Consider the following 65,204-nt stretch of genomic DNA (forward strand, 5'->3'; position numbering starts at 1 on the left):
GGACTCAAGTCTTTCCATCTTTTGGCTGTTTTCCTCTGCACTGGCTTCTTCCATGTGGTGGGCCTACTGGTTCTAGCTTTTCATCCTGCAAAGCTTAGCAACCTCAGTAAAGAGCTGGTTTTCTCACACAGATCAGTTAAACTCGGGTTGACTAGCACTGGACCAACAAGAATCATATGGTCATTCTTGAACTGGGCTGGTGAACACTATGGTCAAGGAAATGGGCTGTGCTGATTGATCAGATCTGAATTTTATGTCTACATATGAAGACCTAGGTTGGATTAACCCATCTGAACCACCTATACTGAGAGAATGAAGAGGTGGTTCCAAGAAACATCAAGCTGTTGTTGCTAGCAAAAATAAACAAAACAACCCACCCCGTGTCCAAAATAGGGGCATGTATTGGAAAACTTTATGAAATTGAAATGGGAACAGCTGGCATTGCTTCTTCCTTGATCAAAATATGCTGAAAATACTGAGGGCTAAATGTTTCTGTCCTCAGTCTATACACTTGAAATAATAATGTTCAATAACATAATTTAGATCACAATAGAGCTTAAATATAAGGAAAATGCCATAGTCAGAATTATGACATCTCACCTTGTTGATGAATAGCTGAACTAGTCCCCCACTGGCAAATACTTCCGTGATAGTTGAGTCAGTAGAAACCCTTTCCTGCATCTTCCTTTAGGTCTTGCTAAATTTAATTGACTTTCTGAGAATACTGTGAACTGGACTCATCCCTTTATCATCAAAGAATGGACAGTGCTTTGACTCAGCTGTACTCCTTCCAAAGATAACAATTGCTGGAAATGATTAAATACATATAGGCATAGAGGCCTGTCGTCTAGTTTAAAAAAAAAAAGTCCTGGCCAAGGAATGTACAGCATAATCCTTTCTGCTGTGAACAGTCCTGGTACAATGAGGTACAGATTGCTTCTGCTCAAAATCATTGGTGGAATTAGGCACAAGATAGGCTGAGGCTGGTTGTATCTTATCAAAGGCAGCCAGTCTGATTGCAGCAATATATAAAAAAAGGCAGACAAGGGTTGAGTCAGGTAAATAGGAAAACGGTACCTTTAGCAGGGGCAGCCATACCAAGACAAGATGTGATCTAGAAGAGGCAGATTGATAAACCACCTCTGTGAATTAGTTTTTATCCTGGGTACTCTGGGTTAATCCATTGGGCTTACTCTGGATACAACACTCTGATCTTGAAGTCAGCTAGAACAGGTTTCATTTCCGGCTCCTCTAATTAAGAAGTCCCAGCTCAGGAGGCCATTTCATCTTAATCCAGACTTCAGGTTATTTAGACATCTATGCTACAAAAAGGAGTGGTAAGATTGGAAGAGTCAGGTTTGTCAAGGTTCACCGAATTTTCTTTGGTAATAAAGTGATCATCTTCTGTAACTTAGCCCATTTTGAAAATTATAAGCAAGTCAAGGCCTCAGACTGGCTCAATCTTGTTTTAAAACATTTAGATGACATCTGAGGCAAGGAGATAGTAGGCAATCTCCTGAGTTTGTCCTAGACTCTTTGTTTTTCCAACAAATTCTTATATACAATGCACATTTAGATATGACTCTTGAGCAGTTGGTCATCTTCACTTTAAAATCCCTCATTCTGACAGGATCAATGGGAATGACTGGCAGTGTAGATCAGATCTTCTAATGTAAAGTACAGGATTGAAAGCAGAGATCAAAAAGAGGGTATTTTGAAGTAGAAAAATCGAACTTGCAGATAATTCTTTACATACAATAGTGCACACAAGCAAACTAGATATTCTGATTTACAGGATAAGCAGTCTACAGCAACCACACCTAGGCCAGGTTTGTGAGACCTTCAGAACTTGGAGGATGATCTATAGCCTAGTCATGTAATAACAATTGGTCTACAGCATAAAAGATAGCAATACAAAGAAATTATACCCAACGGTGAGTCAATGTATCCATTACAGATGAGACTTAGCTGGATCTTAAATTTTTAGGAATGTGATATTTTTTATGTAACGTATCAGTCTTGGTTCATCATGATCTGGTGTTGGAGTTCATGAATTGAATCTTTACAGCTTAAGTTGTTTTGATGTCTGAGGGTATCTCATGACAAGGAATAAAAGTAGTCACTTGGAGTTAGGTGTCTATCAAGAGTAAAATGATAGTACTGAGAGAAGCGAGATTCTGAGGCATCCATGGAGACAGGGATCTGTGGTCTTACAACAAAGATGCAGCAGGAAACAAGTCTACTGGTAAAATCCTTTGTAGAGTTTTTTTTTTCAAGTCAATCTACTCCCAACAGATAGATGATGTGCAATATGACATGCTCAGCAAGGAGCTATTAGATCATGTCAAAGAGCAACTTTTGAGTATCTCCAACACATACAGCCGACGGGACCTGACAAAAAGAACCATCCTTACAAGGATTCCTCATTGGTTAGAACAGAACTTTTCAAAATGCCACATTTTAAGACCACATAGTAGAGAACAAAGATGTCTTCTCATTGGTCAGTCACTACATGTAGAGCTCAGTAGTCATAATAATTTGGAGCAGAGTAGTCAGATATGCCAGTCCTGAAAAACGGTTTTGGTTTTTCTTTCCCTAAGGTTATTTTGCTTCTTTACCACGGAAACAGTACTGAAGCGGAACAAAAACCAAGGATCAATGTCAATGTCCCTGATTTAAGACAAATAACCAGGGAGTAAGCCCCTTTTACATAATGTTGTTAGTCTCAAATGTCTTCACAGTTAATGGTTATCCCTTGCACACAAAGGAATATCGTGGCTCAAATGAGGCATCAGCTTCAACGATAACGGCTTGCTGCAAATTCAGGGATCCAAGCAGAGGTAAGACTTCAAAGTCACGTACTTCAAGTACCACTAGAACATCTGGTGTTCGTGACAGAAATTGGTTAAGGGGTTTTCGTCAGTGTAGAGTACGTACGAATCACTCAATGGCTATATCCAACCCCAGGAATCACTAGAAGTCCATCTGGTAGTGGAGAGCTGTTAATCAAGTCCGTTTGACATCACTTTCAGTGCACATGGATATTCTGGGGCAAAGGCATGCCTATCTTCTTGCATTTCTCTAAATTTGCAGTTAAGTATTCCAAAAATTGCTTAGCATCAACTAAAAATGTATGAGTGGAGGCATAGAAAAGATCAGAATGTCAAACAAGTCCAACATTAAATTGTTGTCTAGGGCAGTGATGTTTGAACTGTGTTCTGAAGAGCTTTAGGTGTTGACAGAAGTCCCCTTAGTGTCACCATGGTGAAAAGGAAGGTGCTTGTGGTGGGTTTCAGACACCCTAAACCCCGCTTCATCCAGTGCTGCTTCACTTTTACTTTGGGGTTCCGCAAAACTTTCATTCAAAGGGCTTCATGGCCACAAAGTCTTTGGAAAATCAATGATCAAAGAATAAGTTGTTCACAAAAGGCTGAAATACAAAAAAAGGTCACAGAAACCAGAAACTGTAAGCAAAGACAAGAAGGTGCTTTCCTATTAAATCCTTCCCTATGTGAGCAATTACAGGTTAACGGAGTTTAAGCTCGTTTGCTAGAAATTCTGATTTGCCTGGCTAGGACTTTTAAGTGAGGATCACAGGACATGACTATTAATTAAAACAGTAGTTTTTACTTTAGTGTACCACTACAAAACCCATTTCTTTGGAAATATTTCTAAGGAGTTAACAGTTGGACCAACACCTCAATGGCTCACAACTTCAAAATTCTAAGAAAATACATCATTCCCTTCCCCCCTTCTTTTCTAACAACCTGGCTCAACTGAGATGCAATTGCTTAAACAATGTTTATGGTGCAATTCTAATGGTAGAGAAGTATATTGCCAAAAGTGATAAAACTCACCCAGTTTGGGGGCAGAGTTACTTTTCCCCCATTTCCCTTCTGTATGCCCACAAATCTTCTAGAGGTTCCCTAACAGAAAATAAAGGCAATGGTCAAACGCAGGACTCTCAGAGAGTGAACACATCCTAATTCAACCAGGCGATGACAATGTGACAGAAAGGGAAGTTACAAAGATACTTGGCTGTTTCTGGGGCTTCCAGGAAGGGCTGATTATACCATTCTAGTTTTCCCATTCTTTAGAAGGAATGCATAAGTGTTCTGTGCTTGATTAAACAAAGTTTTATATCAAACATTTGAATAGGCCTCTTAGCTGTAAGCCTTTTGATATCTTTAATACACTAAACTGCAGAGTGGGTTGGGAAGTTGATAAGAGCGTTTTACTAGCTCATCAGACTCCAGAAGTGTCATACGTATAAATGTAGTCACAAAATGGCTGACTCATTGTTTAAATTTTAATTTGGGGAGAGAAGGACCATAGATAGACAAGATCTTGGTGTTTAATTAGGCCAGTCTAAGGAAAACTATGGAGACTTTTGTGTCCGTGTGAAAGAGCTTTGTGTTTCAATCTAGGTTGGATTGTCACATGAACATGTGCCGTTGACTGACAACCTATCATGGAGAGGGAGTCTGCTAACAAAACTCGGGGATACTGCCGTGGGATTTTGGTCTGCCAGCAGCCATTTATGATACTTTGCCTGACTTGAGGGTACCAGATCAGCTCTGTAACTTAGAAACTTTAATCTTTTAAATCTCCACTTCCCACTTACAAAACGGGATATTTAGATAACTGAGACAAATGTATGCAAAAGTGCCTTGGTATGGTAAAGTGCTATATAAATATAAAGTATTGCCATATAGATTCTACCTTGATATATCAAGAGGTCTTTTCTGGATCTGATTGGAGCTCTGTGAGATGTTGTTACATAAAGGGATTCCTTGGTAGAATTTCTTACTTTTGTGTGAAAACTCTGGTTCCTGAGTAATCCCATAGAAGATGCTATGAAAAGTTCTGTATCTTTGTTTTGATCCCAATGGGTCAGAATATCTGCTTTGTCATTCAGTAGCCTACTGCAGGTTTGAAGTAGAAAAAGGGCCGCGTGAACTTGATGGGCTCCTAGACCTGACCCTTACTCATTAAGAGGTTGTGTGGGTGTGGTCCAATGATGTTCTCAGAGATGTGGCCATTCTTCAGACAGCGCAGGTAACGAAGATTACCCAGGTCCAAATTTAATTGTGTCTCTGAAGGCTTCTACTGAAGAAACAAGACATTTGTGACACTAACGGAGCCTTTGCTGTATATTTGGCTTGAGGATTCTGACATCACGAATCTGGGTAGAGCTGGACAGGAGTGGAAGAAAAGGCCACGTGATAGCTGAATGCGTCTTGGGTCACAGTGGTCCCACTGGAATCATGCCTTCATCAGTAGTAAGGTGGTAGGAGAATCACCATGGGCAAAAATCCAGGTACCAGTTCTGCAGACTGATGGACCAGTACCAAGAAGGTGGTCAGAAGGTCCAGGTGAGCACAGCAATCAGGAGGCACAGGACTAGAAAGGGCAGGGACAAAGCAGGTAAAATAACAAATGCATGGAATTATAAACATAGGCTATTAGCTGCCTAATGGGTACAAATTCTCAACAAGTCTTAGCGGCTGAAAAATGATAAACCAAAAAAAGAGCAAACAAACAAGCAATTCAACCTCGTGAACAATCTTTGATAAGCAGAACTGAAAGAGTTCTCTGGCAATGACTGTTTTCTGACTCCTGTCTCAGAGAAGCCACAAACAGGTAACTGCCCCAAGCATCACAATTTGGGGATGCCATTTGATTTTACTCAGGGCCCTCCCTGGGCAGTAACTAGTGTAGGAGAAAAGAAATAGCTCCACAGGCAGCACAAGAACTAAGTTCACAGATCAACAACAAAGCCACAGAAATACTACTGCCCTTTTCTGTTCCAATGCCGCCCTCCAGTTGTCTAGTGACTGTGTCCTCTTAAAAGCTGCCCTTTTGACTAGGATATCGAGCAGCCAATATTAAGGGCTCAAGTAGAAGGCAAATGTTTTGAGAATGATGATGGCAACAAATGTACAAATGTGCTTGACACAATGGATGGATGTATGGATTGTGGTAAGAATTGTACGAGCCCCCAATAAAATGATTTTTTAAAAAGCTGCCCTTTTAACTTTCTCTTTAGGGCTGGGGGGGGGGGTTCTCTAGACCTTTTCAAGTATTGACTGAAAACATTACAATAAATAAAGAAAACAAGGCCCATATCCAGTGACTTTTCTTCTATTACAATAAATTCTAGACAACACACAGAGATTAAGCAAACACTTACTGAGTGCTTATTCTGAAATCGCCTGCTCTCTAAACTCCTCCTTTCTAATAAAAGCTTCATCATGGGTGGTGGTGTGTGTGGGCAAAGATGCATCAGTCAAGGTCTTTGATTTCAAGGGGTTTGCTATCTGGAAAGAGAGCAGATGCATGCAAATAACTATTTTACATGGTATCATAATAGACAGATTAAAAATATACATTAATATATGATAAAACAAAGATTCTTTCTGGTTGAAAGTTGAGTCATGGAAGAGGGTTTCTGCGTTGGACACTGAAGAAATGGCAGTTTTGACAGGGGAAGAATCAGAGAAAGTAATTCCAGGGAGAAAAGAGGGCAGAAGCGAAAGTGAGAGATGGTCAATAAAAGGCATTTTGGAAAATGGCAAGTACCGTAGTTCACTTTAGATGGAGTGTTGTCAGAGTATACACCGAGGGTCTGGATATAAAATCAGGTCTTCTAATTCCCAGTAACAGTGTTCATGGTAGTACTTGCTCAATCATTGCTTTTTTCCACAACAAAGTCAAGAGTCCCAACATTCAAAGATACAAACGCCTAGCTCGAGAGTTCTTGTCTCATCCTGATCAACTCTCCCGTGTCCCAGGTCCAGTTCTTGGAAATCGGGATTCCATCTGTGACAGCATCAGAGGAAATTTGCTCCAGCTTGTGAAACCCTTTGATCCTTCATCTCACATTTTGTCACAGAATTTCAAGTTCCAGTTGTTGTTTTTTCCTTTTTCCTGAAGAAAGCATCTTATCACCACAGTCTTAAGATTCTTTTGAGGTACATCCAGATTCAATTACAAAAGAGCTAAAAGATCAACATATTCCCCTCTCCCCCCCCCCCCCCCCGCACCTCAAAAAACGTCATTTCTCTGGAAGGGAGAACATTTTGTCTCTGCCCTTTAGGTAGAGTCTAGTCAATAGATTTGTTCCCCCCCACCCAAATTTGTAAGAAATACCAAGACTAGCTAACAGCCAGTCAAAATACACATAAGCTTGTTTCTGTTCATTTGCTTAGAGCTGTACTACTGGTAAGCACCACTCCACAATATGAAAATGCTTGAAATTAAACTGCTCAAACATTTCTATAGTGTTTGATAATGGTCTGGAATTTGATCGAAGCAGCTAACAATTAACAAGGAAGCAAAAAAACTGGCGTTTTGGCCATTCTAGTATCATACTTTCAAGCAATTAAATACAAGGCAGCCCAGGAAAACTCCAGCTTTGAATCACTTCCCAATTTCCAATTTGGAGGTGCAGCAGTCCTACCAACTCAACATTTCAAAGCATGTTAACTTTCAATTAGTACAGGAAAATAAACAAAAAAACCCAAACACACTCAGGAATTCCAGGCTGGGTTTACACTGTTCCAGGGAGCTGCTTGCTAAAAATCCACGCGCATGGCTAATTAGCTAGGTTTAGCAGCACCATTTAATCCCCTATTAACCACAGACTAGAGAGAAGAGTTAAATAGGTGTTAAGTACATGGATGGCCACCACAGTTGTGGAAAATGGTCAATGAAACAGCCTGGCACCAGTATAAGCAGCAAAAAAGCACAGGTGCGCTGGGTCAAAAATTAAATAGGCTCTGCACCCACTTCGTCTGAGCTGCTTTGTATCAGGTGCCTTTGTACCATTAGGCATCAGCCACCCTTCACTTCAGGCACCGTGAGGTCAAAGAAAAGGATTCAACAAAAGCCAAGCAAGTGAGTTTTGTTACCCTATGTATCTGTTATGCATATGAACAGCTCACATATCCCAGGGACTCAGGGGCTTCAAACAGGAAGTGTAATGTCCCAAATGACATTTAGGCCTCAGTTTCCTCCTGTGGCATAAAGGAATTGTCGCTCTTAACCCTTAATGGGTCACAGCCTCCTGTGGAAACTTGACTAGACAAGGATTCTCACTCCCTCCCCCACCCCCCAAATCTTCATTCTCACCCATTTCTGCATACAATTTCAGGGAGTGTGGTGATCTCCAACACCACTCCAAGGTTCTCAGGTTTAAAACAAAAAACAAAAACAAAACAAACAAAAAAACCCAAGAATCGGGCTATTACTAAGTTTTCTTACAACTCAAAAAGCTTTACAAAGAATAGTCATCGTTGACGGATAAGGACGCTTTATAGTCTACAAAGCGCTTTCAATCCCACAAACATTGGCAGGCAGAGGAGGAAACTGAGGCGCAAATTACTGAGTGACTTGCCTAAGGTCTCTCGGCCAGCTGGGGGCTAGGCCCGGAAGCCCAGCTCTTCCGACTCCGGGTCCCGTCTCCCCACCCCGGAGCTGCCGCCAGAGCTCGCGCCCCTCACTACGGTGGCATGAGGAGGAAAAGGCAAAGCAGAAAGCCCACCACCAACCATCCCCCGGCTTCCTCCTGTCCCCCCAACTGGGTCCTTGCAGCCCCCGAGGGGTGGCGCCAGGCCTCCAGGCCGGCCCCAGCCACCCCCGCCTCCCCGGCCGCGCCAAATCCCGCCGCCGCCGCCGCCTCCCCGGGAGCGGGGCGGAGCAGCTGCCCGCCGCCGCCGCCGACCACCCGGACGACTCCTCGTCGAATCGCAAACGCATAGGCCGCCGCCCGAGTTCTGCGGACGAGAAGAAAGACGCGGCGCGAGCGCCAACGGCCACCGGGCGCGCGCCGCGGCGGCCGGGCCTGCGCCCCCAGCGCTGGATGCCAGAGCAGGAGGAAGAGCCGCCAACCGATCGCTCGATCGACCGCGCGCCCGCTCCTTCGCCCTACCAGACCGGGGAGGGGGGGAGGGCGCGCCAGGGCTTCTTCAAGTTAGGGGCCTGACTCCCCGGCGAAGAGACAAGATGGCTCCTCCGGTCCGCGCCGCAGCTACCGTCCCGGCTGCGTCGCACGGCCCGCCCCCGGTACTGTTCCTTTAAATGGCGGAGAGGGTCAGGAAAGCAGGAAGACAGGGGCCAGCTTTCACGTGATAGGGGCGGGCTCCGCCATCAAGATCCGGTCAGGTGGGAGCCAGAGGCCCGCCAATGAGAAGGCAGCATGTCAAGGCGGGGGCGGGAGCAGCTGCGGCTCGCTGATTGGCCGGCTGAGCGGCGGAGGCCTCGGGGGCTTGGGCGTCGGGGCGTGCGCGAGGCGGCCTGGGCTGTGCTGTAGCGGAGACAAAGCCGCGGCGGGGCTGCTGGTGGCGGCGGCGATTGTGGCGGCGACGGCAGCCGAACATTCCGAAACTCAGAAGAACCTTTCCCCTCGCCGTGTTCTGTCAGCATCCCTTCCAGCGCGGCGCGCAGCGGCGGCAGAGGTGGAGCGGCGGCAGCACATGGTTCCGAGCGCGCGCTGCGGTTGTTGGGTTCCAATTCCGCGGGGAGGGACAAAGGCAGCTGCAAGCGCCCGACAACGCCCGGCCTAGCGGGGGGCCCACCCTACGGCCTCTCCTCCTGGCCGCCAGTGTGGACTGACCTCTTTGCGGAAGGAGGCGGCCACGGAAACGAGCCGCCTCAGAAGGGCGAGAGGAACTAAAGCCACTGAGAGGGCGCGGGGGAGGGGCGCGCCCAGGCCGCGGAGCTTTGGGTGGGTCGGCTCACAGGCTGTTGACTGGGCCTGCGGGGCGGGAATTTGACCCAAGACGCTGAAGAGATTCCGGGTGGATCTTCAAGCTGGGTTTGGGCCAGGCTTGAAAAAAAAAAAATCAACAGTCTGCGCTGAACAGGCCTTTCATCTGAGAGGCGGCGAAGCAACTCTGTCGTCGTTTTTTGGCCATTCTAGGGCATTTTGAAGGACCCCGAAATCACTGGTGGTGAAGACATGGGTCATTGTCCAATTCTTTGACAGAAGTTGGGAAATACCGAATTAGTGAATTTCTCAGTTGTACATTCCATAGTATAGGACATTTAGGGGAGCAACAGCGCAAAGGTAAGAGTCAACCAACATGAAGATAGAAAAGTCATAAACCGCAAACTTCAGTACCATTATTTCCTTCAGGATCACCTGCATTCACCGGAATTGAAGAATTTGCCGCCATTTAACACTGACAGAAATTTAGGCCTACTTGCTTATGACGTAACTTCCCAAGGTATTACATCATTGTTGCTGAGAAGATAAAATACCGAGCAATCAGTGGAGGCTGCACATCTTGTACTTTGGATTGAAACTAGAGAACTTCGTTGAACTCTTAAGGAGCTAGCAAATCTACTGGAAAGGAGTCTTGAGAGATCTGCTCCATTATCGTGTACTAGTTTCCAGCTAGTGGGTAAAGAATTGCAGTCACAGCAGTCATGGCGTTCGCAAACTACAGCAGTCTGAATCGAGCTCAGCTAACGTTTGAATATCTGCACACAAATTCGTAAGTATTCTAGATGACACAGAGGTAACCAGTGATGCATTGCTTGGTATGGAAATCCTTTCTGCAGATGTATCACTGGAATGAGATACATCACAGCATGAATCTTGAGTTCTATTGAAGAACTACCAGTGAAATATTTGTTGCAGTCCAGAAGGATCTGATCTTCACTTACTGGATCAAACATGTCTAATTTCAAACGTTTGTTATTTCAAGTCAGTTTTTTCAAGTGTGTGATAGGAATCCAACAAGTACTACTCTGGATCACCAAAAGTTGGGAATCTACCAGGATCAACTCTTTCAACTCTTTGGTGACAACAGGCAAAACAGTTGGGTTATAACACAAGTCTTGTAAAGAGGGAGGAAAAATAAATGGAAGACATAGAGACAATTTGTCGGAAGAAAAAAAAATTGGGGTGAATATTTGGCTATCTTCCTGGGAAGTTGATCCCTATATCCAATGTAATTTGTATATACCGAATGGGAAACGCCAACGTGTTTCAATTCTGGATTTAAATAGCCTTTCCTCCCCAAGATGTGTGCAAGTCACAGCGCTAGAAAACATACTATGTTCATGGTTCTTGAGTTCAAGAAGGTGTTACCATTATTCAGTTTGGTCTTGTTTTAGGCTCATTCTCTTGAAGGTCAAGCTAGTAGGGATGGAACTACTCAACTGATGTAGTATTTTCACCTGTTAACTTTTCAGGTCAAGGTAAACTTCCATTTTGGTACCTGGAGAAGTAATGAGGAGTTAAAATCTTTATGGCCCAGAGTTACCTGAAGGATCACCTTTGGGGTTGAAAGTTGTACTATGACTTTTATGTGTGGAAAAGAAAGCATAGTAGATCTGATTCCTTAATTGTCTGTTTTTGTTTACTATCCTTCCTTTCAAGGAAATAAAGATTTTTCTGAGAAAGTGAATTTTGGAAGGCGGGGATCTGGTTTTGTTACCTGAAGTGATCTTTACAACAACTCTGAGATAAGATTTACTCATATTTTTGCAGATGAAGACACAGGCTTATAGAAATTAGCCTGTTAAGTGGCAGATTTAAAGCTCCACGATCTCACCAGAAAGATAAATGAGTCTCAGTAATTTGAGGATTTGGGAATGTTTCTCCCAGCTTTTTATCTTTTCCTTTTTGAAAAGCTTATTAACACTAGGACATAATAAAGGCATAGGAATTCCCCCAAATTTAGTCACTTCTTTAAAGTGAAGTTGGACAGTTTTCTGTGAATTTGACTTCCTTGTGTTGCACTAGACCATTTGCTTGTGTAATTGAAGGTTGGAATATCATTTTGGAAGCTCTGAAATGTCTTACTCAGGATCACTGTCTTGATCTTCGAAGTTCTGTTTCTTAAATGTGCCCAGTTCTACCAGCAGAATGTATGAACCCTACAAGCCCAAGATGCTTTTTTGTTTGGTTGGTTTTGGTCATACAAGAGGTTGCTATATTATGAAACCTTGTTGGAAATTCTTTTTTATCCTAAAGAGGAAACTGAAAATTTTAAGTTTTCAAATAATGTGACCTCACTCTTGGTGGTGCTGATTGCTTCAATGTGGTCACCTTCAGTGAAAGAAGATTTATTTTCCAATAATTTCTCCTTGGTTCTAATATGAAAAAATACCAGGCTGTTAGTGTGTCTGACACATTTATTGTAGCCTTAATGATCAATTATGAATTATCACAATTGCCCCCATGTACTGTGGACTTTCTAATTAGGCAAAGAATGAGATCACTCTCGTACAAAGAAAAGAGCATGTATTTGGGGGAGCGATCCAAATCTGGATTAGACTACTTCCTGGATGTGTTTTAGGGGAAGGCAACTTCCAATGAGTCTCAGTTTTATCATCTCAACACTGGGGCTAACTGACAACTTGGTGATGTGGATTACATGAAGTTTATACTTAGGTCAAACGTAGTACTCAGTAAATCAGTGAGTTATTATAATAGTTTATATAAACTAAGAGTGGGTTGGTGTCGCATTAGCATGTTTGGTGCTACTGTTGGCAGATGAATTCTTGGTCAGTTGTGATGCAACATTCATATCACATCTGTGGTAACGATGATTGTGGTCTTGGTTACATCAGATTTAAGACTTAGCAAAGGCCCGGGAAATTCTTAACAATAGCCTGAAAGTCTTACACTAATTCATTTTAGTACTGGATTTTGCTAGTAGGAATTGGTAACAATTAGGGTTTTTAAATAAGAAGTAAGCTGGTCTTTGGTTGTGGGATTGGTCATTTCTAGTAAAAATTGAACCTTCTAGATCTAGATACAGCATACAGTGGGGTGTTGCTTATGACAAGTCACCTAATTTGCTTCACTGCTAAGTGGTGTGGTAGAGTAGGATGCATGCTTTTCATTCCTGTTTCCTATTGGCACACTTAATACCTTTCTGTCTTGGTTGTAAGCATCTTGGTGATGGGGTAGGTGAAGTGTTGGGCTGATAACCACAAGATCGGTGGTTCAAATCCATCAGCTGCTCCACGGGAGAAAGATGAGACAATGTGTTTCCATAAAGATGTATATTCTCTGACACTTTAGGGAGCAGTTGCATTTTGTCCTTTAGGGCCAGTAAGAGCCTAAGAGTTGACTCAATGGAACTTGATCATATGATGTTTGGGGGCCACTTTATCCATAGTAAGGAGCCCTGGTGACAAAGTTTAAATCCACCAGCGGCTTCTCAGGAGAAAGAAGAAATCTTCCTCACATAAAAATTTATAGTTTTATTCAGTTCTATAGGGTTGTTATGAGTCAGAATGAACTTGATGGCAGTGGGTTTGGATTCTGTCCATATCAACTCTAGAATATGATTTGTAAACTTGTTGAAACAGTTCCATGTTCTAAATGTATATTAAAGCTATTTTGACTGCAAGGTGATTTCTCTAGAATTTTTTAGCTTTTGTCTAGCAATTTTGGCAGATTATTGTCAGCATATCCAAGAATTCAACAGAAGTTACTGACTTCTGGAGAAGTTGTGGGTTTAAATGTTCGTAGATTTCAACGTGGGTTGATTTACACATGAATTTAGAAAAACTGAATTGCGTAACTCTCTTCACCATCAACTCAACTCACTACCCATGAGGGTGGATTCCATTTCTTGGGGAGACCCTACAGGATTTTCTACGTAGAACAAATGATATGCAAACCGTGATCAGTTGAAATGGAAAGAACTTGTTAAGGAACCTTTGTCTTTTTCCACATGTTGCACTTCTTGGAGCACATTTAAAGAATTTTTACATCTGTGAAGAAAAGAATTGATAGCTGTTTGTCTCAAGTGTTAGTGAGTAATGAGTGTGCCTCTTAGAATATTATTTAAAAACTAAATTTTTTGATTAGGTGAATATTTTCAAAGCAAATTTGTTTTCCTTTCAACAGTTCACATCCATGTTTTTAAACTATCTTTTAAAAACTTTATTGGGGGCTCTTTATTTTTATTCTTTTTAAAAAATCATTTTGGGAGCTCATACAACTTATCACAATCCATCCATGCATCCATTGTGTCAAGCACATTTGTACATTTGTTGCCCTCATATTCTCAAAACATTTGCTTTCTACTTGAGCCCTTGGTATCAGCTCCTCACTTTTTCCCTTCCCTCCCTGTCCTCCCCTCCCTCATGAGCCCTTGATAATTTATAAATTATTATTATTTTGTCATGTCTTACACTATCCAATGTCTTCCTTCACCCACTTTTCTGTTGTCCGTACCCCAGGAAGAAGGTTATATGTAGATCCTTGTAATCCACTGTCCCTCCACCCGGCATCTCCACTCTCACCACTGGTCCTGAAGGGTTCATCTGTCCTGGATTCCCTGTGTTCCTATCTGTACCAGTGTACATCTGGTTCCTATCTGTACCAGTGTACATCCTCTGGTCTAGCCAGATTTGTAGAATTGGGAATATGATAGTGGTGGGGAGGCAGCATTTAAGAACTAGAGGAAACTTGTGTGTTTCATCATTGCTGCACTGCACCCTGACTGGCTCAACTCGTCTCCTCCCTGTGACCCTTCTGTAAGGGGATGTCCAGTTGCCTACAGATGGGCTTTGGGTCCCCACTCCACACTGCCTCTCATTCTCAATTATATGATTTTTTGTTTTTTGATCCCTGATCCCTTTGACACCTCGTGCTTCTTCCATGTGGGCTTTGTTGCTTCTGAGCTAGATGACCACTTGTTTACATTCAAAGCCTTTAAGACCTTATTGGGGGCTCTTACAGCGCTTATCACAATCCATACATAAGCCATTGTGTCAAGCACATCTGTACATATGTTGCCAACATTTTTTCAAAGCATTTTCTTTGTGTTTGAGCCCTTGGTATCAGCTCCTCATTTTTCCCCCTCCACCCTCACTCCCCCATGAACTCTTGATAATTTATAACTTTTTTTTTCATGTCTTACACCTACCCTTCACCCACTTTTCTGCAGTCTGCCCTGCCCCCCTGGGAGGGGGCCATATGTTGATCATTGTGATCAGTTCCTCCTTCCCCTCCCCATTTTGTTTTATGACATTAGTTTCTGTCCCCACAATCTAACAGCACTGTTTCTACTTTGTGTAACCCATTTCTGTTCTCCCCCTGCCTGCCTTTTGAGCTGTGTCCCTGGGCAAATTGTGTGATTGATTATTCTAAGGCATATGTTCTCAAATTTATGTGCCCTACCACCCCCTTTTCAGGGAGAAAATAAATAGCACCCCCTGTAATAAAAAAGACTCTTACCACCTCCTTTGGGAATACTGTTCTAAGGGGACCCTGGTGACAGAATGGGTTATATGTTGGGCTGCTAACCACAAGGTCAGCAGTTTGAAACCACCAGCCGCTCCGAGGAAGAATGATGAAGCTTTCTACACTCATAAAGATTTACAGTCTTTACAGTCCAGGAGACCTACAGGAGCAGTTACTTCTACTCTGGCTCACAGGGTCACTGTGAGCCAGTGGCAGTGAGGGGCTTTGTTTTTGTATTGTTTATTAGTTTTAAGGATCATATGCCTTCCGGGTGTTGTTCACCTTTTTATTTGGCTGAAAGTTGAACTAAGGAGCCGAGTTCAGTTCCAGATGTGAAGGGTTGCTATAAGGCCGTATTCTGTAGGGTCCCAAAGCCTCGAACAGAGAATTTGATGCAGCCAGATTCTTAAAATTGTAAGAATGACTTCAGGATCCATTTGGCTCTGTCATGAGTGAATTGGAGATCTGAAGAAGTTTCTAAAGACTGTCTCTGTCCTGACCAACAGACAGCATGAAAGTTCCTCTTATGACATGTACTGCTTATTAAGTACACTTTAAACATGTTAGCGTATTTGACATCTACGTATACGGAACAGCATTGCTACTGTCTGCAACAAAAGCCCACTTGGAATGGAAATTGAGTGAGCAAGAGTTCTTTTGTGTTTGCCTTTTAAAATTTTCTGCTTATTGAAATTCAGAGTATCTCACATTTTCATGTGAAGGAATCAGAAATACTTATTGCTGAATTACTGAACTGCTGAGAAGTAGCTGCTATTTCTGATTTTGGTTTCCTTGTCCTGATAGCAAAGGATGTTAGGATTCGGTTTTCAAGTTATTCATATTGACCATTCTCATTACCAAAGACCAAAATACTTGTTAATCCAAAATTAGTGCATTGTACATACAAGTGGTGGTCCAGAAGTTAGCCTGGTTCTGTTTCGTCCCCACCAGGAGCTATATTTTTGAGATCCTGAGATTAGAAATATTATAATAGAAATGATCGTGTAAAACTTAATATAACAAATCTCAAGCTTAGAAAAAATTAGAAGACTAATTTACTCTGAACTTTCTGTGAGTCAAATTGGAGAACAAGTGGTTTGAGAACTTGAGAGCAAAGATTTACTTTTCTCTAATATTACCTGTGGTAAGTCACTTAATTTTTCAGTATTTCTATATGTGGTAGAATAATCTACAGAACGCTTTTAATTTATTGGAAGACTTTACGATGGTGCTTGTAGAAAAGAACATATTTTTAGTAACTGATTATGTTGATGTGTTTTCTTGTAGAAACTTGTTAGATAAACATTTGAGGGGAATTGGTGAACTCCAGAAAGGCATAAAATGAACTTGAACTCAGTTTTTTAGTTGAATTGAAGATCTGATTTCTGCTTTTTTAGTATATATTGGTGCCACCTTTGGATTAGCAAGAGATAAGTTCACTGAGCTCATAGGAAAAAGTTCTTCATAATTTTCAGAACCAGTAGTTTTTTTATTCAAAATTTGCATTTGTAAGAATTCAAAAAGTAACTAGGACAAACCAGTGTTCTTAGACATTTCAATTTTGGATATATATTTTATAAATAAATGTCTCATGGTTTTTAACAGTATGGTAAGTGATCAGAGATCCTATTAAGACTATTGCTTATTTAATATTAAAAATTTTATTCTAAGTTTTTAGAAGTTGTTACTTTATCCCTTAGCTTATGCATTGCATGCAGAAAATAATAGTCTTTTTGAAAATGTTATGACTGTCACATATTCGGACAGAGTCCTGGTGGTGTAGTAGTTATGAATTGGGCTGCTAACCCAAACTTGTGGTTATACAAGGCCAGCAATTCAAAACCACCCACAACTCATTGGGAAAAAGATGAGGCTTTCTACCTCCATAAAGAGTTACGGTCTCAGAAACTCACAGGGACTTCCAACTTGTCCTGTAGGATGGCTATGAGTCTGAATTGACTTGATGGCCGTGAGATTGATTGAACATGCTATATGGGTTGCTGATTTTATTCTTCGGTTCATAAAAAATCAAGCTGGGTTTTTTGGTAGTTTTATGTTAACACATACCACTTTATATATAGTGGGAACTCACAAAGGAAATAACACACATTTAAAAAACAGTGTAAATGGAGGAAGAATTATAAAGACAAAGCTTAAGCATGAGTACCATCCGTATTGAGCCCTGAATGATAGGGTAATTTTACGTTTACCCAACTCAAACTTTGAGCAGCCTCCAAGAGGAGGAAAGACCACCAACTGCCCTCCTCCTAAGTAACCTGAAAGGAATCGCCCAAGCAGGGCCGGGATTCTGTTTAATTACAACCCATTTTATAAACAACTGGCAAGGAGAAAGTGATGAAATGGACTATGTTCTCTTGTCCAATCATTTTTTGGTGTAAATTGCGTAGATGCACGTGGTTTCCTTTTTCACTAGCAGATCATGCGTGGGAATTGTTAAAGCAGAATAGCAAGTTCTCTGTTGAGCATGTTTAGAGATATGCAGAAGCTGACAGCTGCTTAAGTTAGGATTGAAAGCTGAAATACATTTTTCTAGGCAGAACATGAAGTGTGATGGAAAAGCACTGTGTCAAAATAATAGTAATTTATAAATTATCAAGGATTCGTGAGGGAGGGGGGATGTGGGGAGGGAGGGGAAAAATGAGCCGATACCAAGGGCTCAAGTAGAAACAAAGTGTCTTGAGAATGATGAAGGCAACAAATGTACAAATGCTTGACACAATGGATATATATGTATGGATTGTGATAAAAGTTGTACAAGCCCCCAATAAAATGATTACAGAAAAAGAAAAAAAGAAATACTGGGTTTAGCAGTTGGTACACCAGGATCTTTTAATATGTTAGGGTAGTTTCTCACACCAAAATCGGAAGAGTCCTGAGTAAATAGCAGGCCTTGACAGATCAACATGTAAGGGGCATTAGTGAGCTTTGACTGGCTTAAATTGTGGAGAAAGTTAAATCGCAGTAAAGCAAACCAGTATGTAAATGGAAATTTTAGAGTATTTGTTGCTTTGAAATGTTTACTCTATTAGAAGTTATAATTCTCTGGGTGACTTGGTTCTTACCATTTCAGAACTACTCATGAATTCTTGTTCGGTGCTCTTGCTGAACTGGTTGATAATGCCAGGTACGTATTCGTTTGCTTTGTGTTGTCCATATTTGTAGTGTAAACTTGCTTTTACTCCTTGAAGGCTTGAGAAGAAGGCAAGCCTAAAAGACCTCTCAACCAAAAAGCACTTGTAATAGCCCATTAATTGATATATTTGTTTAACTTAAACACTCTCTGTGTTCGTTTGATTTCCCAATCTACCATCTCATAGTTCAGAGCAAAGTAACTAGTGAAATGCGGGGAATTCAGATAGAAACTTGGAAGTCACATCAACGGGACAGACAGCTCTGATTTAATTCATGCTGCCCTTCGCACTACATGAGAGTTTTGTTAACTCCCAGTGTGTGTGTGTGTGTGTGTGTGTGTAATTGTCAGATAGCAGCTAAACTTTGAAGAAATCACTCTTGACACTGTCTTATCTTCAGTCTTCTTTTTGAACGATCTAAGTTGACCATACATATACTTCTAAACATAGTCCCAGTTAATACAAGTTGCTAATAATGTCCTGTCTCCACCTATGTCTTCATAACCTATGCTGTTGTTTTTATTATGAACTGGTAAGCAAGTTGTTAGTTAGATCAGAAACCACTTTTTTTTTTTCAATCCTGATTGACATTGGAAAGTTTATCACTGAATGGAATAGTGTTGGAAATTTGCCATTTTCAGCTTAGGAGAACCACGATGGGTTGAAGGCTACTTTTTTGTGTGTTCTGGTCTAGAGGATTTCTGGGACGCTAGCCTAGAGTTTCTGAGTCACGGATGACAGTATCATATCTGAAAATGTTTCTATATTTAGGAATACCTGTATACTCGAGTATAAGTCGACCCGAATATCAGCCGAGGCTCCTAATTTTACCACAAAAACTGCATTTAAAAATGTACTGAAAAACTCGGCTTATACTTGAGTATATACGGTAGGTGCATGTGGAGTTGCAGGGACTAAGGTGTTTTGCATTTAAACCAATGAAACACATGTGTGCCTCACTTTTCTTGCCTTTAATTGGCTGTGTTGAACTCAATTACTGCCAAGTCTCTATGGATGGATGACTCGATTAATGAGTGAACGTGCATGATTGTAGCTGAAAACTGGAGTCCAAATGAGGTGCCCTAACTTCCTTTCCAGACTCCGGAGTTAGGAAGATGGAGTATAGGTTTGTGGACCAATATGTTGTGATGGTGTGTCTGCCACGAGACTGTTGTTGCCACAAGCTTGGTGGCACATCTTGTTCTCCTTTTTAAAATCTTGGTGGAAAGGAAACTGGACAAGTTATTGGAACATCGTTTAATGGTGGCAATCAAACTTGTGAGAGAACATTGTCTGCGTAACTTAGTGAGTAAAGGAGTCTGTTATCACTCATCTTGTACAGGTTTTCACCACGAAAACCACCCTTAGAAAACAAAAACAAGCAAACACAGGCCCAGGCCATGTGTGTCATGTGATTCTCTTAAATAATCGGACAGTACAGGAGTGTTTCACAAATAACTTAGGGGGCAAAGTGTATATAGAAATTCTGTATGGCTTCCTGACAACAGCAGAGTTAAGTATTTTGATGATTGATATTTTATGTTCATTCTCATTTGGATCTTGATTTTTTTTCTTAATTTTTGCAGAGATGCTGATGCCACCAGAATAGACATTTATGCAGGTAAGTCAGACTTGAGTTCTTCCTTCTAATGCCCCATTCCTCTGATATACTTGTGGCGGTGTCTAAGACGAGCCGAACAGGGAAACACAGGGCTCTGGACCTTGGGGAGGGACTCCATTACTCCAAGTCATTGGTGGAAGCAGAGCCGCGCAGGACAGGCATGCAAAACCAGACCGGCTGTGAAGAAACCCAAGGAGGGGTCTGATCTGTGTGAACCCGCCCCTGGAGGCTCGTGGGGGGGGGGGTGTGGAGTAAGTACCACAGTGAGGAGTGTGCGGCGTCGCAACACCTGTCATTTTCTTGGTAAGAGTTCGTAGCTGAGCTTATAGCAGTGGCCCAGGCAAGCTCTTGTGGGAGGCAGTGTTCTGTGCCTTTCTTTCTTTCAGCCTGAACTTGGAGAGTTGCTGGAGGCAGTTGCAGCCAACAGCTGGGGAGCTGAGTTGGCACTGAGATTTGAAGAGCAGATATTCTAAGGCAGATAGAGAAGGACTGCTTTGCTTGGAATGTAAAAGATTGGTGGCCTCTCTTGTTTTGCCCACGTAATCACCTCTCACTTTGCAGTAAGATCCTCTCCTCCCCGTCCCCGCCCCCCACAGTACCTACAACAATGGAGGAACTCTTTATCGTTATCATTGGCCCTTTTTGGTTGTCGGCATTCCACCTGTCGAACACTTACTTGTACCAGCACCTGTTCAGTCGTTTGAGTGCTGAACATTGTGAAACAGAACAGAGGAAGGGAGCCTTTAAATTCCGTTTGGCTAGGATGACCTGTTTTTCATACAAACTTCTCTGAAGCCTTCTGAAAGGTTTACGGTAATATTTTGAATCAGCGATATCTGTGTGAGGCTGTGCAGTTGTCAGTCAAGGAAGGCCTCTTCTTCAGAGACCCACTTGATAAATGTGAGCAAGGGCACTCCCCAAGGAGTAAATCTCACCTTTCTATCATATCATTACGAAGTCTCCCCAGATCAGGTGAATATATTTTGGCACAAAGAAATTATTTACACTCACACACATACTCACTGCCATTGGATTGATTCCAACTCGGAGTAGAACTGCCTCTTTGGGTCTCTGAGACTGTAAATCTACACAAGAGTAGAAAGCCTCATTCTCCCTGGGAGTGACTGCTACCAAGACTCTTCAGGAAACTAGAGTCCCTAAGACTGAGCTACATTGCTTAACATCTGAAAGGTACCTGCCTGAAAGGCTTTCTCAAAGACCTGTCAATAAGGCTCCTTTTATTGTTATAAGAAAGGAACAAGGCAGGACGGTGTTAGGAGTTGGTGCATAAAATGCTGGGTTCGTTGGAGACACCCTATACCTCTTAGTATACTTTAAGGAGCGGTCAGTACAACTTCCTCCAAAAGAAACTGTGGCCGTCTTAATCATTGTACAGATTGCAAACCAACCGGGAACCTCTGCTCCAAGTACCATTGAAGGGACAAAGAGCACTAGTGTCTTCCAAGAAGGAAGGTTTAAAAACCGACGATTTCTACTATCCCCCCCACCCCAACCCCTGGCGGGTAAATTTCAGCGAGAAAAGGTAGTCTTTGATGTTCAGAAAGCAGCAAAACATTTGGATTTTAATTTAAAAGAAAAAGGCCCAAAGTACGTGTATGCTGTGTGCACTGCTATACCCCGGTGCTGTGGGAGAAATGGTAGAGGAGTCGATGAGATCTGCTCTCAGGGAACTTAACCTCTAATTGGAGAGAGAGCATTCTAGAGATGACTTGAGAGCAACAACTCGATCTTGAGGGGACCATCAAGGTCATGAGGGATTAGATGATAAGACAGAAGCACTAAGCCCCACTGCATTTTGGGTGGAAGAAAACTTGGTTTACGTCCAGAGCTTGAAGATTGAGAGTCATGGTTAAGGCTTCTTTGACTTTGACTTCATACCCATTCAACAAGAATTAGTAAAGTTCTTTTTATAAGTAGAGTAGTGGAACTGGTGAAAATACGAAGTTCTTGTTGATACCTGGGGAAATACTTTTCTGCTTCACATTCTAAAACTAGATTGGAAATCTCCCCAAACATGGGAGGTAATTTTGAAATTACTCCCAGGTCACATTTCAAAACCTCTTTAAACCTAAGGAGCTTGAAAAGGAGCTAGCCTTTCCTTTGTTTCCCCCCAGATGGACCATAAAAGTGTCACACAAGGGGTATCAGCGACTGACTGCAGAAATAGATCACTAGGCCTTACTTCCAAGTCAGTCACAAGTGAGCTCATTGTGAGGTGTTGGTTTACGCAAAGCATAGCTGCTAGGTGAGACCCAATCATAGTAGGCCTGCCTTTTTGTTGCGTTGAGACCGTCTTTCTGTAGCCTTTGTCAACTTCCTGAGAGAGAGAGTTCTCTCTCCTGGAAGAACGATCCCTTGGTGAAACCAAAGCAGTGGTTCGTAAATGTTTCATTTAAATCTGAGGAAATGCAACAGATGAATACTGCTCAGATGTTTGCAGAGTGTGATGATAAACTTGGATGCTTTTTTAAAACAGCCTCTGCAGCATGACTCAAAGGATGGAGCCTAGTAGTCTGCACTTTAGTAAGCTTTTCAAGTGGTTATGTACACTGCATTTTACTATCGCCAGTAGTTGCAGCTTAAGCCCTCTTGGCTTCCATATTTGGTCTGCTATAGGAGTAGATTAAGGAGCCATCAGACTGAGTTCCATGAAGACAGGATCACAGTGTGTACTCTTGAGTCCATCACAAAGCCCGGCACATCGGAAGGGCTCAGTAAACTTTTCACCGACTAAGTGAATGATTGGGGTAAGCACAGTAGCCAGATGAAGGCCCTCCACCATCTGTTTATGAAGCTGAAGGAGCTATTACTGTGCCAGCCCATCTCTTCTGGCTCTGAGGTGGAGTTGATGTGACATTAGCCCTGTCCCTTCACAAGATTGTCAATTCCTATGTGGCTAAAAGATTCTCCCTTCCTTCACATGAAGAGGTATCTTTCCATGGTTCTTTTACTCGTAACTTGCATGAAAAAGTTTTGAAATAAAGAAGTCCCTGTGTTAGAACGAGATCTCGATCGACCGTCAAGCGATGCCCATGTACTTACTAAATGATCCCACAAGTCCTGTTCCAATGTCAGAGCAACTTCCTAAGTAGGGTTCAAGGAATGCCAATAATCCTTGGTGATTTTTCTAATGCTCTTGGCTCAAGTTCATTTCTAGACCCTAAAGCAAAGCCACCTGGACCAGAAGACACTCCATCATAACTGAAGAAAAGATTAGAGTTGTAAAGGATTTCATTTTTCTTGGATCTACATCTAGTGCTCTTGGAAGCAGCAGTCAGGAAATGAGACAATGTATTGGCACTGCACAGGTCTGCACAAGATCTCGTTTGAAGCATGAAAGAGCAAAGATGTCACTTGGAGGACTAAGGTGTGCCTAATCTGGACTATGGCATTTTCGGTTGCCTGGATTGGAGGTGAACGCCAGAAGACCAGAGAAGAAATGATGCATGTGAATCATGGTGTTGGCAGAGAACATTGAAAATACCACGAAGTGCCAAAAGAACAGACAAGTTAGGTGTGAAAGAAGTATAGTTGGAGTCTTCTTTAGAAATGAGGATGGCAAGACTTTGTCTCGCATACTTTGGATATATTATCAAAAGAGACCAATTCTGAAGAAAAACATCATGCCTGGTAAAATAGAGACAAGCGGAAGGCCCTTGATGCGCTAGATTGGTGTACTGGGTGCAAACAGTGACCCTGGTGAAGCCGGCACATGTCCGGGCAGTGTTTTGGTCTGTTGTACATAGGGTTGCCCTGAGTCGGAGAGGACTATGGCACCCAACAAAGCAGAGCCGTCATACACCTCTATGACTGTGGCATACAGCAAATATTAGAATGCTACCCCCCACCGCTTTTTTTTTTTTTTAGATATTTGAAATACAACTTCCTTCTGGTTTGAAATGAAAAGCAATGGGAATGAGAGTTAAAATATCACCCCTGAATCTTGGGGTGTGATTGCAGCAGCCTTGCATTTGAATCTCAAGAAAGAAAAGCCAATGTATTCCAAAACAGCTAGACAAAATAAAAAAAAAAAAAAGTGTTTCTTTTAATCATTGTATTGGGGGCTTGTACAACTCTTATCACAATCCATACATCCATCCATTGTGTCGAGCACATTCGTACATTTGTTGCCCTCATCATTCTCCAAATATTTGCTTTCTGCTTGAGCCCTTGGTATCAGCTAAAATGGAAGGTTTTAACTGCCTTGCTTAGCAAACACCTGCATCGCTGACGTCACAAGACAGTTGCCTACACAACTAGACTCTGATGCTGGGCTCCAGCTTCGTTCTCTCACAGGTCATCATCCTCATTCCGGAGAGCGGCTGTCTGCGCAACCTCAACCGCATGCTCATCTTGTGCTGCCGAAGCTGGGTCCCTAACAACCTCGGGAGAGGGGGAGGGGCCAAGGGCAGGCATGGAAACAAACTCCAAGTTAGGATTGCCAATGAGTTCTCTAGCAAGCCTCAGGAAGGCCTTTTCAAAGTTGTTCTGTGGGGCAGAAATGTCATAATACCGAAGATTCTTCTTTCTGTGGAAGATGATGGATTTTTGCCTTAACTTTCATGTCCTTAATGTCCACTCTGTTGCCACACAGCAAGATGGGAATGTTTTCCCAGATCCCGATGCCAGTTAGGCACATTCTTGTAACCCGTGAGGCACGCCGGGGCTCCATATGATAGCCCTCTCTCAGCCCTCCACATTTTTCTTGACCAGCTGCCCCCCACATGCTGAATGTAATGGGTCCTCCGTTACCATGGACCTCCACGCCTAACGGGGATGGACCTCAATACCTAACGTGGTTACGTCCTTCTCAAGTTCACCAGTCAGATGGCATTTCACAAAGGTCATTTTTCCAGTACCACCATCGCCCACCAGTAGGCGTTTGAACTGGACTTGGGGTTCTCCTGGGGTGGTTGTGATGGCTCTTCCAGAATCGTCTCTGGGCCACATCTGACTGAGGGGTGCAAAGGTGGCAGAAGTGCTAAAACACTATTTGTAACCGTGTGCTTCCTGACCCAGTTTGAGTCTCCGTGCGATGCTTTGCTTCCTCCAGAAGGAAACTTTGATGCCTTTCTCACATGTACCTGCTTGCCATGTCTCACATAAATCCTCCAGACTCTAATAAGAGGCATTGCCGTAGGAGAAACTTTTCTCTCTCTCTCATACTTCCAGGAAGATTCTTGCCCTTGAACTTCTACTTGAACCACCCTGAATGGTATTTGAAGATCTCTAGTTTCTAGCCCTTCTAAAATAGCATTTAAAGTCACACGGATAGAACAGAAGGCAGTCAGTCGCGACTCCCTTGAATTTTAATCTGAGTGGAGAACAGAGTCTTTTAAATTGAAATTCCCTTGATTAGATAGTGTGCAGAGTTGGTGGATTGCAATTTGTGGAATTTTAAAGATAACCTCAGGGAGAAGGCTCGAAAACAGCCTCGAGCTTGTCTCTGCAGTACCTTGCATAGCCTTGAATGTAGTAAAAATGCTACTTTTATTGCAGTGCAAAGCAGTGGACTGTGATCAGCATTAACAGTAGTACTGTTGGTGCTAGTGATTCCTCCTGGACTTGTGGGACTGCAGTGGTTAGTCCCCTTGCCTCTCGTTCCTCTGCTTCAGGGGTACACTCTACTGATTTCAAGATAACCATGGTTCCCCTAGACCTCATTATCAGGCCACAAGGTGTCTCGGGGGCCATCTGATATATAACTCCCTGCCTATTTGGGAATCTCCTTTCCAGTGTGCGCGACATGCCTAGGCTCAGATTACTCTGAGTGACTTCTTGGTACTTACTGAAGAAAGGTGCTGCAAGCAGGTGTTCTTAGGCTGACTGCACAGACCCGCAATCTGTTGTCATCTCTACTAGTAGGTCCGTAAGCCCTGTCACGGCCACTCCAAAGCTTTTTGTCAAAGAAACATGCCTCCTTCCAGTCAGTCAGGTCCAGCTGAGAACTAGACCCAGGGCTTTTGTCTCTTGGTTGGAGAGCCATTTCAAGGCATTATAGCCAGAAGGGGGTGGTGATGGATAGAGTAGCCCAGAAAACCACAGTTACCATGAAGGACATGGACCTTCTTCCGCTACATAGCAGCTGCCACTTCTGTGTTGCATACTGTGGCTTTCTTGCTCACTTTGCTCTGAACTTAGAAAGGAGAGGTCCCTCTTGAGTTGGGGCAATATTGGTAAAATATAATGGACAAAAGCACCTTAGGGATCAAGAAGAGTGGGCAGAGACTGTCTGTAATCCAGACGGATAAAGACAGAATGATTGGGGTATGTGTGTGTATTTTCACGTGTCTGAGGTGTGGATGATTGCTGGCCCAGGTGTTCCTTGCCCTCCCAAGATCTTTTAAGTACCAGAGAACTCCACCATGAAGGGCCCTGACGTGTAATCCATACTAGCCAGGATGGTTCAAAGGAGAAAGTAGGTTTGACATGGCTGCTTTGGACCACACTGCACATGGGTCCACCTTCCGATCATACCCTCCTGTCACCCCCAATAATGGCAAATGGTTCTTTTGTAGAAAGGAGAGAGAACCTTCAAGGAGGATTCATGCTTTGCTTTTTGGATGATGGAGCAGGAATGGATTCAAGTAAGTGATGAGATGGTTATGATTTGGGGAGAAGGGTGTAACCATTTGAACACCCATCCTGTGGTGTAAAACACCCCCGCCCATGCACACACCATTTCCTCTCTGTTGTAAGTAGAAGGTCCACTGGGGAGAGAGAAGCCTGCTGTAACATTTCCACCTCAATACCATCAGTGTACTGGCCAGTTCTTATGCTAGCATGGGAGATGGGATTTGAATGACATCCTGATGTCAGTCCGACTGCCTGTATCTTGACATCATATTTGCCAGCTTCACAGCATCCTGGACCTGAAACTATTGAGGCCTGCCCCCGCCCTATTTCAATATTCTGGTAGAAGCGCAAGTCTGAATGCATAGGTTGTCTCCATTTGCCTCGTAATTGTGAATTTCCTTGGAGAGAGGTTTTCCGTAGCGACACAGCCCTGCTTAGACTCAAACTAAGGTGATAACTATGAAGAGCCAAGGAAAGAAATGCAAACATTGTGCTCTCTCTTGTGTCTACCACTTCAGGTGATGCCGCCAGTGTGATCCAGTTTGGGAAATCAGCTAAGCGAACACCCGAGTCCACCCAGATTGGGCAGTATGGGAATGGGTTAAAATCGTAGGTATCACGGAAGCCTAACCCAAGACATAAGCATGCACTGCTTCTCTCCGATGGAAAGTGCCCGCCACTCCGTCTCCCTCCAGGAGTACAGCTCTGAAACAGGAGGGAAACCAGAAAGGGGGAGTCTTTGGGGGCTGGCATTCTAAGTATTCAGCAAGATTTGCGCTCCGTGTTGAAATTTTGAATCTCCTCTAAAAGCAGTTGGGGAGGGAGGGACGATAAATTTCTCTTGGTACTGACCTCTAGAACCGTGCTCCTCCTCTTGCTGGAAATTGTTTTTACCTGGGGCTTGAAGGGTATGCGCGGTTGCATTGTATGTGGGATGATGGTGGGAGGGGTGTGCATCATTCTATACAGCTGTGGTCTCCATGCATCTGGAAGTCATGACTGATGGAGATACGGGCATTCCCTGCTTGAGGATATTTTCTCCGAGCAATTGTAGAGCACAAGGCCCTGTAGCAGGGACCTACCTAATGTCCTCAGATCCTCTGGGATTTCTTTCTCGGCTCTTGGTTCCCACTTGTTTAGTGTTTGGAATGTGTTGTTCTGGTTTTGAGCGAAGCCCCAAGAGAAAGCTTTCTATTTCTGAAATGCTGACTTCCAGCTGTTCATACCTTTGGATATGGAGTAAGATGTAGTGGAATTGGAGTTTGTGCAAATGGAAATGTGAGTCACGCTGCTGGTCTTGTGGCAATGTGTTGTTGGGTTTGAGGGATGTGGGGATGTGATCAGTCAGCGGCACCACGTATGCCACATGTGCAGACTGCATAGAGGAGAAGAGCCCTTCCAGACTCTTCCAGGAGCTGACAAAACGCAAAAGAGAAATCAGGATCTAGCTGCCTGGGCTTGGTCAGTGCTCTCTCAGGGCAGGAACCCGAAGGATGTAATGAAGATTCACTCTGTGCCAGACCCTGTGCGGAAGCTTGGCAAGCATGATCTCATTTAATCCTCACTAAAGCCTAATGGAAAGGATCTCTGGTAGTGCTGTCACTGCCAGGTAAGGCCAGCAGTTCAAATCCTCCCCTTGCTTCAAGGGAGAGAAATAAGAATCTATCCAGTCTGGAAAGGTTACAGTCTCTGAAACCCTACACAAGGTCACTGTGAGTCAGATATGATTTGACGACGTTGGGCTTGGTTCTAACCCTGGGCAAGGAACGCTGGCAGTGTAACAGTGCTCAACTGCTTACTGTGAAAGCCCCCAATTTGACTCCACCCATAGCAATCCGTCAATCTGCTCCCATAAAGAGTACAGCCTAGAAAGCCCTCTGGCAGGTCTGCACTGTCACATGGAATCGTCCTAAATTGAATTGAATTAAGGCCACCTACCAGCAACAACAGTAGCTTTGGGGTAAATGGGGGGTTCACTGATGAATTCTTAACTGCCACACATAGAATCCTGAGTCCGGTTCTTGGCAGTGCGCCTTACATGCTACCACCAAATGTTTGTCCGTGGAGGCTTACAGTTCTATGATGCCAAATCTGTTTCAAGGGAGCTTCTAGGGTAAGATGGCCCCAACTGATTGTTTCGTTCTGTGGTGCATGGGTCCCCATGAATTGGCATGAAAGACAGCAGCTAACAACCGTGACAAACAACTCTCTCAGATATAAGTGCTATTCCTATCTGCCAACGAGGAAAGGGTGAAATGTAAACATAAAAATGCATATATACAGAGCCTGAGATATAAACCAGTTCTTCTATGCCTGAGTTTTGATATCGATTTTGCTTGAATCAGCCAAACTAAGGTTCAGCTTCCACTCCAGCTACTTAATTGCACTTCACCCTTGAAGCCTTAGCTTCTTGGTAAATTCAGGATTATAATATAGACCGTCAGATTGAGGACGAAGGCCCTAGCAGTTTCTGGCATCTAATTTGATTTATTCATTTGTCTTTTCCTAACATACTTTTATTGGCACTTCATCCACACATCATACAATTCAGTAGTTCAACCATAGGAGTTGTACAATCTTTACCACAATCAATTTTAGAACATTTTCTTTTCTCCCCATATTCATTCATGTAATTTTTTTTTCCAATTTTGACAAAAATATACACAACGTAACATTCACCAATTCATCAGCTTCTACATAACTCATTGCCATTGAACTTCTTTTGTCTTTGCATGACTGATCTTGGCTGATTCCAGGGATCTGGGATAGGAGTTTGTATTCTTTGTATGATTACATCAGTGATCTAAACCCTCCCCGGTGTTTTAGCGTCAAGGACAGGCTCCTCCATCAGCCAGGGAGGCACAGATCTGGATGAGGGGTTTGCTTACGAAGCTGCAGCGAACAGCCCCTGTGGAACTGTTCACCTCCGAGTCTTAAGGAAGCACCACACAAGCCTGGACTTTGACTGGAGTTCCATCCTTGTGAAGAGCCATCCATCATTGGAAAAGAGGCTGAAATTCCTTACAGAGTTGCTATGGGATTGAGAGAGCGACATGCCAGCCAGATCAAGAAGCAGAATCTTGGATGTGGTAAAAAAAATGTGAACGTGTTCACTACAGATTAGTAAGGAAGCACAGGTCAGCCCATGCTTACCTGGTTTACCCGGTCATCCGACCTTGTAAAGTCAGTGTGATGTAATAAACACTACTTTTTTTAATTTTTAAAATCATTTTATTGGGGGCTCATACAACTCTAATCACAATCCATACATCCATCCATTGTGTCCAGCACATTTGTACATTTGTTGCCAGCATCATTCTCAAAACATTTTCTTTCTACTTGAGCCCTTGTTATCCGCGCCTCATTTGCCTCTGCCTCCAAGAAGCACTACTTTCTACTAGGAGCGTAGGCCACCTGGCTTTCTCAGCTCTGTGGCCTCCGGCAAGCCACACAGCTCTTGCGTGTCTGTTTTCTCCTCTAAAACACGGGCTTCTACTCTTGACATTCTTCTTCACAGAGTTAGTTTCAGAAGCAAGTGGAGAGTGACTAGAAGCGCTTGGAAGCTGGGTGGGAAGGGAACATATACCAAAGTTGGGAGTGTTTTTAGCTTATTTTAGAAGAATTTTTGTAAAGGGCCTGTTAAGAGGTGGAGCCACCTAGTGTTCAGAGTAGCTCATCTATGTGCTTTGAAACCAAGTCCGAAGTGGAAAGGGGTGCCAGGTGGAAATGCTTTTTGGTGAGACTAGGTCTGAGGAGCAGGGGAACCAGAAAGGTGATGTTTTTAGGTTCTTGGAATTTTTGCCCTGAGATCACAAAGAGGGATAAAAAGAGGGGCATAAAGTGAGCATTCTTTTTTTTTTTTTTTTTTTGCCAAATTAGGGCAAAAGGAAAGCTTTTCTCGAAGACAAGATCATTTGCATCTTTTTGCTGCGTTTAAGTTTCAGGGAGAAAGGAAGACTAAATGCCAGGGGGAGGAACTGGAGGAAGAGGAACAGCACTTGGCAGCCTCCTGCGTGTTTCTGAGTAGCACCCTGGGAATTGGCCCGGGTGTTTGTGGAACTGGGCATATGATATTCATTTGTTCCCTTGGCATGCCAGTCGGCTTTCTGTTTGTATGTGGAAGAGGCGAATAGGGCTTCCCACCTCCAGCACGTCCCTGGGGCACTATGAGGACTAATGAGATAATAGCCGTAAAGTCTCAGAAGCCGCTTGGGAAAAGGCACTTGTGTGGGCAGCCCTCCCAGCAGGGCTTCCCCCTGCTCTGTGCTCCTGGGATAGGCCTGCCCTTGCCCGCTCTTCGGGTGGTTGTCCCTGGCCAAGCAGTTGGTGCCACTCAGGGTTTTGCCTCGTGGAAGGCAGCCTCAAGGCACAGCTCCCAGAAACTTGCCATTTGGTTGCATTCATATGCCTGTGCCATGATGAACTTGAGGTGGCAAAAACCATTCCGAGACCAGACGTGGCTGGGGTTAACTGGATGTGAGCCCATCAGTCTGGTGTTGGGTGCCTCAAGTTGATGCTGTGTTTTTGTTGGTGGTTTCGAACTGCAGACCTCACGGATGGCAGCCCAACACATAAGCACTATGCCACCAGGGCTCCTTTGATTCTGACGTACAGTGGAACTCTCCAGTAGTGTTGTCAAAACTAATCTTTCCAGAAACACACTGCCACACCTTTTTCCTGTGGAGCAGCTGGTGAGTTTGAACTCCCCACCTTTTGATTAGCAGCCAATTGCTTAACCACTGTACCACCAGGATTCCTGAGCTAATTCTAGACCCCCAGAAATACTATGGTCAAGAATTGTATTCTGTGTGGTTGACTCCCGTTGTTTGAGCCTTGTGTTCATACTGTTTTGAGAACTTGGGCTGTACCCGCCGGGTAGTTCCTTTGATGATACTCCGTTTGCATCTCATGGCTACACAGCTGAGGAGCTATCCCACCCCTGTACGGATCGGATGAACCCAGAGCTCCTGGGCGGGAGTATAGCATGTTAATATTACAGCAGCAGGCTGGTAGTGAGGTTAACTCGGGACTGTGGTCATTGATGAACGTCTGTGCCCTGGATAGTGGTTCAGGAACCCTGAATGGGGGGTACATGATGAAGAGTGTTACAGGTCAAGACTGTGGAATCACAGGGAAGAGAGGGAATAGGGCTATGGAATTCAGTCCATGTTCCTGGAACCCTAAGAGGCCTCCAGGATTGCCCTGCCAAGGCATTTTCCAGTCATGGCCAGACGAAGGTTTTCAGCCTTTCTCAGATGAGCTTTGGGATTCCTGGAAGACTAATTGGTTTCTGCCTCCCTTTCAGGGGCTCCATGCGCATTGGGAAAGATTTTATCCTCTTCACCAAGAAGGAAGACACCATGACCTGCCTTTTCCTGTCCCGCACCTTTCACGAAGAGGAAGGCATTGATGAAGTAGGTCTCACCCTCATGGCCTGAGTCATCCATCACCCCCGAGTCTACCCAGGCTGTGCTCACGGGTCACTTGCAAAGCTGAGCTCCTGCTCTCCTCATGGGAGTAGCTGGTTAAATGCATTGGTTGATGGGGTTAATCATAATGTAAGAGGAAGCGTAGCCTCAGAGAACTTCTGGAGAAAACTTTAACTTTATGAGAATGAATCTTAGCGGGTGGCAGGAGCCACGTGTTGGACGTAGAGATCTGCAGCTTGAATTCAGGCTGAGTGGTCACCACGCGAAGTTGTTTTACTGAGAGTGGGGGTGGGTATTTGGGCGTGCCTGACTAGACGTGGAGACCACAGCTGGCAATAATAACAACGTTGCCGGCTTTCCCATCTGATGGCAATTCGGTGGACTGCTGTGAGCTCTTTAGCCATGAGTGAGACACCTGTAGGGCCCAGGCAAATAGTGCAGCATGTAAAGGCATGAAAAGCATCCATGTAAGCTGACTATTGACTGGCCTTCTCTGGGGAGGTGGGGCGGGGTTGCTTTTGAGACCCAATTGCCGATGATTGCTATGTTGGAGGCCCGCCTACTGGATTTAGAATTTTCCAATGTGTAAAGTTTGCGGTAATGAATATGCATCCTCAGTTGATTCTTCGTGTGACTCGGTGGGTCAGATATCTGTCCACCTGCTTCCAGTAAGGTGTATACCCACTCACCTTCCTCCAACTCCTCACCCCCACCCCACCCCTGCCTCTCCATGGGGGCAGCTGGGGACGCCTATGGCCTGCCTGGCCTCATTCGGACTCTCATCCCACTTTGCCCCTGAGAACTGGAGGCCAGAGCTGGAGAGGAGAGGCAGAATGGTGGGAGAAGGGCGAGCAGTGAGTAGCAAGAGCATGTCCAAAGGCCCTGAGGATGCAATGAGGACTGTGGGCAGATAGGTGGGCGTGCATGTGGAGAGCAGAGAGGGACTTGTCAGGCCTGCGCTCAGGGCTAAGCTGAGTGTCTGGGACTTTATCAAAAGAGTACTGGGAAGCAGCCATTAAAAGGAATCTAAGCAACAGTGTGGTAGTCCCTGGCTTTCTGATGGAACTTAAGGGTTGACCATCATACGATGATAGACTCAGAAAGATTAGAGGTGGGAGCTGGGGTGGGCCAGTTGAGAGGCCCTGGCAATGTGCTGGCTATGTGGTCTGGCCTGGGCTCACAGCAGGGAACTTGAGAAAATGGGTCCATCACTTCTGTAGTATGTCAAGCCCAGTTTTGGTGAAGGATACAGGGAAGAAAGGGCCGTGTAAGGGCTGGTGACCTGTTTGGACTTGGGGAAGAAGGGGCAGGTGTGGAAGGGAACGTTTGAGTTATGTTCCAGACATGCCAAGTTATGCCAAATTCCCAGAAGAGATCTGGGCTCCACGGGTTGTGGTTAGCGAATGATCTCATCTAAGAGTGTAGAGACAGACACAGACCCAGGACCCTACTGCACATTCGTGTTTCAAGGTTGGAGAGAAGAGAGTGGCCAAGGAGACAACAGAGTGGCCAGAAAGTTAGGAGGAAAACCAGGAAGGAAGGTGTGGAGACATGGATGCTAAGGGGGAAGTGTCCGGAGCAGAGGATGGGTGCCAATGGCAGGGGAATGAGCTCACTGTTAAAGTGGTACCCTGGTCAGCTGAGGCTGCCGGGGAAAGGGAGGTGCAGAGGGAGGTACAAGTTCACAGAATACACATGGAACTAACTCAATTCCCCTTGTGAAAAGACTAGGTTGAAATTTTTCCCTTACTTGGTGCTAGAAGGTCACTATTTTGGATTGTACTCTGGTGTGAACTCAGCCAAGATTTCAAAATAAGATCATTTTTGACTGGTGAGGAATGTTCAGACCAACCCTGGAGTTTGAATACTATCAGCACAGCGCGCAGATGCCAGCAGTGTTTCAGAAGCCTTAACGGTTTCCTACCCTAAAGGTGGGTCCCTAAGAGGGACCATCTGCTTAGAACAGCGGTTCTCAACCTGTGGGTCGAGACCCCTTGGGGGTTGAACAACCCTTTCACAGGGGTTGGCCAATTCATAAGAGTAGCAAAATGACTGTGATGAAGTAACAATGAAGATAACTTTCTGGTTGTGGGTCACCACAACATGAGGAACTCAATTAAAGGGTCATGGCATTAGGAAGGTTGAGAACTACTGGCTTAGAACCTCTGAGGTACCTCTAGTCTACAGAGGGAGGCAACCCCAGCGTCAGCCATCTCTGTGCTGCCTGAGGACAGCTGGCTCCAGGGAAGGGAAAAGAGCATGTTGGGGATCGGAAAAAGCATTTGAAATAGAGTCTCCAGTAGGCTATTTGAAAAATACCATAACCGAGAAACCTATCACATAGACAGAAGTGTGTCTTCAAGTCTGTGTACAGTTGAGAGAATAATGACAAAGCCAGCACTCACGTAGCCACCACCCAGGTTAGAGACCCGTGTCTCCAGTGATAGTCCTCCCCACCTCTGAAGAAATCACGATCTGACTTTTGTGATGAGTGTGCCTTATTTTTCTTTATATCTGTACCACCACTTTATGCGTCCTTCAGTAAGTTTAGTTTTGCCCTCTTATTAATTTACATCAATGAACTCATGCATCTTTTTTTTTTTAACCTGCATGCAACACTGTGTTTGTGAGAGTCATCCGTGTTAATGCCAGTAGGTGTTAGTCTATTTACTTCTGTCCCTGCGTAGCATTCCACTGTGTCGTCAATAGTCCACAGGTTCATTTCTCTGCTCCCTGGAGGATATTTGGGTTAGTTCTACTTTGGGCTATCTCAATTCTTGTTGCATTCTTACACATGGCTGTTGGTGCATAAGTGCAAGCAGGGCTTCACAGGGTTGAGCGGGGTCATAAGCTGAGAGGTAGAATTGCTGAGTTGTAAAGTGTGGGTGTCTTCAGATTCACTGGACAGTTGGATAAGAGTACTAGCATGGCTTGTGTGTGGCTGTGATGCTGGACGCTATGCCAACAGTAGTTCAGACACCAGCAAGGTCACCGCTAGCAGGCAGGGTCAGCACAGTGTCCAGCTTAGGACAATAAGAGGAAGAAAAAGGCAGTCCACTTCTCTTAAAATGAGCCACTGGAAACCTTGCGAATAACAGGAGAACACCGCCTGATGACGACACACACCTCCTCTCAGGTTAGACGGCACGCACAGTACCACTAGGGAAACCAGCCGCTTCAGAGTACGATTGACCAAATGATGTGGATGGAGCGAAGTTGAAAGCCTTTGGGATCTCCGTTTCTTGATGGGCATGACTCAGATGAGAAGAAACAGCTAGTTGCAAACATTACTAACCAAGAACGTAGGATGTACAAAGTCGGAATCTAGGAACATGGCAAGCGTCCAAATGCACAGGAGTGCGTCAGGATGCTGGCACGCCCGGCCATTTGAGTGAGACCGGCAAGGAGTCTGCTGTGCGTGAAAGTCCGCACTGAAGACCTCACCTTCCTCACTCAGAAACAGACCATCTCAGGACAGTGCGTCGCATCGACCTCCAACAATCTGACTATGAATCCAATGATTGCAACAACTATTAAGGCCAGAGAAGAAGAAATTGAAGATTTTTACCCTTTGATTCCGTCAAAAATCGATCAAACATGCAATCAGGATCATTGATAATGACTGGTGACTGCAATGTGAAATTTAGGAAAGAGGAAGGAGCAGCAGTCGGAAACTATGGCGTTGCTGATAGAAATGTCGCCAGAGATCATGTGCTAGAATTTGGCAAGTCCACCAACATATTGAAATATCTTTTTGCAACAATGAAAATGACCCTTATAAGTGTGGACCTCTCTGCATGGAACACACAGGAATCTAATTAACTGCATCTATGGAAAGATGATGGAGAAGCTCAATATCACAGCATGACCAGAAACCGGGTGCTAAACAGTTTTGCTTGTATGTAAGTCAGGTTGAAGCTAAAAAGAATTAAAAATAGTTTCATGGGAGCTTGCGTATATTACACCTGAAATTAGAGACCATTTGACTCATTGAACACTAATGGGCCAAACCCCAAAGGAGTTGTAGGTGACGTTACGGGCATACACGGGGCACAGCTCACAGCGTGTGGTAACCAGGCCACTGCTGTGGGTTCTGTGGAGGAGAAGAAACGACTCCTGGCCAGTGTGTCATGCCACTCAGATCCTACCACTGCGAGGGCCCCCGCCCGCAGAAGCCAAGCATGAAATGGAGGAGAATACACTTGGGAATGAAATCAGATACCCCCTATAGTATACCCTTGGTTATGGTGAGAATAATACATTTAGGTATACCAAACACATCGCCCTGTTTAATGGAAAGATACAAGGTAAAGCTATGGCAGTCTCTGACTGATTTGAGAACACAGTGATTCAGCCACCTTTTGAGCATACTCTAATGGCATATTTGCATTCCTTGTGAAAAATGAGTGTTGTAGTAATAGGACATGAGATAGTTACTTTTAAAAAAAGACCTTATACATGAAGAAACCAAAAAGTCATTTAAAAGACAGGAAAGAAAGAAAAGACTAAAATGGATGTGAAAAGAGTCTCTGAAACTAGCTCTTGAATGGAAAATAACTAAAGCGAGGGGGCGAGATGATGACATACAAGTTACACGACATATTTCAAAGGACAGCTCAAGAAGACAGCGTCTTGTAATGCAATTACAGAGCCATGGAGTTCGAAAACCCAAAGAGCAGAACAACATAGTCATTTCTCAAGCTGAAAGTAGCGAGAAGTTGTTAAAGTCTTGAGTTGTAATAATGAATTGCAGCAATCTGTGTGCGAAATACTGAATGATGCAGGATGCATCAATAGAAGATGCTTTTCATTTGGTATGAAATGGTCAACATCAGCTGTTTCAGGATGGAGTAGCATGTGATCAAGAACTGATGGGATTGAAGGCGGAAGTTCAAGCTGCATTAAAAGCATTGGTGAAAACCAAGGCTGCAGGACTTGACAGAACACCAACTGAGATAGTTCGACAAATGAGTTGCAGTGCCGAAAGCACTCGCTCCTCTACACTAAGAAATGCGGAGATGGCCAGCTGCTGGAAGAGGTCTAATTCATGCCCATTCCCATCAAAGGCGATCCAATGGAATATGGAAACTATCAGGCCAATATCATAACACATAGCAAGTAAAATATTTTGCTGAAGATAATTAAAGGCTCAACAGGGAATTGCCAGACATTAAGGAGAAAGTTGCTAATGTCAAATAGATCTTGGCGGAAAGCTGAGAATTACCTGTGTTTTCTGTGAGAGATAACAAACAAATGGGAATTGTAGAACACTGACCTGTGCTCATGGGCAGCCTGTACACGGACCACGAGGTCTACAACACTGGAATGATGCATGGTTTAGAATCAGGACAGGTGTGCTTGAGGGTTGTGCCCTTCCATTCTTAGTCTGTATGCCGAGCAAATAATCGGAGAAGCAGGCCTCTTAAGAAAAACAATGTAGCATCAGGGTTGGAGGAAGCCTTCTGAACAAACTACAGTAAGCAGGTGACACACATTGCTTTCTGGTGGAAGAGGAATTGAAGCCCTTCTTGATGAAGCTCAAAGCCGTCCATGTAGATTTACATGTTAACGTAAAACAAAACCCTCACCAGTAAACCAGCAAATAATAACATGATAAGTGAAGAGATTGAATTCCTTAAGCTTTTCATTTGATAAAGAATCCATACGCAGTACCCATAGAAGCAGCACTCGGAATCAGAATGTGTTGCAGTGGGCAAATCATCTGCAAAAGATCTCTAAAGTAAAGCTGTCTCTTTGAAGACCAAGGTGTGCCCGACTCAAGCCACAGTATTTCAGTTGCCTCATATGTTAGAAGGCTGAAGAAGAATTGATGCCTTGGACCCGTGTTGGCGAAGAATACTAAATGTATCATGAGAATAAACAAACTTGGGCTGCAAGAAGTACAGCCAGCGTGCTCTTTAGTGCTTTGGATATGGTCTCAGGACTAAGCAGTCCTTGGAGAAAGATGGCATACTTGGTAGAGGAGTCAGTGCAAAAGAGAAAGACCTAGTGGCTGCGACAATGGTCCTCAATGAAGGAACAGCTGGGAGGATGACACAGGACCACATGGGGTTTCCTTATGTTTCACACGAGGTCACTGGGAACCAACCGGATAGCACCTAACAATAGGATTTTTTTTACTCAATTGAGAAGATGGCCAGAGGCACAACAAATGAGTGGTGCCTGTGCAGAGATCCACGTCATAGACCGGCATCCTCGCCAGAGGTACTGGTGATGGGAGGATGAGTCTTGAGCAGGGGCAGAAACTGAGACTTGCTAAGAAAGGCAGGAATCGGAATAGAGACTCTGGTACCGCCAGCCGGAGGTGCTTGGACCACACCTCCGGGCCTTCTGGAGCCCGTGGGAGGGCGAGAAGATAGGCGCACACTGTTGTGAGGCTCCTTCCCAGTGTCTGCACTTCCTCCACAGGTGATTGTCCCTTTGCCCACCTGGAATGCCCAGACCCACGAGCCTATCACAGACAACGTGGACAAGTTTGCTACCGAGACAGAACTCATCTACAAGTACTCCCCGTTCCACAGTGAAGAAGAAGTGATGACGCAGTTCATGAAGATCCCCGGGAACAGCGGTGAGTAGGCTGAGCCTGCAGCCCCCAGAACTCATCAGCTTTCGAGTCACAAGTGAGATGGGGAGGGGCTTTGGTCACCTGCTCGACTGAAAAGAGGATTTCTGTTCCCCAGGAACATTGGTGATCATCTTTAATCTCAAACTCACGGATAATGGAGAGCCGGAGCTAGACATCATCTCAAATCCAAGAGACATCCAGATGGCGGAGACCTCCCCAGAGGGCACGTGAGTGTGGCTGGGAAGGGCAGGTGGCTGGGACTGAAGGCGATTTTCTTGGTGAGGCAAAGCTCTGTGGCGACTTCCGGGGAGAGGGCAGCACTTTTTTTGGTTCGTTCGGTGGCCACAGGAGAGGGGAAGTTGCCGAGCAGGCCATGTTTTCTTGCCCCAAGGCAGAAGGACAGCTAAGCCAAAAGAAAAGAGAAATGATTACGTGGTCCTTGGTTGGTTCCCTTGATTTGGTGGAAGAAGAAATGGAGACCTGGGGAAGAGGAAGGAATATTCCAGAATTCCACAGGAGGGTTAGTGGTAGGGTCACATCAGGAATACCCCATGTCTGTGAGGCACCTGTGGTGGGGATCCTGACAGGCCAAAGGTGATCTGAGCTGGTGCCCATGTTCTGGGAGCACCCCACCAGGGCAGTAAGAGAAGCTGAGAGCTGTGAGCTGGGCCAGTGGAGGGCTGGCAGAGGTACTTTTGATGAGGGCTGGGTGACAGCGCTCTGCTCTCGCTGCTTCCAGGAAGCCAGAGCGACGTTCGTTCCGTGCCTACGCTGCTGTGCTGTATATTGATCCCCGGATGAGGATCTTCATTCATGGACACAAGGTGCAGACCAAGAGGCTCTCATGCTGCCTGTACAAGCCCAGGTAAGGTCCTCCCTCCACTGGCTCCCTGGGGCCTAGCACGGATACTAGTGAAGATGCCTTGTGAGCAGTTTGGGCAATGCTGACTGTTTGGGCCTTTAAGTTTCAAGTTTCCTGCTTAAGTATAAGAACAGTGCCTTCTGCGACATAGAAGGTCGAGGGCCCTCTGCTTAGCATGGTGAGCTCTCTGAGCCACTTGGCTCCAGGGCCTAGGGGCCTTTGGACACTACACAGGAAAGCACGGGCCTGGTTTTGTATCTGCTATGGGATTAAGGCCTGGTGATTCCCACTTGATGAATAGTGGGACTAGAGATCGCTTACTCACAGCAGCAGGAAACAAATGACACAGGGAATAAGAAACGATCTTTTTTCCCCAAATAAACTTGCATTTATCATTCACCACGAGGGGCCTTGGGGGAGATGGCCGGAAGGCAGAGTGCTTCGTCACCGGGCCCCACTGCTGCTCAGGTCCTCCGCGGTCGCTCTGTCTGCCCCTTCAGGATGTACAAGTACACGTCGAGCCGCTTCAAGACCCGTGCCGAGCAGGAGGTGAAGAAAGCGGAGCACGTGGCGCGCATCGGTAATGCCCTCCCTGTCTGCAGAGGGCTGCATCGGAAGGCCACTCCCGCGGCGCGTAGAGCTGTTCTCAGTCATTGTTTCCTTCTGTGCTCCTTGTCACCCTCCCCATGTGGATCCCTCCAGCATTTTCCCTCAGACCACCCCCACTCCCAGGCCATTTCTAGAGATTGCTCTAAAACTGTAGCAGCTCCTTGGCTTGTTCAGAGCGAAGAATCCCACACGCTCCATTATCTCTCTAATAAGTGGGAGACTGGTTTTCCTGACTCCCGGGCAAAATCTGCCTCCGATGCTGACCTGGGCTTCCTCGGGCTGTTTAGTGGCACCTGATTTTAAAGACTTCTCTAGCTTCCAACTCAAGCTGAAGGCCTGCCTGGACCATTTTGTCACCTGTTAGGATCCACGGGCAAAGTTTGACAAACAAGTCTCGGGTATAAATAGTGCCTGGCTTCTTTGGAGCCCTCTTGAGATTTTTGGAAGCCAGATTTTTTTTTCTTCAGTGGACTCTAGAGTCCAGGCTTGATGGTTTCTCTCCGCGCTCATGGACCCAGTGTCCCCAGGACCGAGCTGTCCTTTCCCTTGAAAGTGATCCAGCAGGGCTAGCACCCCTCCAGGACTCCCAAAGAGGTTTGAACTTTTGAGTTTCCTTATCATAATTTCTTCTGGGTTTCAGCTGAAGAGAAGGCACGGGAGGCAGAGAGCAAAGCCCGCGCTTTAGAGCTGCGCCTGGGTGGCGATCTCACGCGAGAATCCAGGGTAAGGAGTCTGACCCGTGCAGCCGTCCCGGAGTCTGCCAGCCTTCCCCGGGCTGCTCATGCACCCGTTGTGTTGTTAACGCTGAGAAATGGATGCTCAGATGTTTACATAGCCACGTACCATTAAGTGAATGCCCCACCAGACTCCTGGTTCATCATTTTAGCCTGTCAGCAACCGTAGGCAGAAGGCACTGTTACGCTCCCCAGCGTAAAGCTAGGGAAATGGAGGTGTCAGGAGGCTCAGTTCCAGATCCCTAGGTCACACCCAGTGAAGTGAGGTCAGGGCTGGATACAGTCCCTGCCACACCTGGAGGTGAGCCCCTGGGTCCCCTTCTTCCCGTCAGCAGTCCTAGAGTAGTGAGACACCACTGTGGGTTGGTCACAGGGAGGGCCATTTTCTGTAGAGTGGAGTCCACTCCCGGATGTGGGTTTACACTTCCTGAGTCAGAGTGAGAGTGTGTAGAGATGGGTGTTGCTGCGCCATCTGAAGTGGCCAGAAGAAGCGCCCCCTCACTCGGTGCTGATGAACATTTGCAGGTGCTGCTGAGGCAAGTGCAGAACACAGCCATCACTCTGCGCAGAGAGGCTGACGTCAAGAAGCGGATCAAGGAGGCCAAGCAGCGGTGAGTGCCGGGCCTACAGCATGTTGGCCTTCAGAGTGGTGTGCTTGCATCCTGGCTCTTGCCAGTTACCAGTGAGAGTAGGAGGGGCCCTCCCTCCCCCAGGTTTCCATTGAGAGTGAAGCTAGCTGAGAGCACGCCATTGATCATTGAATCCCACACACCTGTCTCTCTACCCTGCAGGAGAGAGAGTGAGTGGGCTTCTTAACTCATCCACCACCTGGAATCAAGCATTGGTTAAAGCTGGGAATGTCTCATTTGTTTCTTTTCCTTTTTGTTTTTTAAAGGATGTAGAAAATGCTCCTTGTATAAACATTGAAAAGCACAACAGTTAAGGAGTGACAAAATAGAAATGTCCATGTAGTGCCTCCACCTCGTGATGGCTACTCTGTTAATATTTTGTACCAATGGGGAGGCTTTAAAAAGTTTGGGGTAGAGGGACCTGGATAAGACGAGGTGGGCCTGGCTATTGCTGGTTGGGCAAGGCTTTGTCTTGTGAGGTGGGAATTCTGCCACCTTTCTCCCCACCCTTGTTTCTGAAATGAAATGCGTTTGGCGTTAGGAAGGGGGTGAGCCTGGGGCAGGCAGAGGGCCTGTGGTCTTTATGGCTCCTAGAGTTCCTACTGTTGATCTTGATCTTCTCTTTGGCCACCTTTAGACAAAGACTATGCCAAGACGTGGGGCTCTAAGTTTTACAATAGCTATTTATTCGTATCATCTTTTTTTGTCTAGGAATGTAAAAATGATTCTAAAGTTAGCTGTGTAATAAAAATCAATCAGATTCATTGTACCTACGGGGGGAGGGGGGAGTTTGGGGAGAAGAAAGTCCATTATCTTTGCATTCCATTTTTCCTCCAGCTTTTTTATGTCCCCTGGTGCCTCGATGGCTGTGAGTTTGTTCTTTGGTTTGGTATTTCCAATATATTTTATTTTACTCCTTCATCATCCCTCCCCTACAAATTTGGGGAAAGTATTGTAGGTGAAGCTTTGTAGCATTTTCACCTGAAATGGGGATTTTTCCCATGCCATTAAATTATCCCATGTGTAGACCATTCTGGGCGCTAGGGCCGGAATTGCATGCTGCTCCTTGTCTCCTGCCCAGTGAGAGGCTTTGTGTGCTGACTCTGAGTCAGTCTCTGTCAGCTTTCTAGCTTTGAAGGTTTTATTGACATTATTCTTATGAGTGTGTCTTCTCTTTCTTTCATTGTTCTCGCAAGTTTTTGACTTTGCTGCTCATTTACTGTTGCGTGAGTAGGGCTTGGGGGGTGGTATGAAGGTTCATCCTGTGTTTATGATACCACATGACTTCACGGTCACCCGTCCATGTGTACACCCATCCCTGTTTTGTTACCAAAAGCTGAAGCTGCAGGCTTGTGGCTTGTGTGGTGGGTGCAGCTATGCCATTGGTATTTCAAATCTCATCGACCATCGTGGACAGGTTTCAGCAGAGCTTCCAGAGTTTTCCTAAGACAGATGAGGAAAATGGAAGAAACGGTCCATGTTTTAGGCATTAACCACTGGAAAAATGTATGAATAGCGATGCAACGTTGTCTGATGCAGTGCCGGTAGATAAAGACCGCAGGTTGGTTGGGAGGCACTCAAGGAGGATCAGCGAAAACGAAGATGACTCGCAATGAAATGGATGGACCCAGTGGAGTGGCTGCAGTCGGGTCACTAGGAGTTGGAGCCAACCTGGCAGCCCCCACAGCAACAGAAGCAGCCCCACCACGTGTCTGTCCCGGTCACGTGTGAGGGAGGTAGCACGTGGAAAGAGATGCGAAGTGTTTACAAAAAGTCGTGCATTTCAAACACTGCAGTTTGGCTAACAGATAGAAGACCTGCCTGAATGAGTCCTTCGTCTTTCATTTCAGAGCACTTAAAGAGCCGAAGGAGCTGAATTTCATTTTTGGGGTCAATATTGAGCACCGGGACCTGGATGGCATGTTTATCTACAACTGCAGCCGCCTGATCAAGATGTATGAGAAAGTGGGCCCACAGCTGGAAGGGGGCATGTGAGTACTGCCCAAGGGGCGCTGCCAACCGCAGGTGGATGCTGGGAGGGTCTGGGCCTGAGGGGCGACAGATGTGTGGACTGTGTCCCCATACAGGGCATGTGGCGGGGTGGTTGGAGTTGTTGATGTGCCCTACCTGGTCCTGGAGCCTACACACAACAAGCAGGACTTCGCAGACGCCAAGGAGTACCGGCACCTGCTGCGTGCCATGGGGGAGCACCTGGCTCAGTACTGGAAGGACATTGCCATTGGTAATGGGGCTGGGCATCTGGGTCTCTGCCCGTTCCCATTGACTTTCAGGTTTAAATGCTGTACCAGAGGCTATATGATACATGGGTATTTCTCTTGTAGCCCAGCGGGGAATCATCAAGTTCTGGGATGAGTTTGGCTACCTCTCTGCCAACTGGAACCAGCCCCCTTCCAGCGAGTTGCGCTACAAACGCAGGAGAGCTATGGAAATCCCAACCACCATCCAATGTGGTGAGTCAGCCTGGTGGGCACCCTCTCGAGGCCTCCCCGTTGTAGGCCCCTCTCCTCTGTCCTGGTGCTGCTTCCTGGCAGTGGTAGAAATCCATGGACTCTCAGCCCCACTAAGGCTGGGGGACCTGTGATGTCAGTGACGGACTCTGCTTGTCCCTCCTGAATGAGGCTGTGGTCATGCAGAGGCCAGGCCTCACTGGGTTGGGTGCCCTGTGATCTACATTCTGAGTGGCATCTGTCCTGGAATCCTGCTGGAAAGGGAGGAGGATGGGCTGGGAGTCAGAGAGCCCACCACGCAGCCCTCCTCCCCTTGTGGGAGTCACTGGTCCCGAGAAGAGTTCTTCTGTAAGCACGAGCAGAGTTGGAGGAGAGGGAGAGTCTGGGGCATCTCTGCCGCAGGCCCATCTGAGAAGTCTCGGTCACAGGTGATACTGATGCATGTGGATGACGTTTCTGGGGGTGATGTCTGTATTTCAGATTTGTGCCTGAAGTGGCGGACCCTCCCCTTCCAGCTGAGTTCTGTGGAAAAAGATTACCCAGACACCTGGGTTTGCTCCATGAATCCTGATCCTGAGCAGGACCAGTGAGTACTTTCTCTTAGAAAGAATTAGGGGTACTTCGTCTCTTCCCCCAGTGTTCTCCCTGTTTTCTCCGGTCCCTGTCCTTAGTGTCTGTACATCTTGCTGCAGATAGTAGATTAGCAGGTGACCCCAAAAGCCTCGTCATTGGTCGGAAAAGCAGGTCTCGGCCCCTCCAGCGCAGGCCTGTGTTGCTGTGGCCTCCTAGACCTTTCTCACACAGGTGTGATGCTTCTGAGCAGAAGCAGAAGGTTCCCCTGGGGACTTTCAGAAAGGACACGAAAACACAGGAGGAGAAGCAGAAGCAGCTGACGGAGAAAATTCGGCAACAGCAGGAAAAGCTGGAGGCCCTACAGGTGTGTGTGTCGGGCACGGTCAGCCAGCCTGGTCGTGGACCTCCCAGTGCGAGAGCCTCCCGCTGGCGCCCCAGTTCCCTCAGGCTCACGTGTGCCGCTCAGGGTCTTGGGCCTCCGCCTCCGGTTCTGGACACATTGTTTTCTGAGTGTAGCTTATTTACTCGTTTTGAAAAGCAAACTATGTATTTTGTTGACAAGTGGTCCAATTCATGTCGAGTCTTGTAAAAAGCCAGAAAATGAACACCCAGCCTTCTTTGTGGTACCTTCCCGCCCTCGCTGCATGCCTATGTATCTGCAAACGCGTAGGTTTTTAAATAGAAATGTGAAGCTCATCCTGCACGTTGATGTGTGTATTTTGCACATAATTTTCTGGGAATAATTTTTTTAGAAGTGCAATTGAGAGTAAACAAAACAGACCAAATCCGTTGCTAGAGCGCGCGAGCGCGCAGAACTGCCGCATAGGGAAAACAAGGCTGTAGTCTCTCTGGAGGGGCTGGGGGACTGGAACGACCGACCTTCCTCCTCCAGCCCCGCACTGAGCCCGCTGTACCACCAGAGCTCACTGGAAGGATAAAAGGCTTGTACAAGTCTCTGGGTGTTCACATTCATTCCCCGGTTACTACTTTCCAGAAGATGTGCCAATTTCTATTTTTTAACCAGTAAAATGTGAGAATATAAAAATTTTTAAATGTTTGAGTCATTTTGGTAGAAAGGATATGCCTCTGGTCATTTGAATTTCTTTTATATTTTTAAGATGAGGTATGTTTTTATGTGTCCATTAACATTTCTTTTAGTGTTGCTTATTGTATTTCTTTGGGGGGGGCTGTGTTTGTGACTTCAATTCTGTTTTTTTTTTTCTTTTAATCATTTTAGTGGGGGCTCTTACAGCTTTTATAACAATCGATACATCAATTGTATCAAGCACATTTGCACATATGTTGCTATCATTTTCTAAGCATTTTCTTTCTGATTGAGCCCTTGGTATCAGCAACTCTTTTTTTTCCCTATTTTCCCCACCTTCCCACCCTTGTGAACCCTTGATGAATTATAAATTATTATTTTCACATCTTTTTTTTATATTTTCACATCTTATGCTAACTGCTTCACTCACATTTTTTCCTTTATTTTTCATTATTTATTTATTTGTTTACATTTCATCATTTTATTAGGGGCTAATATAACTCTTATCACAATTCATACATACATCAATTGTGTAAAGCACATTTGTACATTCATTGCCCTCATCATTCTCAAAATACTTGCTCTCCACTTAAGCCCCTGACATCAGCTCCATAATTTTCCCTTCCTTCCCCGCTCCCTCCTCCCTCATAAACCCTTGATAATTTATAAATTATTATTTTGTCATATCTTGCCCTGTCCGACATCTCCCTTCACCCACTTTTTTGTAGTCTGTCCCCCAGGGTGGAGGTCACATGTAGATCCTGATCATCGGTTCCCCCTTTCCAACCCACCCTCCTTTCACCCTCCCAGTATCACCATTCATACCATTGGTCCTGAAGGGATCATCCATCCTAGATTCCCTGTTTCCAGTTCCTATCTGTACCAGTGTCCATCCTCTGGTCTAGCCACACTTGCAAGGTAGAATGGGATCTTGATAGTGGTGGGGTGGGGAGAGGAAGCATTTAGGAACTAGAGAAAAATTGTATGTTTCATCTTTGCTACATCGCACTCTGACTGGCTCGTCTCCTCCCTGAGACCATTCTGTAAGGGGATCTCCAGTGGCCTACAGATGGGCTTTGGGTCTCCACTCCGCACTCCCCCTAATTCACTAAGATTAGATTTTTTTGTTCTGATGATGCCTGATACCTGATCCCTTCAACACCTCGTGATCACACAGGCTGATGTGCTTCTTCCTTGTGGGCTTTGTTGCTTCTGAGCTAAATGGCTGCCTGTTTACCTTCAAGCCTTTAAGACCCCAGATGCTATCTCTTTGGATAGCCGGGCACCATCAGCTTTCTTCACCACGTTTGCTTATTCACCTGCTTTTCTTCAACAGTTGGGTCGGGAAGGTGAGCATCATAGAATGCCAAGTTAATAGAAGAAAGTATTCATGCATTGAGGGAGTACTTGAGTGGAGACCCAATGTCCTTCTGCTACCTTAATACTAAACCTATAAATATAGGCTCATAGATCTATTTCCCCATACTCATATATAAATATATTTGCATATGTGCATGCCTTTGTCTAGACCTCTATAAATGCCCTTTGCCTCCTAGCTCTTTCCTCTATTTCCCTTGACTTTCCTCCTGTCCCACTGTCATGCTCCGTCCTCACCAGGGTTTCAGCAATTCCTCTTTGTTACCTTACCCTTGATCATGCCCTACCAGGCCTCCCACACCCTCCTCACCACCGATTTGGATCACTTGTTGTTCCCTTGTCCCTGGGTTTGTTAACACCACTACCTTCCCCTCCTCTCCCCCTCTCCCATGTCCCCTTGGAACTGTCGATCCCATTGTTTTCTCTTCCAGATTGTTCCTCCAGCCTATCTTATTTAGACAGACCTGCGGAGATAATAACATGCACAAAAACAAGACAGAGCAAAACCAAGCAACAATGTACAGTAAAACAACAACAAACCAATAACAACAAAACAAAACACAACAAGAAAGAAAAGCTTGTAGTTAGTTCAAGGATTGTTTGTTGGCCTTTAGGAGTGCTTTCCAGTCCAGTCTGTTGGGGCACCATACCCTGGCCCCAAAGTCCACTTTCAGCATTCCCTGGGGACCTTGCCACTCCATTCCCTTGCAGTTCTGCTGCACTCCCCTTAGTGCCTTGCCTCAGGGTGTGGCGGGATCAGATCAGGTGCAATTCCCACACTGTCTCCGGTGTTGTCCCCTGTAGGGCTATGGGTCAGTGAGGGACGTTGCATCTCATAGTGGGACAGGCCATGTGGTCCTCTCTTTGGACTGGCTGCTCCAATTAGGAACATTGTCCTCATGGCCTGCTGGTCCAGGATGTACTCCACTGTCTCCTCCTCCCCCTTCATCTGCTCCCGTGTGCTCCAGTCAGATATGTCTCTCTCCTGGAGCTGCAGATTCAATGTCATCCTTTGAAATAAATTCTTCTGTGGGAGGACCGGGTGTCCACTTAGTATTTGGTACTGGGGCCAGCCCCTTAGACCTCTCCACTAGTTCCCTACTCCTCGCCGGCATGTTGCATTCACATCTTGGAGCACTGGGTTGACGTCTGATCCCTCTTTCCCTGCTTCCCTCACATTTCTGTTGCTCTGCCCTTTTGTGGGGTGTGTGTGTGTATTATACATTGATCATTGCGATCTGTTTCCCGCTTTTCCTTCTTCCCCCGCCTTTCTCCTATCCTCCTGGTATCACTACTCCGTGTCTGTCCCTGAGGGGCTTATCTGCCCTGGATTCCGTGTGTCAGAGCTCTTCTCTGTACCAGTGTACATGCTCCATCCTAGCCAGATGTGCAAAGCAGAGCTGGGGTCATGGTAGTGGGTGTGGGGAAGCATTAAAGAGCTAGAGGAATGTCGTGTGTTCACTCAATTCTTGAGGATAGTAAAAAGGCTTTTCTCTGGCCGTCTGACACCACATGCATTGCCATCGTCATCGTGCTCCGCCGTCTTCTGCTCCCTCCTACCCCGCCCTCCACACTGCCCCCGCCAAAGCCCACCTGTCCTTTGTTCAAGTTGTCTCCCACCCAGAAGGCCGTTGCTACTTCCACTGGTTCCTCCTCTTCTGGAAATTGAGTCCATTGGCACTTTTTCTCGTTCTTTCAATCACTTGCTTCATTATGTAAACCGAATACCCCTGCCATCGAGCCATTCCCGTCTCACGGCGCCCCTATAACATCCTGTGATTTGCTGATGTCTTCGTGAGAACAGGGGACCCATAAGATTTGGGCCGTGGCCCGTGGTCTTATTTGCCCTAGAGCCCAGACACCTGGTGGGCGCCCCAAAAGAGTTGACCTGCAAGTACCCAGACATGCAAATGACTCATCTTCATGTTTGCCCTGCAGAAAACCACCCCCATTCGCTCCCAAGCCGACTTGAAGAAATTACCCTTGGAAGTGACCACAAGGCCGACCCCTGAGGTAAGGCAGGCCCAGGGCCCCGAGAACATGCCCCCAGTGGTCCCGTGGTCGCTTCCGTCTGCTTACTCTTCTCTGGGATGTTTTTTTCAGGAACCTGCCCGTAGACCACAGCGTCCGCGGTCACCCCCTCTACCTGCTGTGATCAAGAATGCCCCGAGCAGACCCCCGCCCCCTCCAGTCCTTAGGCCCACCAGCCAGCTCCGCAGGGCCCCCGTGAGCAGCAGTGCCCCAAAGCTGCCTGCAGCACCAGAGGAGGCCAGTACGTCCAGACTGCTGCAGCCGCCCAGGGCCGCCCGGAAGCCCAGCAATACTCTGGTCAAGGTGGTGCCTCAGCCTCCCCCTCTGGTGCAGCCACCAACTCCACTGCCGAGTGCCAAGATGGCTCCGCAGATCCCTCCCCTCAGAGCCATGAGATCTGCTGTGGTCAAGAAGCCAGAGCCACCCAGCAAGCTCTGTCCGGTGAGAAACCTTTCTTCCTCCACCCGTGTCTCTCCTGAGAGGAGAGCAGACTGGGGGAACCAGGGAGGTCACCACAGCTGAGCCTCCCTGTGCCCATGAGGAGAGGGAGCCTAGATGGCTAAAGGGACTGGGTCGGGGGCCCAGAGCACGTTGGTAACTGGTTAGAATGTGCCCCAACCTGGGCAGCCTCTGAGCTGTCGACTACAAGCTTGTGTGCTTCTCTGGCTTTTCCTGGTGGGTGTAGGAGGCAGGCAAGGTTGGTAGCCGCACCAGTGCTTGGCGTGTTCCAGGGGTGCTTGCCAGGTAGATGCAGGGGCTGTGAATTGAGTGTCTTCCTTGTGCCAACTCTGAGTCTGCTTGAACCTGTGCCCGTAAGCTCAGAGGCCAGGAGGTGGCTGGTGTGCTGAGTAATGTCAGAGAGGACAGGGCCCCCTGACTCTGTCCACTCTTTGCCTTGCCCAAGGCTGTCCCTGGCCGAAAGCGCAGTTTGGGGGTCTCTGACGAGGACGAGGCTGAAGAAGAGGCCGAGAGGAAGAAGGAGCGGTCCAAGCGGGGCAAGTTGACTGTGAAGGAGGAAAAGAAGGAGACCCATGAGGTAAGTGCAGTGAGGGTCTCTGAGCCTGCCTCCTCGGGCCCACCCTCCCCCACCCGCCGAACCACCGGGCTTGTGTTCTGTGATGGAGCCTTCTGGAAGCATAGTTAATCTCTCTGAAGAACACAAGCCATGCGGGTGACAAGAGACCTGGTACCTCGCCACAAGTAGAGTTGCCCCACTTGATGCTAGCTCGGCTCACAGGCCCTCTAGGGGTGAGCAGTCCAGCCTGTGGCAGAAGTCACACAGGCGGGGCCGGGCCGGGAAGCAGTTTCCTTCCTCACGTCTGTCCCGTTCTGCCCTTGCCTGCTGTCGGCTTTAAAGGGGCAGCTGAGGGTAAATGGCCGGGGGTGCTGATTTTAGAGAGGATCCCCCTTTGAGCTCTGGCAACTAAACTGCAGCATCGAAGACATGACCAGCCTGGCGGAGGGCCCTGGGCAGCATCTGAGGGTGCTGGGGGCCCCTCTGATGGACTCTTCTTGCAGCTCTCTGACAGTGCCGGAGAAGAGGAGCCAGCTGAACAGAAGAGGGCTCAAAAAGGTGAGCTGAGGTGGTGTGGGGGGAGGGGGTGTTCCCAGTGCCCGTGGTGGGAGTGGGAAATGGGGGGAAAGCGAGCAGTGGCTTTATCATGGCCCCTCTGCAGGGTCTGGATCTGGGTCTGGATCTCATGTGCAGTAGTGTCGAGCCTTAGTCCCAAGAAGTCTCAACACAGTGCACACTGGCGCGTTTTTCTAGCACCAGTTCCTTGGCACTGGCCTCTGGGGATCACACAGCCTGCTGCTTATTGGTCCCCTGCGACAGGCGAGGCAGGAAGCCGGGGTGGCTGGGCTCCGTGTCTCCAGCATAGCTTTCAGGTCCCTCTCCAGGTGGACCTGGCTGAGAGGGGCTCGGTTCCAGCCGACCCATGCGCTGTGCCTCCCACCCCCAGATAAAGGGCTGCATGTGGAGGTCCGAGTGAACAGAGAGTGGTACACCGGCCGTGTCACAGCCGTGGAGACGGGCAAGCACGTGGTGCGGTGGAAAGTGAAGTTTGACTATGTACCCACAGACACGACACCTAGAGACCGCTGGTAAAGCCGCTTCTGGGAGACAGGGTGGGAGAGGACAGGCGGGGTAGGGGTGGGGGGCGTGTGGTTCTGGTAGAAGGTCTCCCCGCTCCCTGCAGGCAGCCCTTCTGGGAGCCTGGGGCTACCCCCCATGACTGGAGAGCCGTGTTCTTTGCAGGGTAGAGAAAGGCAGTGAGGACGTGCGGCTCATGAAGCCCCCTTCACCGGAGTATCCGAGCCCCGACACGCAGCAGGCAGGTGGAGAGGAGGAGGAGGAAGTGACCGTGGCCCCACAGGCCGTAGCCCTGGCAGAGCCCTCCACCTCGGAATGTATCCGCATTGAGCCGGACACCACTGCCCCCAGCACCAACCCTGAGACCATCGACCTGCTCGTCCAGATCCTCCGGTGCGTGTGTTGGCCCCTGAGGCCGCCGCCGGCAGCTCTGCACCCACCTGCACGCAGTCCCCAGGGCCTGACTGCCTTCTCTCTTGCTTAGGAACTGTTTACGGTATTTCCTGCCCCCGAGTTTCCCAATCTCCAAGAAGGAGCTCAGTTCTATGAATTCCGAGGAGCTCATCTCCTTCCCACTGGTAAGTCTGGCCGCGCCCTTGGAGCCGGCACGCCGCTTGTGCCTGCCCTCTGTCCCCTGCCGGAGATGCGCTCTGTCTGTCGTCTCGGCTAGGGAGCAGCAGGGTGGGTCCGACTGGCGTGCAGAAAGCTGGTCGAGTTGTCAGCAGGAGCGGCAAACCTGGTTGGACATGGCTGTGAAAGGCCACCCTACGCAAAGTGGAGAGGTTAGGCTCAAAAGGCTGAAACCTGACCCGCAGGACAGTCCTGACAAGTCACTGGGCCTTCCTGATGTGCTGCCACCCTGATGGCTGCCTGCGGGCCTCACGGTGAGCAGCCAGGAGGGGCTGGTGTCTTCACTGAAGAGCGGAGAGCTGTGGAGAGCAGGGAGAAAGGGGAGGCAGAGACAGGACTCCTTCTAAGGAAGAGAATGTGGGATCTTTTGTGTAGGTGCAAGACGGGGAACTTGTGGCCATGGGCAGAGGGATGGAAGGAATAGGGGTCCGCCAGCAGGCTGTGCGGCAGAAAGGGCCAGAGAGAAGGGCTTGTGGCATTGCGGGCCCAGTCGAAGGTGCAGTAGCTTCCGCTCTGGACGCAGCGAGGCCAGCAGAGGGCCCTGTGCGGAGAGAACTGGCAGTCCATGCTGTTTCTCAGGACTGGGTCGAATAAGTTTTTGCTGCACAGGGCTTTTGCTTTACGGTCTTTCTGGCAACTGCTGAGGGGACTAGCAGAGTGTAAGTCTTCCAGACGAGGCTCTGTCCCACTGGTGCGCTGTTGACAAAGCCGCAAATGGACTCGGTCCACAGACCACCCTTGGTCATTTTGGTAGCAGTGTTGGTGGGTGGGAGGGGCAGATGAAAGAGACTGAGGCAAGGAGACGGGCCAGTTGTAAAGGGCCCGAGGAAAGGGAAGGAACGGCTGCCAGCAGGGCGGGCATGGGCAGGGCTGGTCCTTGACGGGAGGCTGCAGTGGGCACGTTCTTCCTGTGCGTCTTGAGGTGGGAGCTGTCGGCTGCTGCTGAAGCTGCTCACTGGGAGAGAGAGCAGGTGGAAGAAGAGTCCAGGTGGATAGGGATGCCCTGGCAGCACCAGCGGCACCTTTCTGCTGGGGGAAGGAGAGAGGGGAGGTCTGGGCTAGAAGTAGTGGGGTCTGGAGGGAATATTCGGGTTTCCCAGGAAGCGCTTCTAGAGCAGAGCACTGGAGCAGAAGTACAGGAGCAGGGCATTGGGCCCTCTTGTGGTAGGCAGGCATATGCACCACGAGGCAGCCGTGTTATGGCTGGCCTGAAACAGCTTTCTGTGTTTAAGTGAAGCGAGGCTTAAGAGTTGAATAAAGAAAGGCTCAGTGAGGCGAAGCATCTCAGGTGCCAAGTGTCAGAGTCCCAAGGTTTTGAGCCCAGGCACTCTTAGGACAAAGGGCAGGCTCTCTTCCTGGTGTCCCTGTCCTGTCCTGTAAGAGGGGGTGGACTGCGGGCAGGACTCGGGAGCTTCGAACTCGGCCCAGCTCCTTGACGAGAAAGGGCCACGCTTCAACTTGTGCCCTTGTTTAGGCTTCACGGAGCACCCTGCAGGTCCCAGGAGGGCTAGGCTGCCCGCCATCTCCTCGGTCCCAGATGTGTTGCTTTTGGCTTAAGGTTGTTGCCAAACTCAGAGCAGCAGCTGGGGGCAGCGGGACCTCGGCAGTGGGCTGGGCCCCACAGACGCAAGCAGTGTGAGCGTCTGAGGCTATGAATAGCAGACCAACTTGTTTCTCTAAAAAGAGATTTAAATCCAGTGCAGTAACTTTGTCATCCCAAGTGCAGTATCTAAAATAAGTCCCATTTTTATTTGTTAAGCGTCCAGGTACGTCCTTGTCCGTCTCTAAGCAGGTGCTCATTTCCTTTCGCTCCACAAAGCTCACAGGACCCTGGGCATTGGGCGATTTATACGTCATTGTGAAGTTAAGCACATGTGCTTGATTATTTAGGAAACCGGTGTCACAAATGCGCACGAGTCTGTCGTCCTCCATTCACACACAACATAGGAGCTGTGTGTTACTCAACCCTCGAGATCAGGTCTGTGGACGTTAAGTGATCTCGATTGCTTTGTACGTTTACACATATCCAGTGCACACATAGCCAAGTGACCCTCGTGCCAGACTACTCTGGCTTTCCTTTAGGGCCTCAAACTTTGGGTTTCGCAAACTCACACCTGCCACTGGCTGCCTCTGGGCGTATAGCAAAGATCCTTAGTGGTGCAGAGGATTAAGGGTTGGGCTTCTAAGCACAGAGTTAGTGGCTTGAAATCCCCGAGCTGCTCCACGGGGGAAAGATGAGGCAGACTGCTTTCCGAAAGAGGTACAGTCTTGGAGACCCAGGGGGGTGGGGGGGGCAGTTCTCCTCTGTCCTGCAGGGTCACTCTGAGTGGGGATGCTTTGACAGCCCTGGGGTCAGGTCGGACAGCATGGGTGCACTCTCAGCAGCTGAGGGGAGCCTGAAGCGCTACGACATGGTCAGCAGCCACAGCCCAGGGTCTCCCTGCAGCCACTGACCTATGCAGTGGCTGGACAGGGTACAGCCAGCCACGGGCTCTGGCGTTTCAATTGCAGCCTGGGGGAGGGTAAAGGAGGGGGGACCCTGGGGCTGCAAGTGGAAAACCCCGCCAGTCTACGGGAGCCAAGCCATTGGCACAGTGTAGCAACTTGGTACTAACCTGTCCCAACTGCCCACTTCCTGCTCCCCAGACATTGTCCGGAAGCTGCCCAAAGGGGTGCTCTGTAGTGCATACATATAAGCCACAATCATATTCAAGATGTTATATGCTGAACCGAAACACCTTTGAGCAGTGGCTCACTACCTTCCTAATGCCGAGACCCTTTCATATACAGTTCCTCATCCATAAAATGACTTTCATTGCTACTTCACCACTCACTGTCAGTTTGCTACTGTTATGAATCGACCCCTGTTAAAGGGTTGTTCAATCCCCAAAGGGGTCATGACCCACAGGTTTGAGAATCGCTGCTTTAGAGCCTACTTGAAACCTGTATTTTGTACTGCTACGATACTGATAGTGCGTGTGTGTGTGTGTGTGTGTGTGTGTGTGTGTGTGTGTACACGCACGCACAGAACATGAAGCTTCCCCTGCCATCTTCATTTTCCAGGATCATACCTTAGTTAACCTCCTGCAGTTAACCTCCGTGAAAGCCTGTTTTCGGCTTTAATTTTTCTGTTGAAACCATGTGTTCTTAGTAATGGAATGCATTCTAAATGAAATAGGGGGGAAATCTTTCTGAGGTCATAGAATTTTGGTACACTTAGTGGGGCCCCTGTGCCACAGGGGCTCAACACTGGTACTGGTGTTGGGGCGGGGGGCGGGGAACGCCCATTCCTGCTTACTGACTCCGTCATGAAGCCCCGCCAGGTGACCGCGTGCACTGAAGGTGAGAGGGCAGCCTCCCGTAACCCTCCAGGCGGGAGCTCTCCGAGGGTGAGGGCTCAGGTTTTGCAGTGCGAGTTGTCAAATGCAGGAGTTGCTCACACAGCTCCCATGGACAGAGGTCGGTGGCCACTCAGCCTGGACAGCAGGATTGTGGGTCACGAGTCATCAGACGCCCTCTCCATTCGCTTGGGTCATGAGTACGTTAAGAGGCACTATGGCGGCGTCTCGTGTAGCGTTCCTGTCGCAAGAAGCTGGAAAAGGCTGGCTCTGTGCTGGCTTCTCCGTGGTGCCCAGTGCTCAGGAGGGCAGGAAAGGTTCCTGAGACGGTAAATGTGTTCGCAGTGCATCTGGAGTCCGTGGCGCTCGGTAGACCTTTGGGGCGCTCTGGTGACAGAGTGGTTGTGCAGGGGGCTGCTGACCTCCAGGTCAACAGTTCAAACCCAACAGCTCATTACTCCGCAGGAAAAGAGGCTCTCCGTGGCCCTGGAGGCTGTTCTCCTTGGTCCTGTCAGGTTAATGGACTCCATGGCAGAGGCTTTAGTTGTGGCTCTTTTGTGGGGCGGGGATGGGGGAGATGGTTGTTTGTTACGTCGTTGTGCAAGAAAAATTGCTCAGGCCTGACATTGGCGGGAGTGACAGAAGTGGATGGCTAGGCAGCCTTTCCCGGGCTCCAGGGAAGGGTGAGATAGAGCCAGTTGCGTGACTGTCAACCGTCCCATGTGCCGCCCAGAAGGGGGACGTTCTGGCATCACTGACGGCCGGTTGTCTGCACAAGCTGGCCACCAAGTGTCCCTACACGTGTGGCCCCTTCCTCCTCCCACAGCCTGCTTTCTCGGGGAGGCATCGGGGTGACGCGCACAATTCCATGCATGATGATTCACAAATCCCGGGTCTTTTTGCTCTGGAGCCGGGCCGGGGGCCCCCGGTCTCAGCCAGCCGTGGCCATCGGGGGTCTGTCCGGGAGGTCCCTGGCAGCGGGGAGCTCACGGGCACTGTGTGGCCCCTCCCGACAGAAAGACTACTTCAAGCAGTATGAGGCGGGCCTCCAGAGCCTCTGCAACTCCTACCAGAGCCGGGCCGACTCGCGCGCCAAGGCCTCCGAGGAGAGCCTGCGCAGTGCCGAGAAGAAGCTCCGCGAAACCGAGGAGAAGCTGCAGAAACTCAGGACCAACATCGTGGCGCTTCTGCAGAAGGTGCAGGAGGTGAGCCAGGCAGCGGGACTCCCTGGTCCCCAGGGAGGGGGCTTGGGCCCCTCGTGCTCCCTTCTTCTCACTCCCAGGACTCTGTGGCTCACAGCGTTCCGTGCAGCTGCCCCTGGTCTCGCCCCTGCCAAACCCACAGAATCTGAATTTTCCCCATGTAAGTGATTCGGATGCACAGCGAGGCTGAGAACCCTCCAAACCATAAAAGAGAGAGTAGTTCCCCCTTTCCTAAGAGGATGCCGAGATGAGGTTGGAAGCCTCGGAGAGTGGCCATGATCGCATAGGGTCTCGGCCCTTCACCCAGGGCCTGCTTTGCGTGTCCTGTGGATACAGGGGAGCAGGACAGCACACGGAGGTTCCTGCTGTGCCATAGATGTCCTGGTGGCAAGTGCCACAAAATACTATCCAAAACGGGGGGCAGGGCGCCTCTAGGAGGTGTGAGCTGAGGCTGGAAACCGCTGTGCACGAAGTGAGGCGATCCCACAGGGCCCGAGACCTGACGTGTGAGGACTTGTGGGCAGTAGGAGGTCAAGGGCCAGGCCACATGGCCATGGTCTGAATGAGTTGGGATTTGATGCTAAGAGTCATGCGAGTGGCTGAGTTGCCGTCTCGTTGGTCATTTCTGGGGGAGACCTAGAGGGGCCAAGGAAAGCATGAATCTAGTTCATTGTCTCGGGGAGAGACATGGTGAGGACCCTGGATGATGGCATGAGAGAAATGGATTTCTGATCAGAGAGGGGGCCGGGGATCCAGGGTGCGGAGCTGAGAGGAAGGTGGTACTCTGTATTGAGAGAGGAGCATCTTGGGAGAAGCCTGTAACCCCTAAGGCAGCTGGGAGCCTAGGGCAGAGGCAGGGCTGGAGCATGAACTTAGGGCCTCATCTGGACACAGTGGACAATGAAGGGGAAAGGAGGGGGCAGAGGAGACTCTTGACCCGGGATCAGAGAGCAAGATGGATAGATCCGCCTCCCGCCTCCGGCACTTGTCTGACCCCTGTCCTGCTCTGTTCTAGGACATAGATATCAACACCGATGACGAGCTGGATGCCTACATCGAAGACCTCATCACCAAAGGGGACTAAGGGGCGAGGCATCACCCCCTGCCCCGCCTGCCCCGAGGCAGCACCCTCCTGGGGTAGTGATTTGTTCAAGGGTTGACGGACTTAACCTTGGTTTGACTTATAATGGGACATTTGTGCTTTTGGAGGGGAAAATACTCAATTCTTCAAATCTGCCTCCCTAAGTTTATAAATATTTATTTTTAAAAAGAAACAAGATACTGTGCCTGCTGCAAGACCGTGCATCCTGGCCACGCCAGGTGCCAGCCTGAAGGGGTCCTCTGCCTCTGGCCCCTTCGAGATAGAGGCGGCCCGGGGCCATCTGGGAACCAGAGAGGCTCCAGGGCAGGCTGGTTTCTGCCCTCGCCGGGGAGCAATGTTGGAGTCTGAGGGATGGGAGTGGAGACTCTCCCAAGGAGGGGTGTTCCTTCTCGGGGTTGAGATCCAAAGGGCCGTGTGTCTCACAGCTCTCCCTCCTCAGGGATGTCAGAGTCCATCTCGCTGTGGGTGTGTCCAAACCAGCTCAGGGAGAAAGAGCTTCCCTTGTCTACCGCCCCAGTTCCCTCGGAAGCAGTCATCTGCTGTTATTGTAAACTTGTGGAATGAAGCGCCCGCCGCCCCAAGAATCCACGTGGTGAGGGGCAGACCCGTGTAGCTCTGGTCCATTCCGTGACCTTGTAGCACTCTGAATATTTGCATTCCAAAGGATTCTTTTAGGAATGGGCCATGAGTGTGAGCGGCTCCTGGTGCTAAGGTGGTAGAGGCCTCGGTCTGTGGGTGGGACAGGTCTTAGAACAGGCCACTCCTTCCGATGGTGGGGACTCACTCATCTGAGAGCCTGCCGCTGTTTTTCCGCCACATCTGCCAGTCATGGTCCCTGTGTTGGGACAGAAAGGAAAGCCAGTGAATGCTGGTCCACAGACCCAGGAATTGGGCTATGGGAACTCCAGAGGCAGCTCTGCAGGAAGTACACCACCCCTTTCCATGGGAGGACCGCCTGGGTTCACTCAGAGCCCCCCAACACTGTGCCCCTCAGCAAGTTGTCTCAGGGCCAGAGACAAAGGCAAGGGCTGCAGGGTTCTTTCCTTCCTGACCATGGGGAGGATTCTGCTGTCATTTCCCCCCAACTCTCTCGATGGTTTGGGGCCCTTTGGATTATCTGAAGACACGAGCATGATGGCCTTGGACCCTTGGTCCCTGACTTTTAAACTTCTTGGGGTTGCTCTGGCATCTACTTGACCCGGGTCATCGGTGGCCCACAGTGCCACTCTGAAGTCTGTAAGCTTGGCAGCATTGGGGAGGGGAAGTAGGCCCTACTGGAGTCAGAAGTCCTTCCCTTACTTAGGCCTGTGGCCAGGGCACCCATGACTGAGCTCTGGGCTTCCCCAATCACCTCCCTAGGGGGAGGGCCGTGTGGAGAAGTAATTAGACCCTCTCCTCTTCCTGGGAGGTGGTGGTGGTTTCCGAGGACTGGCAGTCCTCCTCCAGCCGGTACTCCTTGTTCCGCGGTCCATTCCTATCGCCAAAGCTGTTGCACTCAAACAGGAAGTTGGTGATACATTTGTACCACAGGGTAGGTAATACACGAAAGTTTATGTAGACACCTATCATCCAGATGCAAGGGAGCCCTGCTGGCGTAGTGGGTTATGTGTTGGGCAGTCGCCAGAAAGTCATCCGTTGGACCCGGCCCGTCCCTCTGAAGGAGAAAGAAGCTTTCTGTTCCCATACAGATTTTCAGCCTTGGGTCGCTATGAATTAGACTTGATGGCAGTGGCTAATCATCGTAGGCTTTCACTCTGTCTTCTCTCATGAGAATCAGCCCCCCCCCCCCACTTTTCTTCACTCTGTAATATAAGTTTAAATCTCTGTAACCGCGGCTTTGTCTTCAACTTTGTTTCCTTTTCCACCGCCTGCATTGGTTTCTGCCTCCACCTCCCTTAATGGCCTCAGAAACAGCCACCAAAAAAAGAACATATTTAAAATGCTTTTGCTTCCGCCTCTGAATGTGCCCACTCTGCAGTTTGTACCCGTCTCTGCAGTGCTGATGCAGCGTGTTTTCCAGACACCCTGCCATCTGGGGAAAAGTGACAGGTAGGAGCCCCTTCCCTTTCCCTATCCGGGGGCATTACTCCTGCTGGGAAGGGTGACGCTGCCCACTGAGCGGGCTCTTAATACCGGTCTGCCAAGGAAGTGAGTGGCTAGGCGGAGCCCTGTACGCAGGAGTGGGTGCAGAGGCGCTCCTTGGGTCTTCAGTGACCCGTTGCCACAGCACACAAGGCTGGCCACGCTCTGCAAGCCTCTCCTCCCGTGCCGGGCCCGCAGGCACAGCCACACCGCTCTCTTTCCCTCTAGGTGCCTCTTGGAGCCTGTTTCAGAGCAGCCCGGGTGGGGCCATTATCATTCGTCTTGAGCCACATGGCCAATCATGGTCTTGGATCTCCTATCGTTTATTAATGTTAAGTTTACTTGCATCCATAATCAAGGCCCATGGAAACAGTAGTCAAGAAATCCCATTGGGCGGATCTGCTGTACAAGGCCTCTTTTAAAGTATTAAAAAGCAAAGGTGTTTTGAAGATGAAGGTGCACGTGATCCAAGCCCCAGTGCTGTCAGCCTCCTATGCATGCAAGAGGCTAGCCGGTGGCGAGGAGCGGCTGCAGAAGAATTGGTGCCTGGGGGTATGGTCTGGGTGAAGTGTATTTATGTATATCTTGGGCTGCCAGAAGAAAGTTTGGGAAGTACAGTCAGAAAGTTCCTTAGAAACAAAGATGGCAAGACCGTCTTGTCCCTGCAGAAGGACATCCTGCTGGCCCACTGGAAAGGGGCAAGACTCAACCAGATGGATTGATAACAGTAGCTGCAACGATGGTGGGGATGATGCCGGCGAGCTGTCGGACATAGAGCCATCCTGAGTCGGAACCAACTTGACATGCGCGAATGCTTGTTGAACACGAAAGGACCGATGACCAAGTGCTCAGCTGCTAACTTAAAAGCCAGTGGTTTAAGCCCAGTGGTCGCTTCCTCGGAGGACAGTGTGAGCGTCCGTTTCCAGGAAGATCCCAGCTTTGGGGACCCTTTTGGGCAGCTGTACTCTGTCCCGCGGGATTGACAAGAGAGCAACAGGTGTGGTTTATTTGGGTATTAAACATTTGAGTTATGTTTCATTATGCAAAATAACCACAGAGCACGTGTGTGTATTTATTTATAGCTTGGATCTGCATCGAGAGCCTAAATTCCAAAGAAAGAAAGGCAATGGTTATGTCTGAGGGTGGAGCACTACACATTCTAAAGTATAACAGCCCTACGCCACCTTCCAAGGGAAGACCGCTGATTTCACTCCTCCCTCCCGCGTTTCCTCCAGATAATCCCCAAGAGGTACAATTCATTATCTACCCATCTAGAAGGGAAAAAGTGAAATTTTCAACATCACCACGTGAGATGAAACCTGGTCAGCTCACAGGGTCTGCCTTCTGGTGGAGACTGGGGTCTGGCCTTGTTTTGAGTTAGGGACCCTCTCATAGATTGGGTAGGAAAAGACTAAGTCCTCAACAGCAACAACAACAAAAGGTTCATTTTATACAGTCCTGGGTGTCCCATGGAACTAAGATTAAAAGCCCCACTTTAACAAAGGTAAGTGCTATCTCAGGGGACACCTAACTCCTGGGGAGGAGGTAGAGCATTTGTGTCTACTGAAAGAAAGCGGGCTCGGAACAGACTTGACAAGCCTCCGCTCCCTCTGAGCCAAGCCTGCATCTTGCTGGTTCAGCGCCCTGCCTCTTGGGAGCTTCCAGACCTATGGATCAAGGGGTGTTGGCTACAGTCACAGCTCTGAAGGACCCATAAGTCTTGACCTTGAGGCATCCTCAACTTTACTGTTCCCTTTGACCACAAGGCCTGACCTGTGTGACCTACAGGTCCATGGATTAGCTGTCCCTAGTGGATTGTACCAGTTCTGAAGCTGTGCCAGGCTGTACGGGACCCACTGGTGGTCACCAGAGTGCCCAAACTTAGAATTCCACAGACAGGTTCTAGCCATTGTTGCAGATGAAATCTCTGAGGAGCTGCCTTGGAAGCGGCCACACTGCCCTGTTTACAGCAACCAGCTCCCGCCGCAGGAGGCAGCGCCCAGTGCGCACATGCACTGCAGAGGAGCCAGGGCCCCTGGTGGGTGTGTCCTGATGCAGTCACCGTCCATCTCCTTGAGGGCCGTCCTCTTTGTCGCCACCCTCCACTTTACCAAGCAGGATGTCCTTTCCCCGGCACTAGTCTCTCCTGCCATGTCCAAGGAGCACTCCGGCCTTCCTCCTTGCGACACAGAGCGGTTTGCCTTTTAGTAGTTCGTGGTACTTTCACTGTTCTAAAGCACCCCAGTTCAAGTGCAGTTAGCCCACCACAAAAGGAGAAATACTGTATGGGCCTACTACTAAATGGCCAAACACCCAAATCTTAAGAACCGCCTTCGAAGAGGAGGTGTCACAGCTGGGGTCACTCCTTTAAGCAGGGGCCAAAGGGACAAGACATCCACTTGGTGCCATACAGCCTCCAGAGACGGTCTCGCCAAGAGTGAAGGGGAAGCTTGGTGGGAAGTAGCCCCGATCAGAAGGAGAGCATCTAGATTTCAGCAGAGCCGTTGACACTTCTGTTGGTGGGTAAGTGGAGAGTAGGATCTTCACACTGGGAAGGGATGCTCAAGAATTAAAGTCCAAGGGGGGGAATAAGCTTGGGGGTGCTTTCCTGGTTAGACACTTGAACTAGTTTCTACCCAGCCCTTGGTGAGCCACGCCAGTGCTATGTACTATGATGACCTGAGACTCCGTCCTTCTCTTGGCACATGGCATCCCTCATGGGCTACGCCAAAAGGACTCAATAACCCCACGGAATGAATGGGGCTCGACCTCAAAATTACCTGTAGCCTTAAGACTGACGGCCTATAGACAAGAGCAAGGTCCCCGGTATGAGAAAAAACAAGTGATGGCCACCCCAAGGCTATGGTACTGGTGGTCATGGGGCTTTGGCTACGGTATCTGGCTTTGTAGGTATCCAATGAAAGGTGGCCCAGAACTACCATGTATTTACTATTTTAATGCCCTCCTTGCTTTAATATGATGTATTAATCTGACAGGCAAGGTAAGTAATTTACTGGGAAATTCCCCTAGCTCCAAATCCCATGGTCAATGTAAGCAAAACTCAGTTATTTAACAGTTCAATGTACAAATCATCATCTCATGGATTGAGATTTGCAGCTGGGCTATACTTGGATAACCACCCTTTCTCTACAGTATGATACATTCTATGCCATTGGATAAATTAATAAATTCAACAGAATTGCCTTATGCCAGAGGAGGCCATAATTAATTGATGTTTTTTTTTGTCATCAAATGAAAATGACACGAATAAAGTGAACCAGACCAGTACAAGTCTGTGGACACTTGAATGGATTCTGGGCTCCCACTTAATTTTAGCCCCAATCCAAGAACATTAGTTCTTATGACATGAAGATCGGGGTGCTACAGCAAAGTGTGGTGAAGGAAACAGATGGTGCCCAGCTATTAGAAAAATTAAAATGTCTGGGGTCTTAACACTTGTCTCCAAATAAGCAGCTATCTAAGTGAGGGGTCAACTAAGTCCACGTGGAAGAAGTACACCAACCTGTATGATCCAAAGCTGACAAAGATTCCCGTATAAAGAGAAAGAGGCATCAGAGCTTAAATTGTGAATACTCAATTTGCAGAAGGCTTTCTGGTGACAGTGGGAGCCTAAAATTCATCTGCAGGGTACCTACAAGGATTAAACCTCTGGTAGATCCCCTCTGACCACAGGTGAGGGACAACAATGATCTTGTTATCAGAGACTGTTGTAAAATTGATTATGGTGGATGGAACTGTGGTTTAATATGACACCTGGTCATTTGATTTCCCTCTTGATCCATTCTGGATTTGTTCTAGTTTTAAATATTTCTTTTATTGACAGGTATTTCCCCTCTAATATTGCTAGTGTTCTTTTTAATATATACTGTTTCCTAGTTTATGAAGCACAGAGGAGGTGCCAATAGAGACAGACAATAATTGATGTAATGACTTAATGGGGACACAGGGAGGGGAGGTTGAAGGAAATAATTGGGGAGCAAATAATACAGGAGAAGGGAGGATGCACCCAGAACTCTTTAAATACAACAACTATGAAAGTATGATATGTGAATTATATCTTAATAAAAAAAATAAAAGTATCTGTGTTAGTCTGGGTAGACTAGAGAAACAAATCCATGGACCCACGTGTATAAGAAAGATTTATAGATGAGCAATTGAACAGATCAAGTCCATAAGTCTGATATTAACCTGTATTTCTGATATCTATCTATAAAGTCCTCTGCAGACTCAAAAGACACATGCAATGAGGCAAGATGATCACAAGCTAGTGGGTAGAAAGTCTTTGGGTCCAGTGGCATTGTAAGCATCTCAGCGCTGGCAGGGGTCTCTCCGTGGCTCTTCCAGCTTCAGAGGTCTTGTCAGCTGCAATGTCTCCCAGGGAGTAGTACAGAGTGTGTCTCCTACCTCCAAGAAGGCATTACCAGATTTCCCAGAATTCTCAGGAGAAGGCCATCCTACACAGATGTCTCATTGGCTATCTCCAGTTTGATAGCCTAGACTCCACCCCTACACTCTTCATCCTTAAATTGACACCAGATTTGGTGACTACCACAGTATCCAATTAGGAACATAGTACTGGGCATAGACTCCTCTTGGGTTCTATGTAAGTGTTTATGTTAGGCCAGGTTGACTAGCAAAACAAATCTAGTAACGCTCGTGTAAGAAAGAGCTTTATATCAAGAATTATATGTATATAAGAAAGATATATATATAAGAGCAACTGAACATTGAGAAAACATCCCAGCCCAGTCCAACTCAAGTCCATAAGTCCCTCTTCAGACTCAGAAGCCACACGCAATGATGCAAAATGCAGGAATATCACAGGCCAGCGGATACAAAGTCTTGTGGATCCAGTGGCAGGGACACATTTCCAGGGCTCTGGTAGCAACTAGAGTCACCCCCGCAGGAAGGTGAAGGCACAGAGCGAAGAAAAGCTGGTTCTCTCCTTAAGAGAAGGCCACACCCACAATGGAGATCCCCTCACAGGGGTTTAGGAGAGGAGATGGGTTAATTAGGGTGCGAGGTAGTACCGATGAAGAACACAGCTTTCCCCCAGATCCTGGATGCTTCCTCCCCACAACTACCATGATCCAAATTCTACCTTGCAGGGCTGGATAGGACAGAGGCTGTACACTGGTACATATGGGGGCTGGAGGCACAGGGAATCCAGGGTGGATGATACTTTCAGGACCAGGGGTGTGAGGGACGATGTTGGGAGAGTGGAGGGTGAGTGGGTTGGAAAGGGGGAACTGATTACAAGGATCCACATGTGACCACCTCCCTGGGAGAGGGACAGCAGAGAAGGGGGGGAAGGGAGACTCCGGATAGGGCAAGAAATGACAAAATAACGATGTATAAATTACCAAGGGCACATGAGGGAGGGGGAAAAAATAAAGAGGACCTGATGCAAAGGGCTTAAGTGGAGAGCAAATGCTTTGAGAATGATTGGGGCAGGGAATGTATGGATGTGCTTTATACAATTGATGTATGTATATGTATGGACTGTGATAAGAGTTGTATGAGCCCCTAATAAATTGTTTTTAAAAAAGAGAAGGCCACACCCCAAGGAGGCATCATAAGGCTGTGACCTGATTGACAGGCTAAACTTCACCCCTACACTTTCATATACCTTCAAGTTGACATAAAATTATGTAACTACCACAGTATTGTTCAGCATTTCCCCCCAATGATCGGTTGCTCTACCCAGTTTACCCACCAACAGACACGTAATCACTGTTCAAGACAGACATGCCTCCCTCCCCTCATCTCAACGTGAATTTCCAGTAAGGATTGCTTATCACTGTGGT

The 65,204-nt window shown here is 47.4% G+C and overlaps 1 protein-coding gene and 1 long non-coding RNA gene across 3 annotated transcripts in view; one reads left to right on the plus strand and one right to left on the minus strand.

The window, feature by feature from the left end:
* Nucleotides 1-7,033, minus strand: part of LOC142429920 (uncharacterized) — a 7,145-nt gene extending 112 nt beyond the window's left edge. Inside the window, exons 1-5 of the long non-coding RNA XR_012780440.1 lie at nucleotides 6,583-7,033; nucleotides 6,194-6,320; nucleotides 4,723-5,403; nucleotides 3,858-3,926; nucleotides 1-3,430 (exon numbers count right to left, since the gene is read on the minus strand). The exon at nucleotides 1-3,430 is cut by the window's left edge and continues 112 nt beyond it. This is a non-coding gene — a long non-coding RNA (uncharacterized LOC142429920). The remainder of the gene's footprint in view (nucleotides 3,431-3,857; nucleotides 3,927-4,722; nucleotides 5,404-6,193; nucleotides 6,321-6,582) is intronic.
* A 2,227-nt stretch (nucleotides 7,034-9,260) lies between these two features.
* Nucleotides 9,261-60,427, plus strand: MORC2 (MORC family CW-type zinc finger 2). Of its 2 annotated transcripts, none has more exons than XM_075535131.1 (26): nucleotides 9,261-10,499; nucleotides 18,309-18,362; nucleotides 19,956-19,990; nucleotides 26,530-26,598; nucleotides 27,106-27,196; nucleotides 31,893-32,001; nucleotides 38,446-38,605; nucleotides 38,718-38,829; nucleotides 39,342-39,467; nucleotides 39,965-40,044; nucleotides 40,714-40,796; nucleotides 41,333-41,418; nucleotides 43,287-43,427; nucleotides 43,524-43,678; nucleotides 43,779-43,907; nucleotides 44,385-44,490; nucleotides 44,709-44,841; nucleotides 48,838-48,912; nucleotides 49,003-49,371; nucleotides 49,835-49,966; nucleotides 50,449-50,503; nucleotides 50,892-51,033; nucleotides 51,188-51,415; nucleotides 51,507-51,600; nucleotides 56,007-56,195; nucleotides 57,208-60,427. In XM_075535131.1, the coding sequence occupies exons 1-26, from the start codon at nucleotides 10,432-10,434 to the stop codon at nucleotides 57,274-57,276; spliced, it is 3,090 nt and encodes a 1,029-aa protein (XP_075391246.1). In that variant the 5' UTR covers nucleotides 9,261-10,431; the 3' UTR covers nucleotides 57,277-60,427. The 2 variants fall into 2 exon arrangements, with proteins under 2 accessions (XP_075391246.1, XP_075391247.1); XM_075535132.1 differs by having other exon boundaries at nucleotides 9,262-10,069.
* Nucleotides 60,428-65,204: the final 4,777 nt, after the last annotated feature.

This window comes from Tenrec ecaudatus, chromosome 16, assembly GCF_050624435.1.
Source record: "Tenrec ecaudatus isolate mTenEca1 chromosome 16, mTenEca1.hap1, whole genome shotgun sequence".
In the NCBI taxonomy this organism is placed as follows: Eukaryota; Metazoa; Chordata; class Mammalia; order Afrosoricida; family Tenrecidae; genus Tenrec; species Tenrec ecaudatus.

Coding starts and splice junctions, on each gene's coding strand:
- MORC2 (XM_075535131.1), top strand. CDS start 10,432: ATGGCGTTCGCAAACTACAGCAGTCTGAATCGAGCTCAGCTAACGTTT. Junction 10,500..18,308: donor GAATATCTGCACACAAATTC/GTAAGTATTCTA, acceptor TTACCATTTCAG/AACTACTCATGAATTCTTGT. Junction 40,797..41,332: donor ATCTCACGCGAGAATCCAGG/GTAAGGAGTCTG, acceptor GAACATTTGCAG/GTGCTGCTGAGGCAAGTGCA.